Source organism: Hypanus sabinus, chromosome 7, assembly GCF_030144855.1.
Source record: "Hypanus sabinus isolate sHypSab1 chromosome 7, sHypSab1.hap1, whole genome shotgun sequence".
NCBI lineage: Eukaryota > Metazoa > Chordata > Chondrichthyes > Myliobatiformes > Dasyatidae > Hypanus > Hypanus sabinus.
This window is the reverse complement of record NC_082712.1, coordinates 15,409,373-15,481,461: the sequence shown is the minus strand read 5'-3', so window position 1 is coordinate 15,481,461 and position 72,089 is coordinate 15,409,373. Positions and strand designations below refer to the sequence as shown.

General features: G+C 46.9%; 1 long non-coding RNA gene across 1 annotated transcript; it reads right to left on the bottom strand.

The window, feature by feature from the left end:
- Nucleotides 1-57,060: 57,060 nt before the first annotated feature.
- On the bottom strand, nucleotides 57,061-70,593 carry LOC132396578 (uncharacterized). The gene is made up of 3 exons (XR_009513027.1): nucleotides 70,415-70,593; nucleotides 64,181-65,296; nucleotides 57,061-57,522 (listed from the first exon to the last, which is right to left on the bottom strand). It is a non-coding gene; the product is annotated as an uncharacterized LOC132396578 (long non-coding RNA).
- Between the last annotated feature and the right edge of the window lie 1,496 nt (nucleotides 70,594-72,089).

The following is a 72,089-nucleotide window of genomic DNA, read 5'->3' as shown; positions in this document are numbered from 1 at the left end:
AGCAGTACAGTGTAATATATAATAAAAACTATAAACTATAAGCAGTAGATATAAAAAACAAATTAAATAAATAGTGCATCAAGAGGAAAAATTAGTGAGGTGGTGTTCGTGGGTTCACTGCCCATTCAGAAATCTGATGGTGGAGGGGCAGAAGCTGATCCTGAAGCACTGAGTGTGCCCCTTCAGGCTCCTGTACCACCTCCCTGGTGGTAACAATGAGAAGAGGGCATGTCCTGGGTGACGGGGGTCTTTAGTGATGGATGCAACTTTTCTGAGTCATCACCTTCTGAAAGTGTCCTTGATGCTGGGAGGCCGGTGCCAATGACTGAGTTTACAACCTCCTGCAGCTTTTTCCGACCCTGTGCAGTGGCCCCTCCGTACGAGGACGGTGACGCATTCAATTAGAATGCCCTCCGGTCAGCGAAAGATGCAGAATCCCAGGGAGGAGTGGAGGATGTAGAGAGGATGTACCCTCTTGTGGGAGACTCTCAAGCAAAGGGATCACTGTTTAAAAAGCAAAGACGTCCAATGAAATGGAGAAGAGGTGAAATGTTTCTTCTCTAAGGGTCACAGACTGACCCTTATGTAATAAACTGAATGAGGTTAATCGTGCAAACAAAACAAACGAGACAAAGGCAAGTATTTACATCTGCATATCTGAATCTTAGCACGATCAGTAAACTCTGCAGAGACACACCCGCGTGATTTCAGGGTGCTGAAGGGCGAAGGGATTTTGGGGAGCTGGAGAGGCGAGCAGTGGTGTTGTGAATTATTGAGACTCAGCACAACAGAGGGGGAGGATGATCCAAGAGTCAGCAATCTGGGAAGATTTTGGCTGTGGTTGAGAAATAAAGGCCAGATGACCTGCGGAATAGGACCTGTGATACATAGAAACACAGATAAAGGACGATAGCTGATCAGAAAACTAGAGTGTGATCTGTTCGAGTACAAATGTATCAATGACCACAGTGGCTATACACCGTCAGCGATGACTAATCGGGGTTCAATCAATGGAAGAAGTTTGTATGTGCTTCCTGTGATCGTGTCGATTTCCTCCGGGTCTTTCTGTTTCCGTCCACATTCCAAAGACGGACAGTTAGGGTGAGAACAAGAGACTCCACAGCTCCTGGCAAAGTGATGGAGCAACTCAGCAGGTCAGGTGAGGGGAAAGCATTCTCACAGGTGATGGATCAGTGAAGGGTGTTGTGGCAGGGCTTGAATACTCCCACCTCAGGCTCTGCTTCCAAACGAGCCCAAAGCCTTCCAGGCTGGCATTGAGTGCGAAAACATGGAGGAATGATCATGAGCTCCCACATCCCCCGATGATCCTATGACCTCAGAAGCCAAGGTACAAGCAGCCTTTAGGAGAGTGAACATTTGGCCCCGATGGGTTAGCCTGATCAACTGGCTGGGGTGTTCACTGAGATCTTTAACCTCTTGCTTTGGCAGTGTGTGATACCCACCCGCTTCCAGTCATACCAGAGCTCAGGACCAGTGTGGTGACCTGCCTCAGTGTCAGGACGCTGGAGCAGGGATCCAGTCGCAGACCCAGTGCTGTGCATGCAGTGATATTAATTAACAAACCCCAAAGTGCAAACAAAGTCGGTGTCAAAGTTCAGGCAGAGATCAAAACATCCAGAGAAATCCAGTGACCAGAATCGGGAAACAGGCAGAGTCAATAATCAGACGGACAGGGTGCAGATATGAAGGCTGGAAAGGCTCGGGAAAATTCACCGGCACAATCTGGCAACAAACAGGTGAAAACACAGGACTGAAATACACTGAGCAATAAACAGAGAGGCAGATGATAGGTGGAGCACAATGAGACACGGGGGGCAGCAACACAGGTGATAATGAGAGACAGACAAGAGACGGAGTACTCAGTGATACACGGGCCGGAGTAGCGCTGGAGTGGGGTCAGGAACACAGGGGACATGAAAACAAACAAGAGCACATGGCAATACAAAACCACAGAATGATAGCTAGCAGATGATGAGTGGAGCACAATGAGACACAGGGGGGCAGCAACACAGGTAATAATGAGAGACAGACGAGAGACGGAGTAGAGCAGGAACGGGGACAGGAGCACATGGTAATACAAACACAGACTGACAGCGAGGGGGAAACACATAGAGTTCACCGGAGGTACTGACACTCAGTGACTACCTCCCAGTGGCACTTACACCCACAGTGATGAAGTGTTTTATTATTACTTCACTTCCCCATCATTAAAATGTTCCTACAACCTATGGACTCACTTTCAAGGACCTTTCATCTCATGTTCTTGATATTTATTGTGTGCTTATTATCGTTATTATTATTGTTTCTTTTTGAATTTGCACAGTCTGTTGTCTTCTGCACTCTGAACACCCTAGTTGTGCGGTCTCTCATTGATTCTATTAAGGTTATTATTCTATAGATTTATTGAGTATGTCTACAAAACAATGAATGCAGGGTTGTGGTGACACATACGTACTTTGATAAGAAATTGACTCTGACAGTTAAATAGTCGATCAGTTCGGGTACACTATGTGGTGAGTTGTGGGCACACTGTGCTGGTGCCAGAAGCATGGTGATCCTTGCTGATATGATTGACATTAACAATGTGATTCACTGTGCTCATGTCTCGATGTACATGTCAGAAAAAAAGCTAATGTTTATCATCTAGCTGAGCAAAGGTGACCCAGATAATGAGATCATAAAGTTTCCTGGCTAGTTTCTTGGAACAGGACATTCTGCAATCTGTGCAAAGCTAGCTCTGATATAAAGAGGCTCGTTAATTAGTAACTTCAGCAATAAAGGTACCCACAGATAGCAGCAGTCACTATGCAACACACTCTCACTAATTCAGTTGGACTTCAGCTTTAAAAGATCAGAACATTCCTTCCTTGTGCACGCTCCCCCTTATTATCCGGTAAATCCTGACACATGCTCCCCCTCATTGTCCGGTAATTCCTGACACACGCTCTCCTTCATTGTCCGGTAAATCCTGACACACGCTCCCCCTCATTGTCCGGTAAATCCTGACACACGCTCTCCTTCATTGTCCGGTAAATCCTGACACACGCTCTCCCTCATTGTCCGGTAAATCCTGACACACGCTCTCCCTCATTGTCCGGTAAATCCTGACACACGCTGCCCCTCATTGTCCGGTAATTCCTGACACACGCTCCCCCTCATTGTCCGGTAAATCCTGACACACGCTCTCCCTCATTGTCCGGTAAATCCTGACACACGCTGCCCCTCATTGTCCGGTAAATCCTGACACACGCTCTCCCTCATTGTCCGGTAAATCCTGACCTGCGCTCTCCCTCATTGTCCGGTAAATCCTGACACACGCTCTCCCTCATTGTCCGGTAAATCCTGACACACGCTGCCCCTCATTGTCCGGTAAATCCTGACACACGCTCCCCCTCATTGTCCGGTAAATCCTGACACACGCTCCCCCTCATTGTCCGGTAAATCCTGACACACGCTCTCCTTCATTGTCCGGTAAATCCTGACACACGCTCTCCTTCATTGTCCGGTAAATCCTGACACATGCTCTCCCTCATTGTCCGGTAAATCCTGACACACGCTCTCCTTCATTGTCCGGTAAATCCTGACACACGCTCCCCCTCATTGTCCGGTAATTCCTGACACACGCTCTCCTTCATTGTCCGGTAAATCCTGACACACGCTCTCCTTCATTGTCCGGTAAATCCTGACACATGCTCTCCCTCATTGTCCGGTAAATCCTGACACACGCTCTCCTTCATTGTCCGGTAAATCCTGACACACGCTCCCCCTCATTGTCCGGTAAATCCTGACACACGCTGCCCCTCATTGTCCGGTAAATCCTGACACACGCTGGCCCTCATTGTCCGGTAAATCCTGACACACGCTCTCCTTCATTGTCCGGTAAATCCTGACACACGCTGCCCCTCATTGTCCGGTAAATCCTGACACACGCTCTCCTTCATTGTCCGGTAAATCCTGACACACGCTCTCCTTCATTGTCCGGTAAATCCTGACACACGCTGCCCCTCATTGTCCGGTAATTCCTGACACACGCTGGCCCTCATTGTCCGGTAAATCCTGACACACGCTCTCCTTCATTGTCCGGTAAATCCTGACACACGCTGCCCCTCATTGTCCGGTAAATCCTGACACACGCTCTCCTTCATTGTCCGGTAAATCCTGACACACGCTCTCCTTCATTGTCCGGTAAATCCTGACACACGCTCTCCTTCATTGTCCGGTAAATCCTGACACACGCTCCCCCTCATTGTCCGGTAAATCCTGACACACGCTGCCCCTCATTGTCCGGTAAATCCTGACACACGCTGGCCCTCATTGTCCGGTAAATCCTGACACACGCTCTCCTTCATTGTCCGGTAAATCCTGACACACGCTGCCCCTCATTGTCCGGTAAATCCTGACACACGCTCTCCTTCATTGTCCGGTAAATCCTGACACACGCTGCCCCTCATTGTCCGGTAAATCCTGACACACGCTGCCCCTCATTGTCCGGTAAATCCTGACACACGCTCTCCTTCATTGTCCGGTAAATCCTGACACACGCTCTCCTTCATTGTCCGGTAAATCCTGACCTGCGCTCTCCCTCATTGTCCGGTAAATCCTGACCTGCGCTCTCCCTCATTGTCCGGTAAATCCTGACTCATGCTCTCCTTCATTGTCCGATAAATCCTGACACACGCTCTCCTTCATTGTCCGGTAAATCCTGACACACGCTCTCCTTCATTGTCCGGTAAATCCTGACACACGCTGCCCCTCATTGTCCGGTAAATCCTGACACACGCTCTCCTTCATTGTCCGGTAAATCCTGACACACGCTCTCCTTCATTGTCCGGTAAATCCTGACACATGCTCCCCCTCATTGTCCGGTAAATCCTGACCTGCGCTCTCCTTCATTGTCCGGTAAATCCTGACACACGTTCTCCCTCATTGTCTGGTAAATCCTGACACACGTTCTCCCTCATTGTCCGGTAATTCCTGACACACGCTCTCCCTCATTGTCCGGTAATTCCTGACACACGCTCTCCCTCATTGTCCGGTAATTCCTGACACACGCTCTCCCTCATTGTCCGGTAAATCCTGACACATGCTCTCCTTCATTGTCCGGTAAATCCTGACACACGCTCTCCCTCATTGTCCGGTAATTCCTGACACACGCTGCCCCTCATTGTCCGGTAAATCCTGACACACGCTCTCCTTCATTGTCCGGTAAATCCTGACACACGCTCTCCTTCATTGTCCGGTAAATCCTGACACACGCTCTCCTTCATTGTCCGGTAAATCCTGTCACACGCTCTCCCTCATTGTCCGGTAAATCCTGACACACGCTCTCCCTCATTGTCCGGTAAATCCTGACACACGCTGCCCCTCATTGTCCGGTAATTCCTGACACACGCTCTCCTTCATTGTCCGGTAAATCCTGACACACGCTCTCCCTCATTGTCCGGTAATTCCTGACACACGCTGCCCCTCATTGTCCGGTAAATCCTGACACACGCTCTCCTTCATTGTCCGGTAAATCCTGACACACGCTCTCCCTCATTGTCCGGTAAATCCTGACACACGCTGCCCCTCATTGTCCGGTAAATCCTGACACACGCTCTCCTTCATTGTCCGGTAAATCCTGACACACGCTCTCCTTCATTGTCCGGTAAATCCTGACACACGCTGCCCCTCATTGTCCGGTAAATCCTGACACACGCTCTCCTTCATTGTCCGGTAAATCCTGACACACGCTCTCCCTCATTGTCCGGTAAATCCTGACACACGCTCTCCTTCATTGTCCGGTAAATCCTGACCTGCGCTCTCCCTCATTGTCCGGTAAATCCTGACACACGCTCTCCCTCATTGTCCGGTAAATCCTGACACACGCTGCCCCTCATTGTCCGGTAAATCCTGACACACGCTCTCCTTCATTGTCCGGTAAATCCTGACACACGCTCTCCTTCATTGTCCGGTAAATCCTGACACACGCTCTCCTTCATTGTCCGGTAAATCCTGACACACGCTGCCCCTCATTGTCCGGTAAATCCTGACACACGCTCTCCCTCATTGTCCGGTAAATCCTGACACACGCTCTCCTTCATTGTCCGGTAAATCCTGACACACGCTCTCCCTCATTGTCCGGTAAATCCTGACACATGCTCCCCCTCATTGTCCGGTAAATCCTGACACACGCTCTCCTTCATTGTCCGGTAAATCCTGACACACGCTCTCCTTCATTGTCCGGTAAATCCTGACACACGCTGGCCCTCATTATCCGGTAAATCCTGACACACACACACACACACACACACACACACACACACACACTCCCTCTCATCTTGACTAATCAAGAACCTATCAACCTCTGCTTTAACTATACCCAATAGCTTGGCTTCTACAGCCTTTTCTAGCAATGAAGTCCACAGATTCACCACCCTCTGGCTGAAGAAATTCCTCCTCATCTCTGTTCTAAATGGATGCCCCTCTATTCCAAGGCTGTTCCCTCTTTTCTTAGACTCCCCCAATATAGGAAACATCCTCTTCACCCGATCCTCCCGCTACCCTACCAGGGATAGGGATCCTCTTGTCCTCACCTACCACCCACCAACCTCCTCCCCCAGCACATAATTCTCCAAAACCTCCACCATCTCCAACAGGATCGCACCACCAAGCAATTCTTGCCCTCACCCCCACTTTCTGCTTTCTGGAGGGATTGCTCCTAACGTGACTCCTTAGTCCATTTGTCCCTCCCTACTGATCTCCCTCCTGGCATTTATCCTTGCAAGCAGAACAAGTGTTACACCTGCCTCTACACTATCATTCAGGGCCCTAAACAGTCCTTACTGTGTTCGATGCCCCTGTTGTTGCCTCCTGTCTATCGGTGAGACCCGATGTAGATTGAGAGACCACTTTGCTGAGCATTTACAGTCCATCTGCCAGAACAGGCGCGATCTCCCATTGGCCACCCAATTTTATTCCACTTTCCATTCCCTTTCCGATATGTCCATCCTACCGTTGGGATAAGGCCACACTCAGATTGGAGGAACAACACCTTAATTTCTGTTTGGGCAGCCTCTAACCTGATGGCATGAACATCCATTTCTCAAACTTATGCTAATGCCCCCACTCCCCCCCTCACCATTTCCCATCCCCTTTTCCCCCTCTCCCCTCATTTCCTCGCCCATCATCTCCCTCTGGTGCTCCTCCCCCTTTTCTTTCTTCCATGGCCTCCTGTCTATTCCAACAACTTCCCAGCTCTTTACTTCACCACGCCCCGTCCACCACTCCAGGTTTCACCTGGCGTTTCTCTCTCCCCTCCCTCCACCTTTTAAATCTACTCCTCAGCTTTTTCCCTCCAGTCCTGCCGAAGGGTCTCAGCCCGAAATGTCAACTGGATTCAACTGGATGCTGCCTGGCCTGCTGAGCTCCTCCAGCATTGTGTGTGTGTGGGTTGCTCAGATTTCCAGCATCTGCAGATTTTCTCTTGTTTGAGATCCTCTTCACTCAATTCAATATTCAATGAGATTTCCCCCCCCCCACCACATTCTCCAGTAAATTCAGACCCAGGGCCACCAAACGGTCTCATACATTAACCCTTTCATTCCTGGGCTCATTCTTGTGAATCTCCTCTGGATCCTCTCCAATGCCAGCACACCTTGTCTGAGATGAGTGGCTCAGAACATTTTGTGAGTGTCTAGTATAATTTGTTAACAATTTATGGGTAATTGTTGTGATACTGCAGTAGACAGTGGACCAGTACTTCACTGCATTTGAGCACATGATAATGAACTTGACTCAAATTGGCTTTTAAATCTCAGAGCAATGTAACTGGGTTATATCGGATTAGTGGACTAGAATTTTTAACATACGTCAGGGCATGAAGAAAACCAGCTCCAGTTTAGTTTGGGGGATCTGTCAGAGAGTCATAGAACATGACAGCATGGAAACAGGCCCTTCAGCCCATCTAATCTGTGTTGAACCATTATTCTGCCTAGTCCCATCAACCTGCACCTGGACCATAACCCTCCACAACCCTCCATCCATGTACCCATCCAACCTTCTCCTGAATGTTCAAATCGAGCCTGCATCCACCTTTGGCCATTGAGTCAGTGTAAGATCAGTATAGACTGGTAACGCCATTTGGGTTGTTTGTTTGATAGCTTTGGTTTCACGTGCCATCTGAACAGATCAGATCATTACACAGTGCACTGAGGTAGTACAAGGGGAAGCAATGACAGAATGAAGTGTTACAGCTTCTAAGAAAGTGCAGTGCAAGGTTTAAAAGGCTCTGGTCAGACCGCACTTGTTTCGGGTCCTGTTTCTAAGGAAGGATATGCAGGTTTTGGACAGGGTCCAGAGGAGGTTCACGAGAATGATCCTGCGAATGAAAGGGTTGACTTCTGAGAAGTACTTGATGGCGCAGGGCACATACTCACTGGGATTTACAAGAATGAATCAGAATCAGAATCAGGTTTATTATCACTGGCATGTAACGAGAAATTTGTTAACTTAGCAACAGCAGTTCAATGCAATACATAATCTAGCAGGGAGTAAAAAAATAATAAATAAAATAAAAATAATAATAGTAATAAATAAACAAGTAAATCAATTACAGTGTATGTATATTGAATAAATTAAAAAAGTGCAATAACAGAAATACTGTAAATTAAAAAAGTGATGTAGTGTCCAAAGCTTCAATGTCTATTTAGGAATCTGGTGGTAAAGGGGAAGAAGCTGTTCCTGAATCGCTGCGTGTGTGCCTTCAGGCTTCTGTACCTCCTACCTGATGGTAACAGTGAGAAAAGGGCATGCCCTGGGTGCTGGAGTTCCTTAATGATGGACTCTGCCTTTCTGAGACACCGCTCCCTAAAGATGTCCTGGGTACTTTGCAGGCTAGTGCCCAAGATGGAGCTGACTAGATTTACAACCTTCTGCAGCTTCTTTCAGTCCTGTGCAGTAGCCCCTCCATGTCAGACAGTGATACAGTCTGTCAGAATGCTCTCCACGGTACAACTATAGAAGTTTTTGAGTGTATTTGTTGACATGCCAAATCTCTTCAAACTCCTAATGATGTATAGCTGCTGTCTTGCTTTCTTTATAACTGCAGCGATATGTTGGGACCAGGTTAGGTCATCAGAGATCTTGACACACAGGAACTTGAAACTGCTCACTCTCTCCACTTCTGATCCCCCTGTGAGGATTGGTATGTGTTCCTTCATCTTACCCTTCCTGAAGTCCACAATCAGCTCTTTTGTCTTACAGACGTTGAGTGCCAGGTTGTTGCTGTGGAACCACTCCACTAGTTGGCATATCTCACTCCTGTATGCCCTCTCGTCATCACCTGAGAGTCTACCAACAATGGTTGTATCATCAGCAAATTAATTGACGGTATTTGAGCTGTGCCTGGCCACACGGTCATGGGTATAGAGAGAGTAGAGCAGTGGGCTAAGAACACACCCCTGAGGTGCACCCGTGTTGATGGTCAGCGAGGACGAGATGTTATCACCAATTCACACAGATTGTGGTCTTCCAGTTAGGAAGCAGAGGATCATAAATGATACAAAGACAGCAGAATTTCACATCTCTGCCCATCCCTGGCCACCACCTGTCCTGCCGAAGGGTTGTGATCATGCTCTGCCTTCCCTGATACATCACCCCATGATATAATTTCAGTAGTATCTGCCTAATACATGGTGGGGCCATCACAACTCTTTCCTCCCCGTGTGTCCAGCACCCATCTGGTCCCTCCTTTGCCCCTTTTCTCCTCCATTTTTCCTTCTCTTCTGCCTCCACCTTTTCATATAAACTGGCTTCTGTCGTTGCTTCCTTTACACTTGCAATTTCAACAGTCTTCTTCACAGAATGGTGGCAGGATCTCACTGAAACCTATCAAATATTGAAAGGCCTGGTCAAAGTTGATGTGGAGAGGATGACTCCTATAGTGGGAGGGTCTGGGACCAGAGAGCACAGCCTCAGAATAAAGGGACACCCATTTAGAACAGAAACTAGGAGGAATTTCTTTAACCAAAGGGTGGTGAATCTGTGGAATTCACCACCACAGATGGCTTTTGAGGCCAAGTCATTGGGTATATTTAAATCAGCGTTTGATAGAGTCTTGATTAGTCAGGGGATCAAAGGCTATGGGGAGGAAGGAGAATGGGGTTGAGAGAGATAATAAATCAGCCATGATGGAATGCTGGAAAAGACTCAATGGGCTGAATGGCCTAATTCTGCTTCTATGTCTTATTCAGAACTCTGATGGCAGTGGGGAAGAAGCTGCCCCAAAATTGTTGAGTGTGTGTTTTCAGGCTCCTGTACCTCCTGCACACATCTCCTGGGAGAGGGGGTCCTTAATGATGGATGATGCCTTGTGGAGGTCACCGTCCTTCGAAGATGTCCTGGATGGTGGGAAGACTGCTGTAGTCCAAGGAATAGGCTCACCCCCACCTTCTCAGGGGCAATAAATGCTGAACTTGTGAGCGATTCCCAGCTTCTAGGACTGAATAAAAATATTCACAGGCCAATTTAGTTTTATTCTAAAGTACACTGACCTCTGCAACATTTTTCTCATTGTGACTGCTAACACTTGAAAAATAATGTGCCTCTCTGCTGTGGCCTCAAATAGCAGCAGCAGTGCTGGAAATAGCCAGTGGGTCAGCCATGCCTGAACTTGCCGATTTTCTGCTCTACTGGTGTCAGACAGGCTGAAGCAGACACCCCTACCCAGGGGGTTAACTTTCATTAGCCGAGACTGGCTTATTGTACTGGGCTTATTGCATCGGCCCGCTCTCCTTGGGGATCTAACCCAATATATTGGCACTGGGTTAATCGCTGTCACTCGTACAGTGAAAAGCAATGATCAGCAATGAAAAGCAGTGACAAGCACTGCCATGGAGTCAGAGTGGGGCTGCGGGAGGGAAGGGAGTGGGGTCTGTGCATGCAGGCACGTTAGTCTGAGTGTACAGATGTGCATCTGCACACACACACACACACACACACAAACAAACATCTGAGTGCACTTCAACCTGAGTTTAGAGTTGACCAACACACCTTCACTCACAGACAGACAGACACACCCCCTGTCTCTCACACACACTCATTGTGAAAGCTGGTGAGCTGTGTGTCAGATTCGGGAGCTAACAGTGCACTCCCTCAATAGTAAGAATGTCCTTCCTCAAATTTGGAGACCAAAACTGAACACAATACTCCAGGTGGGGTCTCACCAGGGCCCTGTACAACTGCAGAAGGACCTCTTTACTCCTATACTCAATTCCCCTTGTTATGAAGGCCAACATGTCATTAGCTTTCTTCACTGCCTGCTGTACCTGCATGCTTACTTTCAGTGACTGATGAACAAGAACACCTAGATCTCGTTGTAAGGACACCTAGATCTCGTTGTATGCAGCGGAAGAACACATCTGAGGAAAAATTTTCCAAGAGCGATCGTGGCCAACAGATGGAAAAGCATCACTGCCCATTTCATATGACCTGGAACGTAACAAATGATGCGGTTTATATTGTACTGTTGCTCTGAAGGTGAAAAAGCAAGGTACTGGAGAAACTCAACAGATCAAGGAGGATCTGTGGAGTGAAATAGACAGATGACTTTATTTTGCATTCTGTTATTGTTTTACCTTGTTCTACCTCAATACGTCAATGTACTGATTTGTTCTGTGTGAGACACTACCTGGGTACATGTGACAATAATAAACCAATTTACTAATTCAATTCAATTCAATTCCCAGGGTAGAAATGTCTAATACTGGAGGGGACACGTTGAAGGTGAGTGAGGGGGAGGGTAGGTTCAAGGGGCATGTGAGAGGTCAGTTTGTTACTCAGAGAGTGGTGGGTGCCTGGATTGCTCTGCCTGGGGTGGTGGTGAAGGCAGGTACAGCAGAGGCTTCTAAGAGATATTTACATGAGGAAGATGGAGAAATATGGACATTGTGAGGGTAGGAGGGATTAGTGTTTGGGGTTTTTGATTTACTTTTTAGCTGGTTTAGCACAACACTGTGGGCCAAAGGGCTGTTCCTGTGCTGTACTGTTCTATGTTCCAAGTGTAAACACCCCATCCATACCCACTCTGCAGTCGCTATATTCAATGCGGTTTTTCTGATAAACCAGGGCCAACCTTTCCCCGTGAGAGAACCCGCCCAGTCTGATCAACTGTTTTCCAATGTGTTAGCTTCACGCCTGAGATAAGGATACCAATTATGTACACATTGTTGCAAGTATGATCTCATCCACGTCCTGTGTAAAGTGAAGCATGATACTCCCAACTTGCTTATTGGACGTCCGTCACAAAAACAAACGCATTCTGTTACCCTCCCGGCCATGAATCATCCACTGGAACAACTGGATCACCTGGATGTTTACGATATTTACATTTAAAACAAGATTAGTGTATTATTTTTGTTTTGTACGATTTCAGAGTGAAAAAAAGGAAAGTAGCACCATGGGCACCCCAAGAGATTTGAGCTCTCAGATAACATTTACCAAGATCTCAGATCTTAACTAGCTTGTTAGGGCTATGGCTTGTTCACAGTCATTGTTAGGAAAGGCCAGGTGATGCAAATTTCAAAGCTTTATAAATACCCTGACTCCTCAAACCTTGTCCCAACAATCAGCAGCCATGGGCTCCTCTAAGCAGCTGCCTAGCACTATGAAAATTAAAATAAATGATGCCCACAAAGCAGGAGAAGGCTATAAGAAGATAGCAAAGCGTTTTCAGGTAGCCATTTTCTCAGTTCGTAATGTAATTAAGAAATGTCAGTTAACAGGAACGGTGGAGGTCAAGTTGAGGTCTGGAAGACCAAGAAAACTTTCTGAGAGAACTGCTCGTAGGATTGCTAGAAAGGCAAATCAAAACCCCCGTTTGACTGCAAAAGACCTTCAGGAAGATTTAGCAGACTCTGGAGTGGTGGTGCACTGTTCTACTGTGCAGCGACACCTGCACAAATATGACCTTCGTGGAAGAGTCATCAGAAGAAAACCTTTCCTGCGTCCTCACCACAAAATTCAGTATCAGAAGTTTGCAAAGGAACATCTAAACATGCCTGATGCATTTTGGAAATAAGTCCTGTGGACTGATGAAATTAAAATAGAACTTTTTGGCCGCAATGAGCAAAGGTATATTTGGAGAAAAAAGGTGCAGAATTTCATGAAAAGAACACCTCTCCAACTGTTAAGCACGGGGGTGGATCGATCATGCTTTGGGCTTGTGTTGCAGCCAGTGGCACGGGGAACATTTCACTGGTAGAGGAAAGAATGAATTCAATTAAATACCAACAAATTCTAAAAGCAAACAGCAGCCAATCTGTAAAAAAGCTGAAGATGAAAAGAGGATGGCTTCTACAACAGGATAATGATCCTAAACACACCTCAAAATCCACAATGGTGCCTCAAGAGACGCAAGCTGAAGGTTTTGCCACGGCCCTCACAGTCCCCTGACAATCATTGAAAATCTGTGGATAGACCTCAAAAGAGCAGTGCATGCAAGACAGCCCAAGAAACTCACAGAACTAGAAGCCTTTTGCAAGGAGGAATGGGCGAAAATCTCCCAAACAAGAATTGAAAGACTCTTAGCTGGCTACAGAAAGCATTTACAAGCTGCGATACTTGCCAAAGGGGGTGTTACTAAGTACTGAACATGTAGGGTGCCCAAACTTTTGCTTTGGGCCCTTTTCCTTTTTTTTGAAACTGTAAAAGATGGAAATAAAAAAGTAATCTTACTTAAAATATTAAAGAAATGTGTCATCTTTAACCTTAAATAAAAAACACAAAATGCTGGCAGAACTCAGCAGGCCAGACAGCATCTATGGGAGGAGGTAGTGACGACGTTTCAGGCCGAAACCCTTCATCAGGCGTCATCAGGAAACACTCCTGATAAAGGGTTTCGGCCCAAAACATCGTTATTACCTCCTCCCATAGATGCTGTCTGGCCTGCTGAGTTCTGCCAGCATTTTGTGTTTTTTATTTATTTCCAGCATCTGCAGATTCACTCGTGTCATCTTTAACTTTATGCCATTTGGAAATCAGGTCATCTTTTACTCACTTAGCTATTCACAGTAACAGAAATTTTGACCAGGGGTGCCCAAACTTTTGCATGCCACTGTATAACATTACTCCATGATGATGTTCCAACCTATTCTAAGATCAGTCTAACCCTTCCCTCCCATGTAACCCTCCATTTTTCTATCATCCATGTAATGTCTCCAATGCATCTGCCTGCTGGCATCACGTTGCACACACTCACCACTCTCTGTGCATAAAGCCGACCTCTGACATCCCCCTGTATTTTCCTCCAATTACCTTAAAGTTATGCCCTCAGGGATCAGCCAATTCCATCCTGCGAGAAGGTCTCTAACTGCCCACTCTATCCCTGCCTGTTATTACCCTGTACAACTTTATCAAGTCGCCTCTCATCCTCCTTTGCTCCAAAGAGGAAAACCCTAGCTCGCTCAAGCTCTCCTCATACAACATGTTCCTGGAGTTTCATTCTCAGTCTCTATCCCAAGCCACCTCGGAGTCACCTGAAAATTTAGCAAATGTGCCGATTGTGCTTTCATCTTAGTTATAATGTATAATCTGTAAAAGACTTGAGACCTCAATAACAGGTGGACCACATCTGGAGACTCAAAGCAAGGTCCTTGGCTTTATATTCTCCCCCAACCCCAGTAACCATGTGGTTTTTCGCTCTACCTTAAAATATTCAATAACTCTCATTCACCACCCTTTGAGGCAGAGAGACCCAAAGCCCTGAGGCAACATCGACAGACTGCTGGAGGAGCTGAGCAAGCCAGGCAGCACGTATGGAGGGCAATAAACAGCTCACTTTTTGGGCCAAGACGCTCCACCAGGACTGGAAAGGGCGGGGGAACAAGCTAGAGTAAGAAGGTGGGGAATGGGAAGGGGTACAAGCTGGGAGGTGATAGACCATGAGCTATAGACCATTTGGCCCATCGAGTCTGCCCCGCATGGTGAGACTAGGAATACTGAGGTGGCACATCATAATCTTCAAGACATCTTCAAGGAGCAGTGCCTCAGAAAGGAGACCTCCAGCACCCAGGGCATGCCCTCTTCTCACTGTCACCGTCAGGTAAGAGGTACAGGAGCCTGAAGGCACACACTCAGCGATTCAGGAACAGCTTCTTCACCTCTGCCATCTGATTCCTAAATGGATGTTGAAGCTTTGGACATTGCCTCATTAAAAAAAAATATTAATTCTATTTTTGCCCTCTTTTTAATTTAACTATTTAATATACATATAATTGCTTACTGTAATTGACTATAAACATATTTTTTAAAAATGTTATCAAACATTGCAATGCACTGCTGCCACAAAGTTAACAAATCTCACAACATATACTGGTGATATTAAACCTGATTCTGATCTGATAATCAGGAGGTTCTGCAAGTGACAGTGCTGCAAGATGCTGGAGAAGCTCAGCAGATCTACGGAGGGGAATAAACATTCAATGTTTGGGGCCAAGGCCCTCCAACAGGACTGGAAAAGAAGGGGGCAGAGGTTAGGGTAAGAGGTGTGTGACAGTGAGGGGAAGGAGGACAAGCTGGGAGGTGACAGGTGAAGCCAGGTGGGGGAGATGCTGTCTGACCTGCTGAATTCCTCCAGGTGTGTGTGTGTGTGTGTGTGTGTGTGTGTGTGTGTGTGTGTGTGTGTGTGTGTGTGTGTGTGTGTGTGTATGTGTGTGTGTCTGTGTGTTGTTCAAGATTTCAAGCATTTTGCAAAACCTTTTGTGTTTTTGAGATCCAGGAGCTCATCGGCCTCAGAGAGGAAAATGTTTCTTTCTCAGTGCAATCAGTTCACACCTGAAATAGACAACTGCAGATGACCGAACAGTGACACTTATTTTCAGATTCTGCACAAGAACTATCTACCCTTGGATCTTAATTCATAACTATTGATAAATAGTAACATCCTGAAGGTCTGAAAACTTGATGCTAAATGGCCTGACTGTGAGTAATGTCATGTGAAAGGTAGTGCTGTGTTAAAGGAAGTGGTTTTGAATGAATGCTAAAGATAGCCAAAGAATTGGGTGAGGTTTATTGGGAGAAATTAGCACAGGCAAAGTAATATAGAGAGCAGAAGTATGTGACACAACTGAAGTAAATATTGCCATGTTCCAGAAACAAACCAATGAACTTGTCACGGAGAGACAGCTTACGTAAACACATACAGCCATAAAAGTCACACATCCGGTAACAAAATTACGCACCCACAACTTGCTAACCATAATCTATATGTCCTTAGAATGTGTTAGGAAACTGGAGCACCTGGAGGAACCCTCTTGGTCACAGGATTAACAAACTCCTAACAGACTTTCTCCAGCATCTTGCAGCACTGTCATTTGCAGAACCTCCTGATTATCAAATCAGGATCAGGTTTAATATCACCAGCATATGTTGTGCAACTTGTTAACTTTGTGGCAGCAGTACATTGCGGTCAATGGAGACTACGGTGAAGAATTAACGAATTGGAAGTTACTGTACCAACAGCTGACAATTTCCTGGATGATGGCCAGTACCTGGCACTCTCCGAAGAGTGTCTACATCAAAGGCAAAGTCGATCATTGTCACCTGCACAAATCCGTGTATGCACAGGTGCAATGAAAAGCTTCCTTGTAGCAGCATCACAGGCTCAGAGCATCAGGTAAATAGCATTCACAGGGAAACCTCAGTTAACATAAATCACACACAATTTTGACCAGAAAGAGCACAATGAGAACCAACGGTAGGGCAAGGTGGAGCACCACAGCAGCGTAGGGGTTAGCACGACACTACCACAGCTCGGGGCGTCAGGGTTCGGAGTGCAGTTCCGGTACCCTAAGGAGTTTGTATTCTTGCCGTGAATGCACAGGTTGCCTCTGGGCGCTCTGGTTCCCTCCCACAGTCTGGAGATGTACAGGTTAGCAGGTTAGCTGGTCATTGTAAATTGTGCTGTGATTAGGCTGGGGTTGCTGGCCCTGTGCAGCTCGTTAGGCCAGAAGGGCCTGTCCTGCACTGTATCTCCAAATAAAGTGGCATAGTATTGCAGCACCAAGGTAGTGATGAGGGTTGTGCTGGTGGGTTCAAGAACTGATTGGCTGAAGGGCAGTCGCTGTTCCTGAACATGGTGGTGTGTGACTTCAGGCTTCAGGCACCGAATCTGACCTGGATTGTTGAACTATCATTGGCAGGTTGAAATCTGGAGGGCGTCGTCAAAGATGATAATAATAATATTCGGTATAAAAGGATTATCCCTCGACACACTTCCTATACATGGAGAATCTGAAATTAAAAGCTCAGTAAATTCAAATAGTAGAACTGCTTTCTAAAGATATAAACACAAACTTTGGACTGGATAAGTGCAGAGCATTAAACATAAAGAAAGGTGCAATGGAGCCAGTAGGATACAAAACAGGGCAGCCGGGTACAATCCAACTGAAAGATGAAATGAAACATATCAAGGATATCAACAAGAAAATAAATCACAGTGTAATAAAGAGAAAACTTTGACAGAATTTACTTCAAGGCTTAAGAAAATCTGCCAAACAGAACTCAGTAGTAAAAATACACCAAAGGTAATAAACACTTCCATTATACCAGTATTAAAGTATGCTTTTAACATCATATCTTAGTTCAAAACCGATCTGGAAATTTTACAAAGAAAATAAGAGCTGAAATGACCCATTTCAGAAACACCATGTGCACTCAAACTCATTTAGATTAACACTACCTAGGACAGGAGGAGGAAGAGGAATAACAAACATTAAGAATTTGCAGGTAACGCTTCTGAGGATATATTTTCACCAATGAAAACAGGACTCAGCACTCCACGTGAGTATATGTAATTCTGATAAGAAGTACACATCGATAAACTTAAATGAAAGCACAACCCAGAAAAATGAATTCTCGCTATTGAAGAAAAAGTTAACGGGTGGAAGAGCATGACCCTCCATGGAAGACATCCCCGTGATCTGAGCTGACCAGATATTGACAAGGTAGTGTTGAACACCTGGCTCAGATTTGGAGACCTCCTCCCAGAAACAGAAGGGTTCCTTGTGGCAAAAATACATAATAAAAGACCAACAAACTCAAGATGATAAATGCAGAAAATGCCAAGAAAAGCCAGGAACAATCCAACACATTACAGGATCCTGTAGCAGTTTAACTCAATCTGATTACTTACACAGGCACAATCAACTGGTAAACATCTTTCACCAAAATCTTGTTTTAAAATACAAACTCATAAAAGAAATCACACTTTACCATAAATACAAGCCTGATCCAGTTTTAGAGTCGGAGTCCCACAAATTCTATTATGACCAAACTATTATTATAGATAGGACAAGCCATAATAACTGTTCAGATATAATATTAAGGATAAACTAGCAAGAACAACTTACGTAATAGATATCGCCATTCCAAACATACACAACATACCGAGACCAATAAGCAAAAAACACCAGAAATATGCTGAACTAAAAGAGGAAATTGAAAGACTATGGAACATGAACAGGGTATACATTATTCCAGCAGTAATATCTACAACTGGTATCGTCCCAAGTCACTACACAATAGCATTAAACAATTAAACCTACTCAGCATTATCTATGTAAATCTCCAGAAAGCCACAATACCAAACACCACTAGAATAGTCCGAAAGTTACCAGCAATTGTGAAATGAATGAGCTTGGCTACACCCATATCTCGGGTTTTACCAGCTTGAGCTGAGAAATAATAAAATTAATAATGCAATAACTTATGTTCAGAGCATTTTTCAAACAGATGATGTAGTTCAAAGTGTTTTACAATGAGATAAAGTGCAAACATGAAGGTTCAAAAAACTAGGTAATGATAGAGACCTGGAGGATTATAAGGCTAGCAGGAAGGAGCTTTGTAATAAAATTAGGAGAGCCAGAAGGGGTCATGAGAAGGCCTTGGTGAGCAGGATTAAGAAAAACCCCAAGGCATTCTAAAAGTATGTGAAAAGCAAGAGGATAAGACGTGAAAGAATAGAACCAATCAAGAATGACAGTGTATTTGGAACCAAAGGAGATGGCAGAGGTACTTAATGAATACTTTGCTTCAGTATTCACTACAGAAAAGGACCTTGCGGATTGTAGTGATGACTTGCAGCGGACTGAAAAGCTTGAGCATGTAGATATTAAGAAAGAGGATGTGCTGGAGCTTTTGGAAAGCATCAAGTTGGATAAGTCATCAGGACTGGATGAGATGTAGCCCAGGCTACTGTGGGAGGTGCGGGGGGAGATTGTTGAGCTTCTGTCTATGATCTTTGCATCATCATTGGGGATGGGAGAGGTTTCCAAGAACTGGAAGGTTCCAGATGTTGTTCCCTTATTCAAGAAAGGGAGTAGAGATAGCCCAGGAAATTACAGACCAGTGAGTCTTACTTCAGTGGTTGGTAAGCTGATGGAAGAGATCATGACAGGCAGGATTTATGAACATTTGGAGAGGCATAATATGATTAGGAATACTCAGCATAGCTTTGTCAAAGGGAGGTTGTGCCTTACGAGCCTGATTGAATTTTTTGAGGATGTGACTAAACACATTGATGAAGGAAGAGCAGCAGATGTAGTGTATATGGATTTCAGCAAGGCATTTGATAAGGTACCCCATGCAAGGCTTATTGAGAAAGTAAGGAGACATGTGATCCAATGGGACATTGCTTTGTGGATCCAGAACTGGCTTGCCCACAGAAGGCAAGGTGTGGTTGTAGACGGGTCATAATCTGTATGGAGGTCGGTCACCAGTGGAGTGCCTCAGGGATCTGTTCTGCAACCCTTACTCTTCGTGATTTTTATAAATGACCTGGATGAGGAAGTGGAGGGATGGGTTAGTAAATCTGCTGATGACACAAAGGTTGGAGATGTTGTGGATAGTGTGGAGGGCTGTCAGAGGCTACAGCAGGACATCGATAGGATGCAAAACTGGGCTGAGAAGTGGCAGATGGAGTTCAACCCAGATAAGTGTGAGGTGGTTCATTTTGGTAGGTCAAATATAATGGCAGAATATAGAAACATAGAAAACCTACAGCACAATTCAGGCCCTTCAGCCCAAAAAGTTGTGCCGAACATGTCCCTACCTTAGAAATTACTAGGCATACCTATAGCCCTCTATTTTTCTAAGTTCCATGTACCTATCCAAAAGACCCTATCGTAACTGTCACCACCACTATTGCTGACAGCCCATTCCACGCACACACTACTCTCTGCGTAAAAAACTTACCCCCTGTCATCTCCTCTGTACCTACTCCCCAGCACCTTAAACCTGTGACCTCTTGTGGCAACCATTTCAGCCCTGGGAAAAAGCCTCTGACTATCCACACAATCAATGCCTCTCATCATCTTATACACCTCTATCAGGTCACCTCCCATCCTCCCATCCTCCGTCACTCCAAGGAGAAAAGGCCAAGTTCACTCAACCTATTCTCATAAGGCATGCTCCCCAATCCAGGCAACATCCTTGTAAATATCCTCTGCACCCTTTCTATGGCTTCCACATCCTTCCTGAATGAGTTGAAGTTTGTCAATAGATTCCTTTGGTAGATATGGCTACAGGACCAGTTATTAACTGAAAATGTGATTAGGATGGGTCAACGTGTGATTCTAAAATAGAGTTTATGATGTTTAACCAGTGGGGTGGAACATGGAATCTATTGGTCTGTTTACATTTCAAAGGAAAAATTAATTCCTAGGATTGGATCTTATCACCAAAGACTCTTACAAATTTTCAAATGTTGCAGATGTACTGTATGGTAGGGACCATTCTGCCCAGTTACATTGCCATCTGATATGGGGATACAAGAGTTTGCAGAGATGTAGTCTTGACCAGCTCCATCACATCTCAACTCTCCTCACCATTAAGGATATCCTCAGTGGGGGGCCGTGATAGCGTAGAGGTGAGGCAACATTATTACAACTCAAGGCATTGGAGTTTGGAGTTCAATTCCGACATCCTCTGTAATGAGTCTGAATGTCCTCTCCATAAAATGCATGGGTTTTCTCCAGGTGCTCCAGTTTCCTCCCATAGTTCAAAAACATACCAGTTAGTAGGTTCACAAACACAAAAAAAAATCTGCAGATGCCAGAAATCCAAAGCAACACACACAAAATGCTGGAGGAACTCAACAGATCAAGCAGCACCTATGGAAGAGAGTAAGCAGTCGATGTTTTGGGTTCTTCTTCAGGACTGGAAAAGAAGGGGGGAGGTCAGTGTAGGAAGGTGGGGGGAAGGGAGGAAGAAGTACAAGATGGCAGGTGATAGGTGAAATCAGGAGTTGGGAAGGGGTGAAGTAAAGAGCTGGGAAGTTGATTGGTGAACAAGATACAGGGCTGGAGAAGGGGGAATCTGATAGGAGTGGATAGAAAACCCTGGAAGAAAGTGAAGGAGGAGAGAGAAACACCGGAGGGAGGTGATGGGCTGTTAAGGAGATGAGTTGAGAGAGGGAAACAGGAATAGGGAATGGTGAATTGGGTGTGGGGGGCAATTACTGGAAGTTCTGCCAATCTACATCAGGTCTCATTGACATACAGGAGACCACACTGGGAGAACAGGAGGCAGTAGATAACCCCAACAGGTTTGCAGGTGAAGTATTGCCTTATCTGGAAAGACTGAGGCCCCAAATGTTAGTAAGGGGTTAGGTGTAGGGGCAGGTGTGACACTTGTTCTGCTTGCAAGGACAAGTACCAGGAGGAAAATGCTTATTATTTCTTCAAAAAATTCCAACAGATTTGTCAGGCAAGATTTTCTCTTGAGGAAGCCATGCTGACTACTGCCTATTTTATCATGTGGTACTGAAACCACATCCTTAACAATGGACTCCAGCTCTAAGGTTGGATGAGATTAGAATTAGAGGTCATGGGTTAAGGGTAAAGGGTGAAATGTTTAAAGGGAGTATGAGGGGAATTTCTTCACTCAGAGGGGGGTGCAAGTGTGGAACAGGCTGTCAGCAGAAGTGATGGATGTGGGCTTGATCTCAACATTTAAGAGAAATCTGGATAGGTACATGGATGGGAGGTGTATGGAGGGCTATGGTCCTGGTATAGGCTAATGGGACAGGGCAGATTAATAGCTTGGCATGGACTAGATGGGCTGAAGGTCTGTTTATGTGCTGTAGGGTTCTGTGGCTCTGACTTCAGGAATGGCACAGATTCAGTGGGTGGACAGGGTAGAGACCAAAGATGGAGAGAAGAGGCTTAAGGTGAGAGGGGAAAGAACTAAAGGTGACCTGGGGGTCAAATTTTTCACCCAGTATATCAAACGAGCTGCCAGAGAAGGTGGTTGAGGCAGGTACATTGATAACATCTACAGTGGAATTAGACAGGATCATAGATAGGAAAGGTTTAGAGCGGGGGTTCCTTACCTTAATTATGCAATGGACCCTACTGAAGGGGTCTGTGGACCCCAGGTTGAGAACCACTGGTTTAGAGAGATGTGAACAAAATACAGGCAAATGCAACTAACAAATGGGACATCATCATCTACATGGATCAGTTGGTCTGAATGGCCTGTTTCCATGCTGTATTATTCAATGTCTCCTTCAACTCAGAGCTCAAACTCTCCACCCTAGGCAACATCCTGGAGAATCTCCACTGCTCCATGATGTGGCGGGGCTGCAGGCACAGACTGTATAAATCCCGGAAAGAGAACGACTTCCACAGGTGGAACCAATAGAAACGTTCACTCCACCATTGAAAATCTCCTCTGCCCTCCTTCCAGCTTCATGGCAACATTTCTTAGGCAATGAACACAAAACACTGGAGGAACTCTGCAGGTCAATGGAGAGGAAAAGCCAGTCACCATTTTCCCAGGCACCTGGACAAATACTGAATGAACCCAAATTAGAATCAGGTTCATTACCACTGCCATGGGCTGTGAAATGTGTTGTTTAGCAGCAGTACATAAAAATCACAAGAAGTCATGATATATTTACAAAAATAAAAGTATGAAAGAGAGAAAAAATAGTGAGGTGATGTTCATGGTTTCATGGACCGTTCAGAAATCTGATGATGGAGGGGAAGAAGCTGTTCCTAAAATGTTGAGTGTGTGTCTTCAGGCTCCTGTACCTCTTAGCCTTGGTCAGTGCATTATGCTAACCACTATGCTATTATGGCCTTTGCACCTTATTGTCCACTTTCTCTGTCACTGTAAAACTTTATTTCAGATTCTGTTATTGTTTTATCTTGCTGGGAGAGCAGCATCTCATCTTCCACCTGGACATACTGTAGCATCCTGACCTCAAGTCTGAATTCTAAGGCCATTCTCTCTTCTCACTGCTGCCATCAGGAAGAAGGTACAAGAGCTTCAGGGCTCACATCACCAAGTTCAGGAGTAGTTATTATCCCTATCTGGCTCTTGAACCAAAGGGGATAACTTCACTTGTCCCATGGCTGACCTCTTCCCACAACCCATGGACTCATTTCAAGCACTCTTCATCTCATGTTCTCAATATTTATTGCCTATTTATTTATTATTTCCTTTTTTCTCTTTCGTTTTGTATTTGCACAATTTATTGGATTTCTTGCACATTGGTTATTGTCTGTCTTGTGTGCAGTCTTAAATTGGCTGTATTGAGTTTCTTTGCCTTTACTGTGAATGCCCACAAAAAATGAATGTCATGGGTGTATATGTAATTGATCATAAAATTACTTTGAATTTTGAAGTTCAGATGCAGTTCTCCACAACTGTAACAGTTAACTGTGCATATTGTTTCTTTATACTATCTCAATTTGGTATGTCCCAGTTGACAATTGCCAGTATTTATCGATGTATCGTATCCGAATGCATAAATACAAGGGATTCTTCAGATGCTAGAAATCAAGACCAAAACACACACAATGCTGGAGGAGCTCAGCAGATCAGGCAGCACCCACAGAGGGGAATAAACAGTCCCCTTTCCTTTCCATTCCCTTTTCTCAGTTCCTTTCTTTCAATTCCAGGGATGAGATTTCCCTTCCCAGGACTGAAAATATCCTCCTTCTTCAAAGAACGCAGTTTGCATTGATGCTGCCCTCACCCGCATTGTCTCCATTTCCCAGACATCCGAGCCCACCCCATCTTCCCACTGCCTTCTATATAGTTCCTATCACCTTTACCTACCATTGTCTGAGCCTCCACATCCAACACATCATTCTGTGCAGTTTCGGCTATATTCAATGCGACACTACCACCAAACATGCCTTTACCTCCACCCTACCCAGTCTCAGCTTTCTGCAGGGATCACTCCCTTCACGACTCCCTTGTCCATTCATCCCTCCCCACTAATCTCTCTCCTGCCGTGGCCCAAGTACTATACCAGCCCATTCACCTCCCCCCTTATCTGCATTCAGGGCCCCATTCCCATTCTCACATGTCAGTCCATGGCGTCCGCTTCTGCCATGACATGGCCACTTGTAGGTTGAAGGAGCAACACCTCATATTCCATCTGGCTAGCCTCCAACCTGATGGCAGGAACTCTGGTTTCTTCAAATTCTGTTATTTTTCCCCTCTTCTTTCTCTCTTCTTCAATTTCCAACTCTGGTCTCTTATCTCTTCTCTCACCTACTTATCACCTCATCCTCTTCCTTCCCTTTCTCCCATGATCCACTCTCCTCTCCTATCAGATTCCTTCTCTCTAGCTCCTAACCTTTTCCACTGTCACCTCCCAGCTTCTTACTTCATTCCCCACCCAACTGTCTTCGCCTGTCACCTTCTAGCTCATACTCTTCACTCTCTCTACCCCTTGCCTTCTTATTCTGGCATCTCTCCCCTTCTTTTCCAGCCCTGCTGAAGGGTCTCAGCCCAAAATGTAGACTTTATTCTTCTCCATAGTTGCTACCTGACCTGCTGAGTTCCTCCAGCTTTCCGTGTGTGTCTGTTTGGATGTGTTATGGTTGACAGGGCATCTGCTTTGTCAGAGACCATAAGAACCCACAGGGAGTTGTGGACACAGCCCAGTGCTTCATGGAAGCAGCCTCCCCCTCTGTGGACTCTGTCTCCACTTCTCCTTGACTCAGTAAAGCAGCCAGCATTATCAATGACCCCACTCACCTAGACATTCTCTCTTCTTCCCACCCCCCCATCAGCAGAAGATACAAAAGCCTGAAAGCACATACCACTAGTCCTGAGGACACTGTTATCAGACTCTTGAATGGACGCATCGTATATTAAAACATCCCACAAAAGATAAATTTTACATCACAAAGTTCTGATTCTGAACTCCTGATCTCCCGGTCTACATCATCATGACAATTGCACTGCCCTTTCTCTGTAACTGTAACACATTATTCTGCAATCTGATTTCCCTTCTACAACCTCAGTGTACTTATGATCCGTCCGGATGGCAGATTTTTCACGGTGATGATAATGTAACCGGGTGACTATTGAATGCTATCCAGTATCGTTAAAAGCGTACTTAGGCATTCATCCGGGTAATGCTAGAGTAGTTGTCTGTGCCTTTAAGTGGAGATGGTGATGTCATTACGCACACGTGGGATAGTGGGGAGACCATTTTGTTTTCTGCTGCTGAAGCTGTTGGGGCGTTGGAATCAAGTTCCCCCAGAGGTGCTAGGCATGGTGATGAAAGATTTTCACGAGTAAAGGTCTTGACGCTGGATAGTGTGGCTTGCAAAGTTCCTCACCAGCCAAGTAGAATTGCCTACTACCATATTAGTACCTTATTAGTACTGTATTAGTTTTGTGCGACGTTCTTTGTATATTTTATACTGCATACGCAACTGGCCGAAACACCAGTGTGTGGGTCGAAGGTTAAGCAGAGATTGTAATGGCGGAACCTGATTATAAAGTCATGTGTTTTGTTTTAAGACCCTCTTCTGGCACTTAAGCATCTAAAACAGATAAAGGAATTAAAACCCGAAAAAGTGGTTGTTGTCCTGAGTGTGTACTTTTCCCTGGGCTACAACAATAATAAACCAATACCAATATCTTATGGGTTTTGGGGTGGAAATACGTCTCTACCAAAGGAGGTATATGGTGCTCCTTCCCTCCGTGAGCCTGCAGGTCACCCTTGGGCAGGGTGTAGTATCTGCTTAGCCCCCGATCAGGGTCACGTGAAGCCATGGGATCAGGCAGTGGATGGTCGTACGAGCAGCTGGTGCACATCACAAGCCCTGGTTATGCAACCACTGACGCCAGGCAGACAATCTCCGAAGAGTATTGATAATGGCTGGGGTGACCCCTCTTGTAAAGACACTGCTCAGAAATGCAGTGGAAAACCACTTCTGTGGAAAAACTGGCCAAGAGCAATCATGGTCACGAAGACCAAGATCACCCACGTCATACGACCTGGCACAGAATGATGATGACCAGCATCTAATGGAGTCCGTTCAGCTTCCCCTGTACACAGTACCCTGCCAGAACCCAGCCGTTTCCTCTCCAAACTCCACTGCCCAAGCACATGAGACTGGTGAGGAATTGAAGTAAACAGATTCCACAGAATTCTCCCAGGAGAATGGCAGTGAGATGGAGCTTCTCTCAGGGGAACAGACAGTCTGGCCAAAGCCACTTGGACACTGAACTTCCAATCTATCACAGACTGAAATATGTCTGCAATTTCTCCTGGTTGCCTGGCAGTGTCCTGGGAGACAAGGAGCTGCCAACTATAACCCTGAGACAAACAACAAAGGGGCCTATCAGGGACCATTGCCAAGGCCATTCAGTCTGTTGAACCTGGCTACTCCTCAGCAAGACCAAGGTTGATCCCACCGTACCCAGCGGACACAGCTCAGCACATCACAGGAAACAGCCAAGAGTTACTTTCAGGCAATGAATGGAATAAAATTTTTCATCTGGTAAATACTTCATCTATTTGTGCCCGACATTCCTTGATACAGTTCAGGGTAGTGCACCAGGCACATATGTCAAAGGATAAACTAGCCCGTATTTTTCCCAGTATTAATCCTATTTGTGATAGGTGTAATACTCATGTGGCCACTTTAACTCACATGTTTTGTTCTTGCATAAAGTTGGAGAATTTCTGGAAAGATGTTTTTAAAACCTTATCTAAAGTGCTGGATCTGGATTTACAAACAAACGTATTTACAGCTATTTTTGGAATATATTCCTGCTTCCACTCAACGGATGTTAGCCTTTTCAACCTTATTGGCTAGGAAAACCAATTTACTTAAAATGGAAGGACCCTAACCCTCCTACCGCCTTTTATTGGTATTTCCTCTATCACGTCCTGTTTAAGTCTAGAGAAAATAGGATGTTGGACATTGGATATATCCTTTAAATTTGAAGAAATCTGGCGACCGTATATTCAATATTTTCATATTGTTACGTACCCGCGGGTATCTTGTACTTGTCACGTGACAGTGGTGTTGAAGCTATACTGGACTTGAGGTAATGGTCTTGTGATGGTGGAGTGACATCATTTTCCTGCCAGTAGAGGTCATGTGACAGGTTTTTTTTACAGGGTATAAAAGGAGGACCCCTCCCTGTGAGGAGGGGCAGTACATGGCTGGATTTGCCATTTTGTCTCCATGCCTCTGCGTGGTCCAATATTATGATGCAGTTTGGTTGAAAGGTGGAGTTTTATTTAATGCCTAAAGTTTAAAAGGTCATTGCCGGCAATTTCTTTATAATACTGCCAGTTAGAAATCAGTGGAGAGTGAAGATCGGAGTTCGGGAGCTAAAAGATCGAGGAAAGTCGATTTTGACGGTGAAACAGGTTCGACCTTGTTTGATCCTCATTCGGAAGGAATTCGTTGGCTGTCCCTGTGGTAACCCCTGCAAATAATAGCAGAAAGGGTTGGGTACAGTTTTGTAAAGGAAAGGTCAGTGCCTTTAAGTCATTTCATTTTCATCTTCATAAATTCTCCGGGAAAAGTATTGTTCGACTGGGAACCGCAGCAACACGACGTGAAAGAGAATTTAAATCTTCAAAAAGTCTCTCCTTTAATGGACTGTAAGCATTTTGAACTTTTGCAGTACTACTTTGAAGAACTGTTTTTGCAACATCGCTTTAAGAACTGTTTAAGCTTTATTCCTTTAAGAACTGTTTAAGCTGCCGCACAGCAGCTGATTTCCAGTTACGTCAGTGGTTTGTTTACTTTTGGGGGTTTGTTTTTCAGAGTTTAATAAATGTTCTATTTGTTATAAAAAACCCTGCCTCACTTATATATTTATTGTTGCCAAATCCGTAACAATATGATCTGATTTTTGTACTGATTCTCTTCCAGATATTTTTTCAGATATTTTTTCAGAACCTTGGATTTGATCAGAGAGTCTCTTCTCTTGGCTTGCCTCTCAGAATGGACTGCCCAGACCTTTTTTTTCTGTTCAGAATAGTGGTATTTTTTTCTCTTTTCTTTTATATAAAAATTTCTAATAGTCCTTCCTTTCTTCATAAATTGATAAGAAGAGAATTATACATTCTGTATCAAACTTATACTCTGTAGATCAACACTATGTGTGTTTCTGATATTATTTTACCTTCTGTATGTACTGCTACTGACATCTATACCAGGGATATTCTCTTTCTGTTTGTATACACTTTTGTATACACTTTTTTAAAAAAAATCAATTAAAAGATTGAAAAAAGAAAAGAAAGCAAGGAAGCAGCCTCTGTCTACACTTCTCGCTGCCTCAGCAAAGCTGCCACCATAATCAAAGACCCCGCTCACCGCTGGCATTCTCGCTTCTCCCTCTCCCAGAAGCCCGAAGTCATGTACCACCAGGCTTCTATCCCGCTCTTATCAGACAAGAATCATAGAGACAGAGAACACTACAGCACAGAAACACGCCCTTCAGCCCATCTAAACTGTGGCAAACTATCATTCTGCCTGTATCATAGCCCTCCACATTCCTCCCATCCACTTACTGACCCAAATTTCACTTAAATGTTGAAATCGAACCTGCATCCAACAGGTTCCAGTGCAGGTGAGGGTGTGGAACCTGCACTGGCAGCTCATTCCACACCCTCACCCTCTGAGTGAAGAAGTTTCCCTTCATGTTCCCCTTAAAGGTTTCACCTTTCACACTTAACCCATGCCCTCGAGTTTTAGTCTCACCTAACCTCATATGGAAAAAGCCTGCTGCATTAACTTATCTATTCCCCTCATAACTGTGTATACATCTAACAAATCTCCCCTCATTCTCCTACACTCCAGGGAATAAAGTCCGAACCTATTCAACCTTTCCCTGTAACTCAGGTCTTCAAATCCTGGCAACATCTTTAAATTTTCTCTGCACTCTTTCAATCTTATTGATATCACACCTGTAGGTGGGTGACCAGAACTGCACACAATACTCCAAATTAGGCCTCACCAACATCTGAGACAACTCCCCGCCTCCTGTACCCAATGCTTTGATTTATGGCCAATCTACCAAAGCTCTCTTTCCACAACGTCACCAACCTTTGTGTCATCTGAAAATCTTTGTCTGTGCTGAGTTGGCGGACAGCCAGAATAGGGAATAGAAAATGGGAGAAGGGGAGGGAGAGCTGATTAACTTGTTAAAAGCTGGGAAGTGATCAGTAGAAGAGGGTAAGAGATGAAGGAATCTGGAAGGAGATGAGAGTGGAGCATGGGAGAAAGGGAAGGAGGAGAGCCCGAGGGAGGTGAGAAGGGGTGAAAGGGGAATGAGAAATGGAAAAGGAGAGGAGGAGGGGATGGAAACGAGCAGAAGTTAGCGATGTTCATGCCGTCAGATTGGAGGGTACCCAGGCCGAATATGAGGTGTTGCTCCTCCTGTAGTTACAGATTGACATCTGAACTGCTCAAGGCCCCTGTCTGGGAATCTGGCAAAGAAGATGCCCAGAAACACAGCCAATAGAAACAGAATCCCAGCCTGGGAGATTTCTCCGGCTCATTACGCTCTATTATGAATTGGAATCCAAAGCAGGAGAGGATCAAAAAACATGCTTGTTTAACATGGATGAAAGACAAGTGAAGGCTACGCGGGAGGGAAGCTTCAGATTGATCTTGGCAGACAAGCGCACAGTGTGGGTCAAAGGGTCTGTACTGTTCTATGTTCTCAAACATGCTACAGAGATGCTTTACAGCTTCAGAAGGAAACGGCTGTGTCAAAACGACAAGCAAGTGCAGAGAGTTATCAACACAGTTCAGTCCTTCACAACAAACAGCCCTCCCCTCCACCAACCACAAGTCCCACTGTCTCAGGGAAACAGCCAACATAGGGGGCCCCTTGGATTGTGGAAGGAGCTTCACTGTGTCTGACCCCGGGAGTGTGTGATGGGACAGTGTAGAGGGAGCTTCACTCTGTGTCTGACCCTGGGGGTGTGTAGTGGGACAGTATAGAGGGAGCTTCACTCTGTGTCTGACCCTGGGAGTGTATGATGGGACAGTGTAGAGGGAGCTTCACTCTGTGTCTGACCCCGAGAGTGTGTGATGGGACAGTGTAGAGGGAGTTTCACTCTGTGTCTGACCCTGGGGGTGTGTAGTGGGACAGTATAGAGGGAGCTTCACTCCGTGTCTGACCCCAGGAGTGTGTGGTGAGACAGCGTAAAGGAAGGAGAATAATGTGGGCTGCCTTAATGACTATCGTCTGGTAGCACTCACATCGACAGTGATGACAAGCTTTGAGAGATTGGTCATGACTACACTGTACTCCTGCCTCAGCATGGACCTGGACCCATTGTAATTTGCCTATCGCCACAACAGGTCAACGGCAGATGGCTCTCCACACAGCTTTGGATCAGCTGGACAACACGAACACCGATGTCAGGATGCTGTTCATCGACTACAGCTCAGCTTTAACACCATCATTCCACAATACTGATTGAGGAGTTGTAGAACCTGGGCCTCTGTACCTGCCTCTGTAATTGGATCCTCGACTTCCTAACTGAAAGACCACAATCGCAAATACCAGCTATAAATTTGTTGATGATACAACTATTACTGGTAGAATCTCAGATAGAGACGAGAGGGCGTACAGGAGTGAGATATGCTGATTAGTGGAGTGGTGTCGCAGCAACAACCTTGCACTCAACGTCAGTAAGACCAAAGAGCTGACCGTGGACTTCAGGAAGGTTAAGTTGAAGGAACACACACCAATCCTCATAGAGGGATCAGAAGTGGAGAGAGTGAGTAGTTTCAAGTTCCTGGGTGTCAAGATCTCTGAGGATCTAACCAGGTCCCACCATATTGATGTAATCACAAAGAAGGCAAGACAGAGGCTATACTTCATTAGGAGTTTGAAGCGATTTGGCATGTCAACAAATACACTCAAAAACTTCTATATTTGTACTGTGGAGAACATTCTGACAGGCTGTGTCACTGTCTGGTATGGAGGGGCTACTACACAGGACCGACAGAAGCTGAAGAGGGTTGTAAATCTAGTCAGCTCCATCTTGGGTACTAGCCTACAAAGCACCCAGGACATCTTTAGGAAGTGGTGTCTCAGAAAGGCAATGTCCATTATTAAGGACCTCCAGCACCCAGGGCATGTTCTTTTCTCACTGTTACCGTCAGGTAGGAGGTACAGAAGCCTGAAGGCACACACTCAGCGATTCAGGAACAGCTTCATCCTCTCTGCCTTACAATTCCTAAATGGACATTGAACCCATGAACACTTCCTCACTTTTATTTCTGTTTTCTGCACAATTTTTAATCTATTCAATATATGTATACTGTAATTGATGTACTTACTTATTAATTTTTTCTCTATATTATGTACATTGTGTATTGCTTTGTACTGCTGCTGCTAAGTTAAAAAATATCAGGACACATGCTGATTCTGATTTGATTCTGTGTCTGACCCCTTTCTTTAAACAAAATTCCTTTATTACAAATATCGGTGCTATACAGTATATATAAAACAGTGACTAACACAATTACTTCACTACATATAGACAATACACATTAAACCAAAATGCTCCCATCTCTATCAATGATGGCATTTACACCCTGTGGAGCCCAATGGTCCCAGAACGCCTCCAGCCGAGATCCCCCAGGTGCATGGGAAGAACCCCCTCGTAAAGGGACTTCCAGTGGGGACCCTCCTCACCTCCGGGTGGAAAGATCGACTGTCATGGTGTGTCGGGACGGTGGACAAGGGCAAGGAAGTGGAGGGTGTGGAGCAGCAGCCCATACAAATACCTCCTACTTGCATCCCTGAATGGGACGGTGGGTGTTGAGGAGAGACAGCTCAAGTTGTGTGGACTCGGCTCCTGGGGAAGATTGCGGGGCCTGGGCCCGACAAGCAGCTCGGCCTGAGTCGGTCCACACACCTGAGCCGCACCAACATCCACTGAGGTAGGGCAAGGGTCGGCCACGACCCCACCCCCTGCCTGAGGAGGGGATTCCCGGCCTGAGGCGACCACGTTCCAGACTCTCAGTAGGTCCTGATAGAAGCCGGGCAGACTCCACAAAGCAGCATGGCTGACGCCCACCAATGGTAGCCGCATGTCTTCGTGAAGGCAGCAGCCCCTCCGGAGGAAGAATGTCACCAACATGTGCCACCTGGGAGGGGGCTTGGAGTACAGGAATCTCTGCAGAGTCCTGAGACAGAGAGCCGCCAGTTGCGTTCGAACGCACACCAGCGACTGTCCACCCTCTCCCACTGGGAGACTCAAGACCGCTGCAGAGACCCAGTGTTTCCTGTTGCCCCAGAAGAGGTCCACTAACTTCCTCTGCATTCTTGCAACAAACGGGGCAGGAGGGGTCAGGGTGACTATCCGATACCACAACATGGAGGCCACCAGCTGGTTTATGACCACAACCCTGCCTCGATAGGAAAGCACCCTGAGAAGGCCTGACCAGCACCCCAGCCGGGCCATGACTTTCATCTCCAGGTCCTGCCAGTTCGCCAGCCAGGTCTCCCCAGAAGGACTCAGGTAGACTCCCAGGTAGAGAAAACAGACAATAGACAGTAGGTGCATTCGGCCCTTCTAGCCAGCACCTCCATTCACTGTGATCATGGCTGATCATACACAATCAGTACCCCGTTCCTGCCCTCTCCCCATATTCCTTGACCCCGCTATCTATAAGAGCTCTATCTAACTCTTTCTTGAATTCATCCAGAGACTTGGCCTCCACTGCCTTCTGGGGCAGAGCATTCCACATATCCACCACTCTCTGGGTGAAAAAGTTTTTCCGCATCTCTGTTCTAAATGGCCTACCCCTTATTCTTAAACTGTGGCCTTTAGTTCTGGACTCACCCATCAGCGGGAACATGCTTCCTGCCTCCAGCGTGTCCAATCCCTTAATAATCTTATATGTTTCAATCAGATCCCCTCTTATTCTTCTAAATTCCAGTGTATACAAGCCCAGTCACTCCAATCTTTCAACATTTGACAGTCCCGCCATTCCGGGAATTAACCTTGTGAACCTACGCTGCACTCCCTCAATAGCAAGAATGTCCTTCCTCAAATTTGGAGACCAAAACTGCACACAATACTCCAGGTGGGTCTCACCAGGGCCCTGTACAGCTGCAGAAGGACCTCTTTACTCCTATACTCAATTCCTCTTGTTATAAAGGCCAGCACGCCATTAGACATCTGGTGCTCCACTCAAAAGCTCTCATCTCCTCTGGGAGGGAGTCCACCTGCCACTGACCCACTAAGAGTCCGGAACATTTCGCCCAGTTGATCCTAGTGGAGGATGCCGCCGAGAAAACTTCTTGGCACTCGCGCATCCTCCGCAGGTCACTGGGATCTGTCAGCATGAGGAGTACATCATTGGCGTAGGCCGAGAGGACGACCTCCATGTCCGGTTCACGCAGAACCAGACCTGTCAGCCTTCGCCGTAGGAGGCTCAGGAATGGCTCGACACAGATCGCGTATAATTGACCGGACATGGGGCACCCCTGACGTACTCCTCTCCTGAAGGGAATGGGCACTGCCAGTGAGCCATTGACCTTAACAAGGCACTCTGCGGCAGAGTAGAGGAGCCGAACTTGGGCCACAAAGTGTGGTCAAAGCCCAAAGGCCTGCAGAGTGCCCACCAGGAAACTGTGGTCTACCCAGTCAAATGCCTTCTCCTGGTCAAGAGAAAGAAACGCTGCCCGGGACCCAGTCTCCTGCTGCAGGTGGATCAGGTCCCGTACTAGGTGGAGATTGTCCTGGATGGAGCGGCCCGGGACCGTGTAAGATTGGTCAGAATGGATCACCTGTCTCAGTACTGAACCAAGATGGTTGGCCATTGCCCGGGCGAAGATCTTGTAGTCCGCGCACAAGAGGGAGACCGGGCGCCAGTTCTTTAGCAGGCGGAGGTCCCCCTTCTTGGGCAGTAGGACCACAACAGCTCTCCGCCATGAGAGGGGCATTTCCCCGGTGGCTAGGCTCTCCCCTAGAACAAGGCTGTAATCGACCCCCAGGACATCCCAAGAAGCCTGATAAAACTCCACACTCAGACCATCTGAAGATCCATCAATAACTCTCTGAGACATGAGGTCAGATATAGGCTTTTATTGACTGGAAGAAAGAACAAGCAGCAATTGACCACCATACTACATCCTGGAGACTGAGGGCAGGGCTCAGGCCTCAATCACCTTAATACCGGGGTCTGTGGGAGGGGCCTCTGCATTTGACGGATCTGGTGAGAATAAGGACTGATAGAATGAGCGGACTTCTTTGATAATTTCGTCGGGGTCCGTGATGGAGGAGCCATCAGCAGCCAGTAGCTCCACCAGCTGCTTTTGAACTCCCCGCCACTTCTCCAACGAGTAGAAGAAGGGTGAGCCGCGGTCCAAATCTTGCAGCATTTGGATCCGCGACCTCACATATGCACCTCGGGACTGCTGGAGCTGCAGATTCCTTAGTGCGTCTTTCTTCTCCTGGTATTCCTGTCACAGCTGTGGGTCTCCTGCGGTCGGACCACAACGGGACTCCAGGTCAAGCAACGCTCTCTCAAGCCGCTCAATCTCACAGCCCCGCCTCTTTGACAACCCCCTAGTGTACTCCCGACATAAAAACCGGATGTGGGCAGCCGTAGGGAGCAGAACTCTCTCCGTCTCTCTCTCCAGGCGGCCCAGAACGCTCGGAATGAATCATGGAATCGGCTGTCCTCCAGCAGCCGGTTGTTAAAGTGCCAATACCCGGATCCCACCCGAGGGTGCAGAGGAGTAAATTCCATCCACACAAGGTGATGATCCGAGCACGACACCGGCTGCATGGAGGAAGCCGACACGCGGGAGACATAAGCCCGAGAGATGTACAGGCGGTCTATCCGGGAACCCCCCTCTCTCGATCTTCTGGAGAAGGCGCTAGAGTCAGGGTGAAGATTCCGCCAGCTGTCCACCAAGTCAAAGGAGCCGACTAGCTCCTTTAACTTTTTCGCCGATGCTGGGTCGCGTTGGAGGCCCGAGCGGTCCTCCACCTCGAGGGTACAGTTGAAGTCTCCCCCGAGGACGACGCAGTCCCCCGGATCGATGGAACTCAACAAGGTGGACAGCGGACAGAAAAGGCGCGTCTGCTTCACCCCGCGCCTCGGGGCGTACACATTGATAAAATGCAACGGTACTCCATCCAGGCGCACAGCCAGGTGGAGCAGACGGCCGGGCACAACATCTTGGACTCCTACGATTTCTGGCCGAAAGGTTGGGGCCAACAGGATCGCCACCCCACTAGAGTTGGAGCTAAGGTGACTCATGTAGACCCCGCCCTGCCACTCCAGGAGCCAAGCGGACTCGTCCCCGGGGTGGTATGGGTTTCCTGTAGGAAATCCACCGCGGATCTCCCATCCCTGAGGACTGATAGATTGTTATATCTGCGGAGAGAGCCCCTGCTACCGTTTACATTGAGACTAGCTACGGTAAGTTTCATTTCGGAAGCACACTAGGCCTCAGCGCCAGTACTCTTCCCACTGAGAGCGATGGCGCCCTCAGCCGCACTCTCCCGAAGAAAACCAAGAATATTCTTCGCTTTCTGGGCCCAAGTGCTACCATCGCTACCCTGTGACCCACCATCTCCCGAAGGAGCGAGGCTGCTTTCCACCCTGATGTCCCTCACCAGGTCATCCAGGAGGGATTTCAGCTGCGTCTGTCATTCCCTGACACAACATTCCTATTCCTATTCCTCTTCCCCTTCCCCTTCCCCTTCCCCTTCCGTCTGAGGATGACCCTCAGGGACTTCACCAGCCTCGGCATGCTGGGCCAGCGAAGCCAGGCTAGTTTAGGCCGATGCTTTGCACCCACAGAGGAGTGAATAAACTCTCTGATCTCCTCCACTGGTGTCAATGGGGATTTCTCAGGAGGGGCGAGGATGTCCATTGTCTCACTGTCAAAGGAGTCTCCCTCCAACCCCTCACTGCAGGGAGATTCCCCATCTTCCTCCTCATGCGGTGTATAAAGTGGCTGCACTTGTAACCCACACTGTGCAGTGGGTACCTCCCTCATACCTTACCGCTCCACCGTCGCATTAGTCTTATCCACAGTTGCGATGATGGAGGGAAAATCCCCAGGGACTCCCTGAAAGCTGTTATTTGATGGGGTCGGCATGCGGGGTATATCACCCTCCCCAGGAGATAGGTATGAGGGGGACCCCAGCACCTCTGGTCCAATGGATTCACCGGCAGCCTGATGCTGACAGTGAGAGAGCTTGGTCTCCTCTCCGCTCATATTACCACTTGCCTCCAGGGAGGTGCTTACTACTGAGTCCTGGGTGGAGGGCTCCAGGTCTGCCTTAGTTGTGCAGACAAGGCTGGCGCTAGCTTTCTGCACAACCACACCAGCTACCACAGGACTGGTGGCTAGCTCTGGGGATTCAGGGTTAGACGCAACCTCCACCCGGATTCCCACCCCTTTCTGGGACTCCCCCGCATCCACATTCCCTGCCCTCTTGGGAACACATTCCCTTCTCCCCTTCAAGCTGGAGGAGAACACAGGTGCGGGATTCACCGATGGAGCGTTACTCTCCGCTTCCATCACCCCGTCCGACTGTGCACTTCCCCGAGCCTCCCGCTCCACTTCAGGGCAAATGGGTGTGAGCTCTGCGGTCTCGGGGACTGACTTCTTAGTGTGTTTGGACTTCTTCACTTTCTTGCCCCACACAGGCTCCACCCCATCCCTCGCCTGGGTCTCCCTGCACGTAGCCTCAAGATCTCCCACCTGAACCACAAGGGTAGGAGCAGAGAATGGAACAGATGAAGGAATAGGGGCAGGGGCAGGAGCAGGGGCAGGCGCAGGGATAGGATCGGGGCAGAGGTAGCTGGGGCACTAGTTCCCGAAGTGGACTCCCTGGGTTTTTGGGTGTTTGGACAGTCCCTCCGAAAGTGCCCCACCTCCCCGCACGCATGGCACCGTGGGCGCTCAGAGCTCCAATACACCTGATAGTCTACCCCCTCGTGCCGGACAGTAAACCGGCCCTCAACTTCATCCTCCCCTTCCAGCTGCATGAACACCTGTCGCCGGAAAGAGATTACAGTACGGAAGGTGCGTCTCTTAAACTTGTACCTGATGGCATTTATCTCTGACCTTACTTGCCCCACAGCAGCACAGGAGCGCCGCAGGGGACCGTGCTCTTTCTGGTCCTGTTCACCCTGTACACATCAGACTTCCAATATAACTCGGAGTCCTGCCATGTGCAGGAGTTCGCTGATGACACGGCCATAGTGGGGTGTGTCAGGAATGGTCAAGAGGAAGAGTATAGGAAACTGATACAGGACTTTGTGATATGGTGCAACTCAAACTACCTGCGTCTCAATATCACCAAGACCAAGGAGATGGTGGTGGACTTTAGGAGACATAGGCCTCATATGGAGCCAGTGATCATTAATGGAGAATGTGTGGAGCAGGTTAAGACCTACAAGTATCTGGGAGTGCAGTTAGACGAGAAGCTAGACTGGACTGCCACCACAGATGCCCTGTGCAGGAAAGCACAGAGTCGACTGTACTTCCTCAGAAGGCTGGCGTCATTCAATGTTTGTAGTGAGATGCTGAAGATGTTCTATTGGTCAGTTGTGGAGAGCGCCCTCTTCTTTGTGGTGGCGTGCTGGGGAGGCAGCATTAACAAGAGGGACGCCTCACGTCTTAATAAGCTGGTAAGGAAGGCGGGCTCTGTCGTGGGCACAGAACTGGAGAGTATGACATCGGTGGCAGAGCGGAGGGCGCTGAGTAGGCTACGGTCAATCATGGAAAACCCTGAACATCCTCTGCACAGCACCATCCAGAGACAGAGAAGCAGCTTCAGCGGCAGGTTGCTGTCAATGCAATGCTCCTCAAACAGGATGAAGAGATCATTACTCCCCAACGCCATTCGGCTCTACAATTCAACCACCAGGGGCAAGACATGTTAAAATGCCGGGGTTAGGACTGAGCTTAAGTTACCACTCAATGCACTTTAGTAAACTATTTAAGAATTTTTTTAAAAGCTATTTATTAATGCTTTTTGGGAGGGTGATTTTAGATGCATATCATATTTATACTGAGTTAAATACTGTATGTAATTAGTTTTGCTACAATAAGTGTATGGGACACTGGAAAAATGTTGAATTTCCCCTTGGGGATGAATAAAGTATCTATCTATCTATCTATCCAAGCGGATAAAGGGGGAAGCAGGTCCTCGTTGGGGATGAAAGGCTTTACGTGACCGAGGACGATGCGTTGTGTGGGAGCTGTCACCAGCTCCATCTGTAAAAAGATGTTCTCCACCGTGATCCCTCTACTGAGGGCCCGGTGCACCAACTCATCATTCCTCAGATAAAACCCTGCCTTCCTGAACTCTTTCCCAGTGGCCAAAATACCATCCTTCCCCACCAGGTCCTCTATGGCCTCCGCACACTTTTTCAGAGTAGTTCTAGGACACAAAATACATCGCACCCCGCATTTTACTCTCACCGACCGATACAGGGCATTGTCCGAGGGGGGAGAGGCAGCCGTCTTTGCATAACTCCCCGAAGGCCTGCGACTCCTTGGAGACCGGTCCGGCATGCTAGCACTATGTCCAAATCGAGAATTATATGCTGGTTATAATATCCTGGAGCGAGTTGAGTAACTGGCCGGAAAGTTTGTACTCGACAGTACTTTTCTGACCTGGTACCAGAAATTCCAACGCCAGGAAAGGCTCCGTTAGTCCTGCAGAACTTCCAGGCCGTGAGAGGTCAAGACGTCTCAAACGATGTTCCAGCTCCTACACCAAATGAGAATCACAATGATAAAGATGGAAGGACATTGTCCCGATGTTAGTGGGGGAACAACGGCGTTTGTCTCCGATTTTTGGAGCGACCCAGCTTCCTGGCGAGTTGCCAGCAGCCACAACTGGGAACTACGCAGTTTGCAGCCGTCAACGAACCCCGTCCAAACTGGCAGAAAAACTCCAAACAAAGCTTCCATACTAAACCAGCTGCTCACTTAGATGTCCATGAGACGTTTCAAACCAATTCCAAGTAACTCACGAACCTTATGCAGCAGTTTTCCTCGATTTCTCCCAGCTCAATCAGAACAGCTTCACTCTGTGTCTGACCCCGGGAGTGTGTGTTGGGACAGTGTAAAAGGAGCTTCACTCTGTGTCTGACCCCGGGAGTGTGTGATGGGATGGTGTAGAGGGAGATTCACTCTGTGTCTGACCCCTGGAGAGTGTGATGGAACAGTGTGGAGGGAGAATCACTCTGTGTCTGACCCCGGGACTGTGTGATGGGACAGTGTAGAGGGAGTTTCACTCTGTGTCTGACCCCGGGAGTGTGTGATGGGACAGTGTAGAGGGAGATTCACTCTGTGTCTGACCCCAGGAGTGTGTGATGGGATGGTGTGGAGGGAGCTTCTCTCTGTGACTGACCCTGGGAGTGAGTGATGGGACAGTGTAGAGGGAGCTTCACTCTGTGTCTGACCCCAGGAGTGTGTGATGGGACAGTGTAGAGGGAGTTTCACTCTGTGTCTGACCCTGGGAGTGTGTGATGGGACAGTGTAGAGGGAGTTTCACTGTGTGTCTGACTCCAGGAGTGTGTGATGGGACAGTGTAGAGGGAGCTTCACTCTGTGTCTGACCCTGGGAGTGTGTGATGGGACAGTGTAGAGGGAGCTTCACTCTGTGTCTGACCCCAGGAGTGTGTGATGGGACAGTGTAGAAGGAGCTTCACTCTGTATCGCATGAATTCTAGGAATATTGTTTATTCCATTTTAGAGATTTAGTGTTTGGTGTTTGAACTGCTATTGAACTGGCCTCTTGAGAAGTTGATGGTGATCTGCCTTCCTGAAGTGCTGCAGGCCCATCTGGTCTGCGTCAAACTTTTCTGCCTAGATCCTTCAACCTGCACTCAGACCATAGCCATTGCCACCCCTCTCATCCATGTATTAACCCAAAATTCCCTTAAGTGTCGAAATCAAACCCATATCCAGCATCTCGCCTTGATGCTCATTCCCACCTTCACCACTACCTGACCGAAGAAGGTCCCCCTCAGGTTTCCCTTAAATGTTTCACCTTTCACCCTTAACCTATGACCTCTAGTTCTAGTCTCACTGAACCCCAGTGGAAAATGTCTGTTTGTATTTAGCCTATTTATATCCCTCACAATTTTGTATACCTCTGTCAAATGTCTCCTCATTCTCTTATGCTCTGGGTGAGAAAGTCCTAACCTATTCAATCTTTGCCTTTAACTCAGATTCTCCACTCTCGGCAACAGCTTTGTAAGTTTCTCCTGTACTCGTTCGATCTTATTTACATCTTTCCTGTAGCTTGGTGACCAAAACTGCACACAGTGTTCCAAATCAGGCCTCACCAACGTCTTATACAACTTCAACGTAACATCCCATCTCCTCTATTCCATACTTAGTTTTATGAAGGCCAATGTGGCAAAAGCTTTCAAGGACATACAATGCCCCTTATTCTCCTATGCATTCTGTCTACAGAAATCTATTTTGAGTTAGATAGATAGATAGATACTTTATTCATCCCCAAGGGGAAATTCAACATTTTTCCAGTGTCCCATACACTTATTGTAGCAAAACTAATTACATACAGTATTTAACTCAGCATAAATATGATGTGCATCTAAAATCACCCTCCCAAAAAGCATTAATAAATAGCTTTTAAAAAGTTCTTAAATAGTTTACTAAAGTGCATTGAGTGGTAACTTAAGCTCAGTCCTAACCCCGGCACTTTAACATGTCTTGCCCCTGGTGGTTGAATTGTAGAGACGAATGGCGTTGGTTGTACATTTTACCATATAGGAGGAAAGTCTAATCTAACTCTTTCCTTACATTCACCCACTGTATGGCAGATGAGATGCCACTCTCCCTGAATCCTTGCAGTCCCATATGATCTTAATGAGTTATATCCCACGTCATTCCCCACCACCCTGGTCCACACTGGAGCTGTCAGAAGCTTGGCTCCCTGCCCAGGCACACTCTGGCATAGTGGCCAATTATTCCCTAGTTCCTCTTGGCTGACTGCAGAGACTCTATATCTTATCAGCCTAATGCTGAAACTTGCATTACAGCATGGTGTGTAATCGATCAGACAGTCCCAGGGGGAGTCACAGGGGAAATCAGCACTTCATCTCTGTCCTGTTTCCAGTCAGGACCCATTCCCTCTGCATCATCTGAGCATCTTAATTGCCTCTGTCAGACTCTCAATCACACATTAGTTCAACAGATGAGCACTTTTCACTAAAAGCTGCAGCAGAGAGTGGCAAAGAATGCTAACTCAGCAAAAAAACACAACCCACGCTCTCTTCTTGCTGCTGCCATCAGGAAAGAGGTACAGGAGCCTCAGGACCCACACCACCAAGTTCAGGAATAGTTATTAACCCTTAAACATCAGGCTCCTGAACCAAAGGGAGTAACATCACTCACCCCAACAATGAACTATTCCAACAACCTATGGACTCACTTTCAAGGTCTCTTATGTTACCTCAAACACAAGGAAATTTGCAGATGCTGGGAATCCAAATCAATCCACACAAAATGCTGGAGGAGCTCAGCAGGACAGGCTACGTCTATGGAAATTAACAGATCGACCATGTTTCAGGCTGAGACATTTCATCTGGACTGAGAAGGAAGGGGGGAGGTGCGAGAATTAAAAGGTAGGGGAGGGGAAGGAGGTGACAGGAGAAGCCAAGTAGGTGGGAAAGGTCATGGGTTGGAGCAACACCTTACATTCCGTCTGATGGCATGAACATCAGTTTCCTCATACTCCACTCTGACCTTTTACCTCTTCTTACCTCGTACTCCCCTTCCCTTTCTCCCATGGTCCACTCTTCCCTCCTCTCAGATTCCTTCTTCTCCAGCCCTTTACCTGACGCTGCCTTGCGGGCTGAGTTCCTCCAGCATTTTGTGTGTGAAATTGCATGTTCTTGATACTTATTGCTTAATTTATTTATTATTATTATTTTTTTTTTGTATTTGCTGAGTTTGTTGTCTTTTACACACTGGTTGTTTGTCCGTCCTGTTAGGTGCGGTCTTTCATTGATGCTATTTTGATTCTTTGTATTTACTGTGAATGCCCCTGAGAAAATGAATCTTCGGGCTGTATATGGTGACATGTATGTACTTTCATAATAAACTTACTTCCAACTTAGTTAATGTTCAAATCTTTAATTGTAATGGTTATTAGATCCTCGAAGTCTAAAGTTCAAAGTAAATTTATACAAAAAATGTCACTTTACTGGATCTTGGTACATGTGGCAATAATAAATTCTCTCAGCATAATTGGGGCTTATCAGCTATGGTTGGAAGCCTATCTAGGAGAACTCTGATCTCAAATCTCCACTGCCTCGTGGTCACACTCACTCACTGGGAGGGCTTCAGGAATAAACCCCGAGGAAAAAGCAGAGCTAGAGTCTCTAGCGCAGCCCTACATTGAGTTCAACTCCTGCTGGTGCCAAACTGTACCGGTCTCTCTGTTCCTATGGTTTCATCAGCTGCGTGGAGGAGGGAGCCTGCTACACGGGCAACAGCTCACTCTCCATATCGAACTGCCCTGGCTTGTGTATCATGTAGACAGCTAGGACACAACATCCACGATGGACCCCGACCTCAATAAAATGATACCAACGCTAATGGCAACCTCAATGCACTGCCATAATGAATTAATCTGTATGGATGATAATAAGTAATTAGTAAACCAATACCAATCAGAATCAGAAACGGGTTTAATATCACCAAACTATTGTGCGAAATTTGTTGTTTTGCAATCTATAATAATAAATACTATAAATTACAATTAGTATATAAAACCTGAATTAAATAACTAATGTAAAAAGAGAGGTAAAATACTGAGGAAGTGTTCATGGATTCATTGACAATTCAGAAATCTGATGGCACAGGTGAAGGAGCTGTTCCTGAAACACTTAAGTGTGTGCCTTCAGGCTCCTGTACCTCCTCCCTGATGAGGGCAATGAGAAGAGGGCAAGTTCTGGGTGATGGGGGCACTGAATGATGGATGCCGTGTGTTTTTGAGGCTTTGTCTTTTAAACGTGTCCTGGATGCTGGGGAGGCGAGTGCCCATGGTGGAGCTGGCTGAGTTGACAACTTTCTGCGGCGTTTTCGGATCCTGTGCAGTGGCCCCTCCATATCAGGCGGTGATGTGACCATTCTTAAGGGGTGTCCACACTGGTGTGCCTTGAGTCACATGCATCACCACATGTGAATGACAGGTATCTTACATCACTTTTTGTGGTACAGGATCTCAGAAATAGCTGAACGTGTAAATTGGAAGGAAGGGGGTGTAGAGCGTATAGAACAGTACAGGCCCTACGGCCCATGATGTTATGCTGACCTTTTAACCTATGCTAAATTCAGTCTAACTTCCCCTCACACTCAGCCCTCTGTCTATGTGCCTATCGAAGAGTTTCCTTAATATATCTGCCACTACCACCACCCCTGGCAGAAAGTTCCCTGGCAATGTGCTCCGTGGCAGGAAGATTACGAACTCTGGGGAAGAGACAGCGAGGAAACCCCTTCGTCCGAGGGCCAGGAAGCAGCTGGCTGCTGAGCTTGCTGGTGTGTTGGTTTTACCTCACCAAAAGTCCCTAGATTTAGGTTAAATTCTTCTACAGTAAAAATTAAAAGAGAGGGAGGGGGAAAAAGTATAGAGTTTAAAGTAAATTTATTATCAGAGTATATACGTGTCACCATATACAACCCTGAGATTTATTTTCTTGTGGGCATTCACAGTAAACACAATAGAATCAAAGGCGTCCTTCAATGTTTGTAGTGAGATGCTGAAGATGTTCTATCGGTCAGTTGTGGAGAGCGCCCTCTTCTTTGTGGTGGCGTGCTGGGGAGGCAGCATTAAGAAGAGGGACGCCTCACGTCTTAATAAGCTGGTAAGGAAGGCGGGCTCTGTCATGGGCACAGAACTGGAGAGTATGACATCGGTGGCAGAGCGGAGGGCGCTGAGTAGGCTACGGTCAATCATGGAAAACCCTGAACATCCTCTGCACAGCACCATCCAGAGACAGAGAAGCAGCTTCAGCGGCAGGTTGCTGTCAATGCAATGCTCCTCAGACAGGATGAAGAGATCATTACTCCCCAACGCCATTCGGCTCTGCAATTCAACCACCAGGGGCAAGACATGTTAAAGTGCCAGGGTTAGGACTGAGCTTAAGTTACCACTCAATGCACTTTAGTAAACTATTTAAGAACTTTTTAAAAGTTATTTATTAATGCTTTTTGGGAGGGTGATTTTAGATGCATATCATATTTATACTGAGTTAAATACAGTATGTAATTAGTTTTGCTACAATAAGTGTATGGGACACTGGAAAAATGTTGAATTTCCCCTTGGGGATGAATAAAGTATCTATCTATCTAAAAATACTTCACACAACAAAGGCAGACAAAGAACCATTATGGAAAAGACAACAAGCTGTGCAAATACTGAAAATACTAATAATAAATAAATAAGCAATAAATATCGAGAAGATGAGATGAGAAGTCCTTGAAAGTGAATCAGTAGGTTGTGGAAACAGTGATGGGTGAGTGAAATTATCACCTCTGGTTCAAGAGGCTGATGGTTGAGGGGTAATAACTGTTCCTGAACCTGCTGGCGTGGGTCCTGAGGCTCCTGTACCTCCTTCCTGATGGTTGAGGGGTAGTAACTGTTTCTGAACCTGCTGCTGTGGGTCCTGAGGCTCCTGTATCTACTTCCTGATAGTTGAGGGGTGATAACTGCTCCTGAACCTGATGGTGTGGGTCCTGAGGCTCCTGTACCTCCTTCCTGATAGTTGAGGGGTGATAACTGCTCCTGAACCTGATGGTGTGGGTCCTGAGGCTCCTGTACCTCCTTCCTGATAGTTGAGGGGTAATAACTGTTTCTGAACTTGCTGCTGTGGGTCCTGAGGCTCCTGTACCTCCTTCCTGATGGTTGAGGGGTAATAACTGTTCCTGAACCTGCTGGCATGTGTCCTGAGGCTCCTGTACCTCCTTCCTGATGGTTATGGGGTAATAACTGTTCCTGAACCTGCTGGCGTGTGTCCTGAAGCTCCTGTACCTCCTTCCTGATGGTTATGGGGTAATAACTGTTCCCTAACCTGGTGGCATGTGTCCTGAGGCTCCTGTACCTCCTTCCTGATGGTTATGGGGTAATAACTGTTCCTGAACCTGCTGGCATGGGTCCTGAGGCTCCTGTACCTCCTTCCTGATGGTTATGGGGTAATAACTGTTCCTGAACCTGGTGGCATGTGTCCTGAGGCTCCTGTACCTCCTTCCTGATGGTTATGGGGTAATAACTGTTCCTGAACCTGGTGGCATGGGTCCTGAGGCTCCTGTACCTCCTTCCTGATGGCAGCAGCGAGACGGAAGCATGGCCTGGTTGGTGGTGAGAAAGTGGGAAACTGCAGACTTAATAGTTAGCATCTGGCACAGCAGAATGTTTGAAGCTATTATTAAAGATATCACAGCTGCAGGTTTAGAAAATCTACCATGTAATCAACAAAGGTTAGTGAAAAGGAAATTAACATTCACTCATTTGATGGAGTTCTTTGAAGAGATGACGTGGTTTCGCTCAAGGGGAACTGGTGGATGAGCTATACTTTTCAAAAGCATTCAAGAAGGTGACGCATCAGAAGGAAATAGAAGTTTCAGGTGTAGGCAGTAACGCACTGGTGCAAAGAGAAGGAAACCAAGGGGGAATCAATGGGTCTTTTTCTGGTGTATCACACCTCAACCCGAGAGAGTTATAAATATGTGCAAGTTGTTTATGGTCGTTTCAATTGTATACATGTGTACTGCCAACCAAAACAACGGCCCTCCACAGCAGGGTGCATAGAACTCACACACACAACACATAAAGTAATATTACCACAAATAAATTAACAAATAATGCAATGTATGTATGATTCAAGCTATAAATAAACAGCGTACCACAACAACAAAGATGAGAGGATCTGCTGTTGCTGGTTAGCTTGGAATGTCGACTGTACTCTTTTCCGTAGATGCTGCCTGGCCTGCTGAGTTCCTCCAGCATTTTGTGAGTGCTGCTAGTAAACCGTTACTGGTGCTTCTTTCATGATAAGGCTCGGGTGGTGTCAGGGCGTTTAGTAGTCTCACGGCCTGCGGGGGGATGAAGCTGTTTCCCATCCTAACAGTTCTTGTCCTAATGCTGTGGAGCCTCCTACCAGATGGTGGGGGGGGGGTCAAAGAGATTGTGGTTGGATGGGAGCGATCACTGATGATGCTGGGGGCCTTGCGTACACGCGATTACCAGGAAGAAGGCACAGTAGATTTTGCCAAACCTGCTGATGACACAAGACAGACCATGTACAGTCAAAGTGTGCTAGGAGGAGGAAGCAAGTGTGATAGGGACAGGTTCAGTGATGGGGGCAAAGATCTGTAAAAAATGGAAAATAAGAAATTGTCTATATTGGCAAAAAAAATTCTAGAGATATTGAATTAAATTTTATTCATCATCATTATTATTTTTCTTTTATATTTGCACTGTTTGTTGTCTTTTGCACACGGGATGCTTGTCCGCCCTGTTGGGTGTGATCTATTGTGCTTCTCGGATTTACTGTATATGCCCACAAGAAAACAAATCTCAGGGTTGTAGATGGTGACATACAGACTCTTTGATAATAAATTTACTTTGAATTATAGAAACAGGTGTTTCTCTAAGCCACCCATCTGAGCTAGTGTCGTGCTTCTGTCTGATCACCAGGGGGTGTCAAGCTTTAGAATGGGTCTGCTCCCCGACCATCCCTCGATCATTAGTTGGTTATTGTCGCCTGTGTCTCACTTTAGTTATCAGTGTACCTGCGACTCGCTTTGTATCTCTATGTACAGCAAGTTCAGTTCATCTTTGCTCAGTCTTGAGTTTATCCACACTGTGTGTAGTGATTCCCTACCAACCAATCCTCAAGCAAAGATTCCTCGTTCAACTCCGTCATCATCTCTGATCTCCTCTGCCCCTGTGTCCACTTGGTCGTCGTCTTACCTCATAGTTCACAGGTTCAAGATATGAAAATTCACTGGTTCAAACCCAGCCGGACAACCACCTTCATTATAGCGAGTCCCATTTTGACCATATCCCTCTAAACCAGGGTTCCCAACCTTTTTTATGCCAAGGATCCCTAGCATTAACCGAGAGCTTGGTGATCCCAGGTCAGGAACCCCCCCCCCCCCCACTCTAAACCTATCCGTATACTGTATCTGCAGATGTTGCTATTGTATCTCCTCTGCCACTCATTCTATATGTATCCACCTCTCTGTCCTTCTGGTCCTTTTAAATCTTCCCTCTCTTGAAGATTTGGCATGTCACCAAAGGACAATTCTACAGATATACCATGGAGAACTTTCTGAGGGGTCATTGCACAGGACCTGGAAAAGCTGCAGAGGGCTGTAAACTCAGCAAGCTCCATCATGGGCACTAACCACTGAGGACCTCTTCCGAAGGTGACTCCTCAGAAAGGCCATGTCTATCATTAAGGACCCCCATCATTGCTACCATCAGGGAGGAGGTACAGTAACCTGAAGACACACACTCAAGGTTATAGAAACAGCTTCTTCCCCTCCACCATCAGATTTCTGAATGGACAGTGCACCAATCTCACAATTTGCTCTTTTTTTGCATTACTTATTCTTTTGATTTTATATTTTGTGTTGGAATCTATTGCTGCCACAAGATTACAAATATCATGACATACACCATAGCACTGGAGAGGGATAGAAGCAGACAATTTGGGAAAACATTTAATTGGTGTAGGGAGAAATATGATGCTATTAGGCAGGAATTTGGGAACATAAAGTGGGAGCAGATGTTCTCAGAGAATTGCATGTCAGAAATGTGGCAAATGTTCAGGGAACATTTGCATGGAATTCTGCTTAGGTATGTTCCATTGATTCAGGGAAAGGATGGTAGGGTTAAAGAACCACAGTGTACAGAGAATATAGAAAATCTAGTTAAGAAGAAAAGAAAAGCACATGAAAGATTCAAGAAACTGGGTACTGTTAGAGCTGTAGAAAATTACAAGGTTGCTAGGAAGGAGCTTTAGAATGGAATTAGGAGAGCCAGAAGGGGCTGTGAGAAGGCCTTGGTGAGCAGGATTAAGGAAAATCCCAAGGCATTCTACAAGTATATGAAGAGCAAGATGATGAGCGGTGTGAGAATAGGACCAATCAAGTGGCTATTGGAATCGTGTGCATGGAGTTGGAGGAGGTTGCGGAAGTACTTAATGAATACTTTGCTTCAGTATTCACTGGAAAAGGACCTTGGCAATTGTGGGGATAACTTTCAGTGGACTGAAACACTTGGGCATATAGATATTAAGAAAGAGGATGTGCTGGAGCTTTTGAAAAGCATAAGTCACCGAGACCGGAAGTGATATACCCCAGGATACTGGGGGATGCAATGGAGGAGATTAATGAGTCTCTTGCAATGATCTTTGCATCATCAATAGGGACAGAAGTACCAGAGGACTGGAAGGTTGCAAATGTTGTTCCCTTGTTCAAGAAAGGGAGTAGAGATAACCCAGGGAATTATAGACCAGTGAGTCTGACTTCATTGGTGGGCAAGTATTTGGAGAAGATCCTGAGAAGCAGGATTTATGAGCATTTGGTGAGACATAATCTGATTAGAGATAGTCAGCGTAGCTTTGTCAAGGACAGGTCATGCCTTATGAGTCTGATTGAATTCTTTGAGGATGCAACAAAGCACACTGATGAAGGTAGAGCAGTGGATATGGTGTATTGAGATTTCAGTAAGGCATTTGATATGGTTCCCCATGCAAGGCTCCTTCGGAAAGTAAGGAGGCATGGTATCCAAGGAGACCTTGATTTGTGGATCCAGAATTGGCTTGCCCACGGAAGGCAAAGACTGTTGTAGACAGGTCATATTCTGCATTGAGGTCAGTGGTGTTCCACAGGGATCTGTTCTGGGACCCTTACTCTTTGTGATTTTTATAAATGACCTGGATGAGGAAGTAGAAGGGTAGGTTAGTAAGTTTGCTGATGACACAGAGGTTGGGAGTGTTGTGGATAGTCTGGAGGGCTGTCAGAGTTTACAGTGGGACATCGATAGGATGCAGGACCGGGCTGAGAAGTGACAGATGGACTCCAACCCAGATAAGTGTGAAGTGGTTCATTTTGGTAGGTCCAATATGAAGACAGAATATAATATAAATGGTAAGACTCTTGGCAGTGTGGAGGATCTGAGAGACCTTGGGTTCTATATCGACTGGACACTCAAAGCACAGGTCGACAGTTTTGTTAAGAAGGTGTATAGTGTGTTGGCATTCATCAGCCGTGGGATTGATTTCAAGAGCTGTGAGGTAATGTTACAGCTATATGAGGCTTGGTCAGACCCCAGAGGGAGTACTGGATTCAGCTCTGGTCACCTCACTACAGGATGGATGTGGATACTATAGAAAGGGTGCAGAGGAGACTTACAAGGATGTTGCCTGGATTGGGGAGCATGCCTTACGAGAACAGGTTGAGTGAACTTGGCCTTTTCTCCTTGGAGCGACGGAGGATGAGAGGTGACCTGATAGAGGTGTATAAGATGATGAGGGGCATTGATCGTGTGGATAGTCAGAGGTTTTTTCCCAGGGCTGGAATGCCTAACACAACAGGGCATTGTTTTAAGGTACTTGGAAATAGGTACCCAGGGGATGTCAGGGGTAAGTTTTCCAGTGGAATGCACTGCCAGTGAAGGTGGTAGAGGCGGATACAATAGGGTCTTTTAAGAGACTCTTAGATAGGTACATGGAGCTTAGAAAAATAGAGGGCTATGTGGTAGGGAAATTCTAGGCAGCTTCTAGAGTAGGTTACATGGTCGGCACAACATTGTGGGCTGAAGGGCCTGTAATGTGCTGTAGATTTCTATGTTCTGTACTGTATGTCAGTGATAATAAACCTGATTCACTTTCAACCTGTGCCCCTAGATTTTGATTTCTCAACACTGGGAACAAGAGTGATTTTATACATCTCCCTCAGTACCCTGAGCTCTGAGGTTTAAAGCCTGCCGAACCTCCCCCTGTAACTTGAGCTCTCGAGTCTCAGCAACATTGCCGAAATGGTGCGACATTGCAGAAGTTTGGGATGCCGGGAGATTTTGGTGTTGCAGTGCGCGGTAAACAGTAATTACACTCACCCAGTGGCCACGCTACCTCCTGTAGCTAATAAAGTGGCCACTGAGTGTATGTTCGTGGCCTTCTGCTACTGGAGCCCATCCACTTCAAGGTTTGACACGTGTGTTCAGAGATGTTCTTCTGCTCTCTTCTTCTGTCGGAATCCGATGACGACATCCACTCCTTTAACGGTGAGATCTTTGATGACTATACAGTCCTATCCTGGACCCACAAGCTCTACTCCAGGTGGGACATGTCTATGTGGTAGTGATGGCAACCATGGCTGCATTTCTCCTGGCTCGCTCCTGCTGTCTTCTGGTTGTTCTTTCCATCTCCAGAATATGAACCCGGTCCCTACACACAGCTGTCGCCAAGTGTTATGGTCGGCAGCAACATCATCCAGGTCCTCAGGTCTGATCTTGCACTTCCTTAAAGCATTTTTCATCTGATCCTTGTCGCGCTTCATCGGCCCTCCAGCTAAGCGTCGACCATGATGTAGCTGGCCATATAACACTCTGCGGGGTAGCCGACATGGGGGCATCCTTATCACGTGCCCCAGCCACTGCAGCTGACGCTGGGTGATCATGGCCTCAATACTTCTGCAGTTGGTCTTTAAAAATATTTCAGTGTGAGGCACCCGCTCATGCCATGTAATTCCCAGGATGCACTGGAGGCAGTTTATGTGGAGGTGCTCCAAGGACTTGATGTGACGGCTGTAGGTTACCCAAGCTTCACAGCTATAAAGGAGGGTGGTGACACAGACCGCTTGGTATACAGCGACCTTTGTGGAGGGACGAAGGCTCCTGTTCTGAAAGACTCTATGCCAGAGTCTCCCAAAGGTGGCTGATGCCTGTTTAATGCAGCTCTGGATGTCGTTGTCAATGCCGCTATCCTCAGAGAGAATGCTCCCTAGATATTTGAAAGATGGCACTTCTGACAGCTTTTCATCACCAACAGTGACGGCAGGTAAGGTGGGTGGGACACTGGCACTCCATTGGCAAACCACTTCTGTCTTGGTGGTATTGACGGTCAGCCCCATCCTGCTGTATGCTCTCACCACCACAGTAAGGACAGTCTGAAGATCCTCCGGAGTGTGGGCCACAAGAGCACAGTCATCTGCATACTGCAGCCCCAGGACCTGCTCTCTATGGAGTTTGGTGGCTGCGTGGAGCCTCCTGATGTCAAAGAGGTTGCCGTCTAATCTGACATCCACCGCCACACCACTGCTGTCTTCAATCTCGTGGTGAAGAAGCTTGGTAACACATGAGGAAGATATTAAAGAACTAGCTCTAGCACGCACCCCTGCCTCACCCCTGTGCGTACAAGGAAGGGCTTGGACTCTTGTCCTCCTATGGTCACCTGGGCAGTCATCCCATCGTGGAACTGGAAGAAGGATGTTAATAAATTTATTGGGACAGCCAAACCTGAGGAGAACATCCCATAGGAGCTCTCTTTGCACAGTGTCGAATGCTTTGGACAAGACCATAAACAGGTCCTGATGTTGCTCCCGGCACTTTTCCTGAAGCTGCCGGGCTGTGAAAATCATGTCGATCTTGCTCCTGTTCTTCCTAAATGCACACTGCGATTCAGGCAGCATTGACTCGGTGATGTTGCTGATGAGTCTCTGAAGAATCACCTTAGCCAAGACCTTTCCAGCAACAGAAAGGAGTGATACACCCCTACTATTACCGCAGATGGCCTTGTCACCCTTGTTCTTATAAATTGCATTTCTCCATTGCTGTGGGATGTTCTCATCAGTCCAGGCCTTGGTGATGTACCGGTAGAGGGTGCGCATACACATGTATCCTCCGTTCTTCAGTAACTCAGCATGGACATTGACAGTACCAGGGGACTTGTTGTTCTTAAGAGAATGGACAGCTGATAGAACCTCCTGGAAGGTTGGTGGTAGACTGAGGTCGTGGATAGGAGGAAGTTCAGGCAGTTCGTCCAGGACAGTGGGGTCTGCGTCAGAATCCTGATTAAGCAGGGTGTTAAAATGCTCAGCCCACCTCAGCAGAATGGTATTCTGATTCTTCAGAAGTGTTAGACCACCTGCTGTTTTCAGGGGAGTAACGCATCGTTTTATTGGGCCGCAGATGGTTTTGACAGCATTGTAAAAATTATGCACATCATTATTATTGGCAAAGGACTGGATTTCTTGTGCCTTCTCAGTCCACCACTCATTTTGCTTGGCCCGTATTGCCTTTTGCACTTTCCTCCGAGCTGCCTGCCAATGTTGTCTGATGGTGACGGATGAAGGGTTGTCTAAAGTTGCCCGGTGTGCTTTGTGCATGTCCTTAAGCAAGCTGTGGATGGTATCTGAGTTATCGTCAAACCAGTCTTGGTGGTTTCTGCTCTTTTGGCCGACAGATTGGGCTGCTGCCTCAGAGAGTGCAGAGCTGATATAGGTCCACTGTTGTTCCATGGTATTTTCTGAACTCAGACAAGGTTCCAGCTCCCTTAGTTTCTCAGCTAGGATGCGTCGAAGCTCAATTCTTGCTTCTGTGTTTCTCAGGCGGTTGCAATTTAGCTGCTTTTTATTGGGTTTTTGCAGCTGCAAGGGGGGGGGGGGGGGTTGCACTTTCATATGGAGCTTGGCCACAATCATACGATGGTCAGTCCAGCACTCTGCACCTCTCACGGCACGGGTGATGAGAACATTCTTGATGTCACTACGTCTCATAATGATGAAGTCAGTCATGTGCCGAAGTTTAGAGTGAGGGTGCATCCACGAGGTCTTATATTTTGGCTTCTGCTGGAGATGGTGTTGGTTATGGTGAGGTTATGCTCAGAGCAAAGAGTAAGTCGCCTCATGCCATTTGCATTGACCTTGCCAATACTATGCCTACCTAGCACTCCACTCCATATCCTGTTGTTCTGTCCCACACTAGCGTTGAAGTCCCCAAGCGGCAGGATCTTATCATTCTTCGGGATCCGGAAAAGAGCTTCATCTAATGTCTGATAAAAGCATTCCTTGGCCTCATTCTCAGGTGGCAAAGTTGGTGTGTAGGCACTGAGAAGTGTGGCATAACGTTTCTTTGCTGGGGGAGGGTCATTAGTCTTTCACTAATGCCAACAGGTGTTTCTGAGACTTGGTAGGAAGGTGTTCTTGATGGCCAATCCTCCTCCGTGGAGATGTTGTCCACCTGGGGGGGGGGGCAAACCCTTTCCAGAAGGTGGTGTAACCCATGCCCTCCTCTGTCAGGTCTCACTCCGCTCGGCAGCCATCAAGGCTGTTCTCCGGTGAGGTCTGTCAGAGATGCCATGCGAGTCCAGGAGAGTCCTTACATTCCTTGTTGCCAGTTTGAGGTTGTACTGTTTCTTATTTTGACCGCAGTGGTGGAATAGCCCGATAGGCTCGGTAACCTATCCAAGTGAGTGACTGAATGGGCAATTTTTAAGCCTTCTTTTCTAGGCCCTCCCCCAATTGGGGTGAGCAGCGCGGTCCCTAAGTAGGGCTGCTCAGTTGCACGGGGGTCTGCAGAAAACATCTGCCACTCAGTCCCAGCTGCCAGTGACCAGATACCCTGTGCCGTGTTCTGACCAGAAGTTCCCAGTCCATTCATACCTGCTCCCATTGCCAGACACCCCATCACCGTCAGACTTCAACCATAGGTAAGGTCCAGGTATTGTTCACCATGGTCAGAGGTGGAGACCTGCGCAAGGAAGGTATTAAAGTGCCACAGGGGGTAGCATTATCTTCACCATGATGAGGTACATCCCGGTGGCAAGGGTGAACCCAGGACAACTGATCCCACATCCTGGCTGCAGGAGGCTGCCGGGTCCTTGGTCTGTTAAGGCCCGCCTATTGCGCGCCACCAGCACATTGCTTTTCTGTCAGGGTGTGCTCCCTTAGCCTTGTCTCAACAGACTTCCCACAAGGCAGTGGGGCTATTTACCCATAGCTGGGACAGCTATGTTCTTCTGCACATCACTGTTGTAACATGGGGTCATTTGAGTTACTGTCTCCTTCCTGTCAGCTTGAACCAGCCCGGCCATTCTCCACTCATCTCTGTCATTAACAAGGTGCTTTCGCCTGCAGAACTGCCAGTCACTGTTTTATTTTTCACATCATTCTCTGTCAACATGGAGACTGATATCTGTATAAGTCCCAGGAGATCAGCAGTTTCTGAGATACTCAAACCACCCCGTCTGGCACCAACAATCATTCCACAGCCAAAGTCACTTAGATCACATTTCCTCCCCATTCTGATGTTTGGTCTGAAGAACTGAACCTCTTGACCTCGTCTGAATGCTTTAATGCATTGAGTTGCTGCCACATGATTGGCAGATGAGATATCAAACATGTGGACAGGTGTACCCAATAAAGTGGCCACTAGAATTAGGAATATTAATAGAGATTGATGGTGCTGGAATTTGGAGCAACAAAGAATCTGAGGATTGAGCAGCATCTGTGGAAACCACGCCGTGGTATATTTAAAGCAGAGGTTGGTAGGTTCTTAATTAGTCAGGGTGTCAAAGGTTACGGGGAGAAGGTGGAAGTATAGGTTGAGGGGGATAATAAATCAGCCATGACTGAATAACAGAGCAGAGTCAATGGGCTGAAGGGCCTAATTCTGATCTATGTCTGTTGCAGTGGGGTCTCACTGTGTGCTGGCGTGGGCCACTTCATGAGTTGTGGATGGCTCTGGTGTTTGGACCAGCAGCTCCCGGGCAAGTTTTGGCAGAGGGGTGTGCCAGCTGAAGTGGAATCTCTTCTTTTCCGTCGGCACTCCTGCAGGCATCAGATCAACAGCAGGCCAGTGCGGTGATCTCATCTCCTCGCTGCGGTTTCGGAGAGTTAGTGTTGCAGAATGCTGGGGCAAGTCACTACAGGCTGTTAGACTCAGAACTTAGATATTCAGAATGAGATAATAATCGTGGGCTTCTCTCTCTGCCCTGACTGACAAGAACGACTGTATGTGCTCCTTACAGACCGCGGTGGGAACTGATTCTGAGTCACAGCCATGGTAACAGTATTACACTGGCGGCTGCACTACACCACCTCCACAACTCATTTCCAGCAACAGACACACAAGAGATTCTGCAGATGCTGGAAACCTTGAAAACCACTCCACCCCTCAAACCTCTGTGGTCAGCACAACATTCTCCGTAACATCTGCTATCTCAAATGGAATCCCACCAACAAGCACATCTGTCCCCCCCTCCCCCAGTGTTTGCTTTCTATGAGGCTCCCTCATCCCTCATCCATCCATCCCTCCCTCCTGACACTTAGCCCTGCAAGTGGGGCGAGTGCTCTTTCACCTCCTCCCTCACTACCATTCAGTCCTCCCAGATGAGGCAGTCAGACGTGTCTGGTGCTCCCAGTAAAGCAGGATGCTTTCTCAGGGGGGGGGGGGATGCTGCTTCGTCAAGCACCGCAGAAGCCAGGATTTCCTGCTGCTCACCCATTCCTGTCCCCATTCTGACACACCAGTCCATGCCCTCCTCTCCTGCCACGATGAGGCCACATTCAGGTTGGAGGAGCAACTCCTCGTAGCCTCCAACCTGATGGCGTGAACATCGATTTTACTACCTTACAGTACTTTCTCCTCTCCCCCTTCTCTCTTTTTCTATTCCCCATTCTGGCTCTCTTCCCATCCCTTCTGTTTTCCTTACCGCCCCCCCCCCCCCCGGTTCCCCTCCTCCATCCCTTTCTCCCTGAAGGTCCACCCTTATCTCTTACCAGACTTCTTGGTAGAGATATATACATGAGGGATATTTAAGATTGGGACATGGATGATAGGAAAATGGAAGGCTATATGAGAGGAAAGGGTTAAACTGATCTTAGAGTAAGTTAACAGCAGGCACAGCTTTGTGGGTTGAAGGGTCTCACTGTGCTGTAATGTTCAATGTTCTATGGTTCCATTTAATATCGGAGTATAAGTTGAATCTGTATACTGAATGTATACTGTGTAAGTTCCTGAAGACTGTTACAGATGAGGGTGGAAATAGGGTCAAGCTCCCACTAACTATCAAATGCTTCCAATGGTGCACACCTCCAGTTGTTTCTGATAACCAAGTCCAACTCCTGGTCTTCTCGTGCAGCTTAGCTACTAAACCCAGCGGAACTGTTTCTACTGACAGGAGAGGAGTGGGTTATTTAAAACCAGTCGCTTCGGGTGTATGGGGCTCATCGGCAGCTTACTCAGGAGAAGGAAATCCCCGGTCTCAAGCCTCCACCACTTTGTGGCTATACCCACTCATGGGGAAGGCTATGGGAGTGAACCCCGAGGGAAAAATCTGGAGCGGGAATCTCTAAGGCAGTCCTACATTGAGTTCGACACTGACCGGCAATTCTGTAGTGCTGCTGGTACCAAACTGTACCGGTCTCTGCTGTTTCTTTGGGAGAGGGGGAGCTTGCTACATGGGCAAAGCCTTCTCTCCGTATCGTACTGCGCTGGCGTGCGTATCTAGACAACCAGGGCACAACACCCATGGCTGACCCTGACTGACAAAGGCCTCACATACAGTGTACAACCTGAAATTCTTACTCTTCACAGACATCTATGCAACAGAATACCTGAAAAAATGAATAACAGAAAATCATTAGAACCCCGACGTCCCCCCCTCCCACACACAAGCAGCAGCAAGTCATCAGCCCTCCTCTTCCCCCCCGCCCCCCACCGTCCCAGCTATAGCAGAGACTACGGTCTGGAGTTCATCAAAACCCAGCAGCTCGACACCCACAGGCTCTCTCGCACCGACATTCCTGCCACAGCGAGAGCGAGACCAAAAGCTCGCTGTTTCCAAGTTACGGTCTTCAGCACTGCTTTATTTCAAGCTTCACTGACTCGATAATCGACAGCAAACTGTATCTCAGCATCGAGACAGAGATCTCCCACGTGCTAGGGCCTCTGACAGCTGCACACGCTGTGTCGATGTTCCGAACTCCCGTAAAGCTTCAGTCAGTGACACCAGCAAGGAATCGGGTTGTCTACAGAGCTGCACAAGGCCACACCCCGAAGGCGGATGTCTTCCAACTTGCTCCTGGAAACACCAAAAACAAGAGTGTACTTGGTGAGCTCTGAGAGAGGACCCCGCTGCCACGGAGAACAACAGTTTGTGTACAGTTGTAGATCACGGACTCCGACAGGACCCTAGACACATTGAAAAGGAAAGAAGAGACATCAGAGGGAAGAATTTAATCCACGTTCAATGTTCTAACTTTTATCTTCTGTGCTTTACACTCAGTGCCTCCTTTTTAGACCATAAGACATAGGAGCAGAATTAGGCCATTTGGCTGATTCTTTCTTTCCCCTCCTTGGCCCCACTCTTAACATAAGAAATAGGAGCAGGAGTCGGCCATCTGCCCTGTGGAGCCTGCCCCGCCATTCAATAAGATCATGGCTGATCTGACCATGGACTCATCTCCACCTACCTGCCTTTTCCTCATAACCCTTAATTCCCTACTATGCAAAAATCTACCCAACCTTGTCTTAAATATATATACTAAGGTAGCCTCCACTGCTTCATTGGGCAGAGAATTCCACAGATTCACCGCTCTCTGGGAAAAGCAGTTGCTCCTCATCTCTGTCCTAAATCTTCTCCCCTGAATCTTGAGGCTACGTCTATGTTCTAGTCTCACCTACCAATAGACACAACTTTCTTGCCTCTATCTTATCTATCCCTTTATATGTTTCTATAAGATCTCCTCTCATTCTTCTGAATCCCAGTGAGTACAGTCCCAAGTGATTCAACCTTCCCTCACAGTCTAACCCCCTCATCTCTGGAATCAACCGGGTGAACTTCCTCTGCACCACCTCCAAAGCCAGTATATCCTTCCTCAAACAAAGACACCAGAACTGCACACAGTACTCCAGGTGCGGCCTCACCAGTACCCTGTATAGTTGCAGCATGACCTCCCTGCTCTTAAATTCAATTCCTCTAGCAACAGGGGCCAACATTCCATTTGCCTGCTTGACAGCCTGCTGCTCGTGCAAACCAACCTTTTGCGATTCATTCACAAGCACTCCCAAGTCCCTCTGCACAGCAGCATGCTGCAATTTTTTACCACTTAAATGTAACGTGCTGTAAGGTTTCACTGCTAATGTAATGGCCTCTCTGTAATGTCTCACTGTTAAGGTAATGGTTTCTCTGTAGCAGTAATGACTAGAGATAACGGGGCATGTTAGCCAATGAGTGAGATGTTGTTCTTTCTTGTGTGTCTGGGAGTCGGGAATTCACGGACTTTTGCCAGGCAAGAGAATGGTCTGTTTCTTTACTAACCACAAAGTCAAATTAAGAATTATAAAGCTCAAACGTTTAATCGCACATTGTGTACTGTTTGTTATTTCACTACTAATTTGTAATAGGGGACACTTCGTGCAGCATCCACCCAAACGAGATTTCTTAAGTTTGGTTATTACGCCCTATATTAAGCCACTAACCGAACTGAGAGTTCCATAAATAATGATCTGCTCTTTTATTATTCCTTCCAAAGTGGATGATCTCGCATTTACCAACATTGTATTCCATCTGCCAGACCCTTAACCTCTCACTTAACCTATCTATATCTCTCTGAAGAGTCTCTGTATTTTCTGTAGAATTTGCTTTTCCATTAGTAATACCCCCTACTATTTAGTTTAAGGCCCTTTCCACAGCCCTAGTTCTGCGATTTGCTAGGATCCAGGTCCTGTCACAGTTCAGATGAAGCCCGTCCCAATGGTACAATTCCCTCTTCCCCAATCCTGGTGCCAATTTCCCATGAATTCAAACCTACTTCTCCCACACCAATCCTTGAGCCACGCACTTAACTCTCTAGTCTACTTGACCCTGTTCCAGTTTGCATGTGGCTCAGGCATTAATTCACAGATTACTGCCTTTCTGGTTCTGCTTTTTAATTTAGTCCCTAGTTCCTCAAATTCACTCAGCAAAACCTCTTTCCTCATTCTGCCTATGTTGGTACCCTCATGGACCACGACAACTGGATCTTTCCCTTCCCACTGCAAATTCCTCTGCAGGTCAGATAAGATGTCCCAAACCTGGCCAGCAGGCACACAACACAGCCTTCGGGATGCTCTATCCTCACGACAGAGAACTCTGTCTTTTCCCCTGACCATACTATCCCCAATTGCCACTACATTTCTCTTCTCTCCCCCTCTTGAATGGCTCCCTGAACCACGGTGCCACAGTTAGGGTGCTCATCCCCCACTCTCATCCACACAGGGAGCAAGAATCTCAGCCCTGCTGGACTAGCTCAAGGGCTGAGGCTTCTCCAGCACCGTCTCTTGGATCCCACTTCCCACCTCACTCAATCACACCCACTTGTCCCTGACCACAGACCGAATCTGAGGCAGCTGATCTAATGGGGTGACTATCTCCTGAAACAGAGAATCCCGGTAACTCCCCCCCCTCCCTGATGAGCCGCAGTGTTTGAAGCTCAGATTCCAGGTCATCAGCTTTGAGCCTGAGTTCCTCGAGCAGCCGAAACTCGCAGCAGATGTGGTCACCAGGAACCACGATGGAGTCCACCAGCTCCCACATCATGCTATACAACACATCACCTGATCCTGCGTCATCCCTACTTTATTTCATTAGCTGTAATTTAGTGACTGTTTATTCAACCACTACAAAAGCCTTACATGTGTCTCCCCACCGAAGCCCTTGAGACAAAGCCTCAAATTCCCGCTCCTACATTGGTCCACTCACACAATGGCCACTCTGCTAATGATTCGCAAATCAACCGGTCCACCGTCAATGCGCTGAGCCCCGCGAAACGCTCCTTTCTTAAACTCTTCTCCCCAACCTGCACGAAGCTCTCTGTGAATCAATTGGTGCGCCGCTAATACAGACTGCTGTCCGTAACTTTGATGCCGTGTCCAATTGAGAACCTATCAAGATCTGCCTTAAATACACCCAAAGACCTGGCTGCCACAGCCGCCTGTGGTAACAGATTCCACAAGTATACCTTCTGTGCCTATGCTCTAAACCCTCGACAGCATATGAAAACACCTTATCCACTTGTTCTTGGTAGACTGCGTGGGATTGTCCGCACATTTTTTAAATGGCAGATGTGGACCCTGCTGACCTTTACCACATTGGGCTTTCTTGGCAAGAGGAAGTTGTGGTGACTGCATCACCCGTTCATGGATGCTGACAGTTGTAATGAGGAACTGTGTCTGGTGGCAGGTTCTTCCTCCCAGTCTCCTACAACAGCATGCCCCAGGCCACAGCCTCTCGTGTCAAGGACAAGGGAAGTGGGTGCAGGAGGACAGCTCTGCTGCAGCTCCCCTTCCACACTTACATTCAGGCTTATTTATCACGTTTACAGTGAAATGTGTCATTTGCATCAACAATCAACACAACATGAGGATGTGCCGGGGGGGGGGGGGGGGCAGCCCGCAAGTGTCACCAGTCTCTCGGTCTCACCGAGATCGAGCCTCCAACCCCCAGACCCGCAGACTCTCTGACTTCGGGCCTCGGCCTCTGTGCTTGCCACCCTTTAGTTTCACCCTCCAGATCTTACTGACCTCTGAGTGTCAGCTCATCGATGACATCGAGCCTTAATCCTGGTATCTGGCCGGTCACACATCAGCCTATCCCCATTCCTCACCGTCACTGGGTCTGGACCTAGGAGCCCCCTCCCCAACAACACTGGGGTGGAGGGAAGGCACTGACACCAGAAGGACTGCAGGGGTTCTCCCCCGCCTTCTCAAGGCCATTTAGGATAGGCTATAAATTCTGTGGAGAACCCTTGATATAAAAACAAGCAGAGGTTCAGTAACCAGAGAACACTGACGTGGTTTGCTTTGAAAAAATAAAGCATTGTAGACACAGCAGGCGCTATGATTCAGAACATCTTGCTTGCAAGGGTGAACAGCAACCACCGAAAGCAGAAGTGGAAGAGAGTGACAAGGGTGAGAACTTATGAGGCAGCAGCAGCAAGCAGAACCCAAATCTGACTCAGAATCAGATTTATGATCACTGACACGTGTCCCAGGACATTGCAATACATAAAAATAGCTATGAATTACAATAACAATACGTAAACAATAAATAGTGCACAAAGAGAGCAAAATGGTGAGGTCGTGTTCATGCGTTCACGGACTGTTCATAAATCTGATGGCGGAGGGGAAGTAGCAGTTCCTAAAGCATTGAGTGTGTGTCTTCAGGCTCCTGAACCCCCTCCCTGATGGTAGCAATGAGAAGAGGGCATGTCCTGGGTGAGGGGGCCCTCAGTGATGGATGCCGCCTTCGTAAGGCATCACTTTTCGAAGATGACCTTGGTCAGAAGGCCCACAATGGAGATGGCTGAGTCTGCAACCTTCTGCAGCTTCTTCTGACCCTGGGCAGTGGCCCCTCCACTCCAGATGCCCCAGAGCAACCAGTTAGAATGCTCTCCATGGTACGTCTTTGGTGATGTACCAAATCTTGCTGATTAGTACTCTTGTGCTGATAATGTTAAACACTTGGCTGTAATCGATTCTACACCCTACTCTCAGCCCATGTGTTAGCTTTGTAAAAGTGTGAGCATTTAGTTCTGGACAATCCGTTGCAGAAGTGGAGCTTTTGACGAGGGAGAGGGAGCAGAAGAGATTCACCAGGACGCTGCCTGGTTTAGAGGGCATGTGCAAGAGGTTGAACAAACGTGCGTTGTTTTCCCTGGAAAGGCAGAGGCCGAGGAGAGATCTGATAGAGCTTTTTCTCAGTGTTGAAATGGCTAATACCAGGGGGGCATTATTTAAGGTGGGAGAAGATACTTTCAAAGGAGATGCGGGGGTAAGTTTTTACAGACAGAGTGGTGGGTGCCTGGAATGTGCTGCCCGGGGTGGGGGTAGAGGCAGACATATTGGAGACTTTTAGGAGACATTTTGATAGACACATGGATGTGAGGAAAATGGAAGGATATGGACATTGTGTAGGCAAAGAGGAATAGTTCAGTTTGAAATTAATTGTTAGTTCAATTAGGCTAGCACAACACCTTGGGCTGAAGGGCCTGGGTTCTATTGCTGTCCTGTTGTGTGTCCTGTGTTGTAAAAGAACGTGAGAATTGTGAAATGCGGAGCCGAGAAAACCTGACTGGCAGGTCCGACAGGGCACCTCCTCTGCTCCCAAATAACAAAGAGAGGGAAAAACAAACGAGCTGAGCCAAAGGCAGACCCGTCATTCCTTGATGGGTAGAGCCCTTAGGAAAGCTTTTGGCACATTGTACTGAGCACAGGAGATGGGATGTTTTATTGATGGGGTGTAAAACAGTGGCGAGGCCTAATTTGGAGTATTGTGAACAAACACGAGGAAATCTGCAGATGCTGGAAATTCAAACAACAACACACACAAGATGCTGGTGGAACACAGCAGGCCAGGCAGCATCTATAGGGAGAAGCGCTGTCGACGTTTCGGGCCGAAACCCTTCGGCAGGTATTGTGTACAGATTTGGTTACCTACCTACAGGAAGATTGAAAGAATGCAGAGAAAATTTACAAGGATGTTGCCAGGACTTGAGTGACAGGGAAAGGTTGAATGGATTAGGACTTTATTCAGTGGAGCATGGGAGAATGAGGGGAGATCTGACAGAGGAATGCAGTATTATGAGGGGCATAGAGAGGGTAAATGCAAGCAGGCTTTTCCCACTGAGGGTGGGTGCAACTACAACTAGAGGTCATGGGTTAAGGGTGAAAGGTGAAATGTTTGTGGGGAACTTCCTCATCAGAGGGTGGTGAGAGTGTGGATCGAGCTGCTAGCAGAAATGATGGATGGGAGTTCAATTTCAATTCTTAAGAGAAATTTGGATAAATACAGGGGTGGGAGGGGTATGGAGGACTATGGTCCAGGTGTAGGGCCAATGTGACAAGGCAGATTAATATTTTGACACTGACTGGGCCTGTTTCTGTGCTGTAATGTTCTATGACTTGATACAGGCAGACATTCAGTTACCTGAGGCTTTGGAATCCAGTAATAACACCTGCTGGCTGCCACAGGCCCAAATGGAAACTGAGGTGTTGTACCTCAGGCATTTGTTGGGTCTTGCGGAAAGAGTACAGGAGCCTCCACACTGGGAATGGATTTCCTCTTCATGAACACGTGCATCCAGACCAGAGGGGGAGAGCCCCAAGTCTCCTGTTAATGCCCCATCACACTCCCACTTAGTATCCTCCTGTAAGGCAGACACAGGGAAAGGCACCTCAACTGCTGCCTGGGCATGTTGCAGCCTTCCTGATTGAATATGGAAGTCTCCAACCTCAGGATGAAATTCATTCGTTAATGACACGTAGATTGAAACACAGAACTATCAGCCAGTGACTGGTACAATAATATCTTCAAACAATATTGGGATGGCTATGGATTGGAAAGGATTAGAACAGTGTTTCCTAATCTTTTCAGCCTAACATCCCCTAAAGCACTTTCATACCTGTCAACACCCCTTTTAGGCACAATATTCTTTCTGGCATCCACATCATGTAAAAACATGTCTACTGTATGCTAAAGTGAGAAAAATGATACTGCATAATCAAATGTTTATTTGTATTTAAACTTAGTTTACACAGTATCTGTGAGCTGTATAGCAGCTTCGATATCATTGTGATCCTTGAGCTTGATGGTTTTTAGCAAGAGTTGAAATATCTGGTTCAAGTTGTGGCAGCAAAAGCTTTAAGTCCCCATGTGTAACGATGTCCAAGTGGTTTCTGTTTCTTGTGAGTATGTGGCTCACTGCACTGAAGCCTCTTTCAACAAGGTAGGAGGGTGGAAATGCAATTAAGAGCAGTTTGGCTCTTCTCCAAAGACCAGGAAACTTCATCTGACAGTGTAGCCACTTACCCCAAAAGCCGACATTTTTGAAAAACATTTTCGCTTCTTCATCTTTCTGAATTTTGATCATTTCTTCTTGCAAGCCCTCTTCCTGTTCTTCCACCTTGCAAAGAAATGGGTTAATTACCCAGTACAGAATTCCCAGATTGTTCAAATCCTTGAGTCGATTCTGAAAATCCTTCTTCAGTGACTGCAGGTGTAAGCAGTACTCTTGCAAATCACTGTCTGTGCATACTTTCTATGCAGGGAAACTGCGAGAACATTCTTCCAATGTTTTATATATTTTCAATCTTCCAATAAAAGTAGGCTTTTATGCATGGATTAAATTGAAATTCTCGCCCCGCAGTTTCATATTTACAATGTTCATTTTCCCATACAGATCGGCTAGGAATGCCACATCTCCATGTAGAATTTCAATCTTGTTCCCAAGCTCTTGTTGACTTTGAGCAAAAAAATCAACCACAGTGTCAAAAAGATCGAAGAAACGTTCTAAGCAGCAACCTTTTGACAGCCAACAGTTCGGTGTGAAGAAGCAAGCATCCAAACTCTTCATCATTATCTTGGCATCACTGGTGAAATATTCTGCTATTTACTGGTTGAGTGCAGATATTACAAGAGCCATGCTTGAACAAATTCACTGACTGAGGTTTTTAGCTGGGTGATGAATTACACAATGGATTGCAAACAGCCTTGGAATCTCTTTTTCATAGATGCCACTAAACCAGCATGGTGACCTGTCATACATGTTGCTTCATTGCACAAGAAATTGTGTTCCTAATTGGAATACTTTTAGCCTTAGTATACATTTTGAGTTTGTCATAGGTTGATTCTCTATTGAAATTTGTTAGTTACTTTGAAAATTACGCTGACAAGGATTCAGATTGGAAATCGAATGTTAATCACGATAGAGCTGGTGTTCTGCAAGTTACCTTTATACCATTTGAGTTAGCACAATTGTCCAATCACTTGAGGTCTCATAATCCCCAAAGATGGTTCTTGACTGCACATGTGAAGCCAAGGTCGCTTTGAACACGTCCTTGGGGTCGGCAGGGTCACTGATTGGCTCTGTTTCACCATCTGGTTCCGGCCCCCGCTGTATTGTTGTACAACCTGTTTTCCATATATCTGTGCAGAAAGATGAAAGCGTGAACTTTCTTACCAACTGTTGGATTGCATGATCTTGTTCTGTGCTGCAAGTGAAGGGGAACTGTTGGGCACCCAGGTTACTAATTTATGCATCTCCAATAATGTCTGTTTGGTTGGCAAGTTGGTGCTAGGGAAATTCTAGGCAGTAGGTTACACGGTCGGCACAACATTGTGGGCCGAAGGGGCTGTAATGTGCTGTAGATTTCTACTCTCTGCGTTGGGATGAGATTCCCGAGTTCAGACACATTGTGATGACGAGTGCTCACCGCCTGCAGAGCAACACTCACAACATGCTGGAGGAACTCAGCTGGCCAGGCAGCATCTATGGAGAAAAGTGCAGCTGATGTTTCGGGCCGAAACCCTTCGGCAGGACTGGAGAGAAAAAAAGCTGAGGAGTAGATTTGAAAGCTGGGGGGTAGGGGAGAGAGAAATGCCAGGCAATAGGTAAAATTTGGAGGGGGAGGGATTAAGCAAAGAGCTAGGAAATTGATTGATGAAAGAAACAGAAGGCCATAGAAGAAAGAAAAAAAGAGAGGGGAGGAGCACCAGAGGGAGGCAATGGGTGGGCAAGGAGATAAGGTGAGAGGAGGACAAGGGGGTGGGAAATGGTGAAAGGGGGAGAAGGCGTTACTGGAAGTTTGAGAAATCGATGTTCATGCCATCAGGTTGGAGGCTACCCAAACAAAATATAAGGTGTTGTTCCTCCAACCTAAGTGTGGCCTCATCACGACAGTGGAGAAGGCCATGGACGGATATATCGGAATGGGAATATAGATAAGCCTGCCGAGCTAAGGTTCTCCCTGTGTTCCAGTGCCTCATCCTTTTTCTTGGAAGTGCCTGCTCTACTAATGGTCAATCAGGTCTTGTGTCTCCTTAGGGTGCCGCTTACTGCTCCTCCACCACCCCCCCCAAGAATTTTGAATGTGTCCCAGTGACTTCTGTTTTTGCTAATGCCCCCTTAGCACATGTAACCAACCCTGGTGGGAATAACTGGATTAGAGGGATATGGGTGAATGGGACGAGCTTAGATAGACACTTGGGTTGGAATGGACCAGTTGGGCCGAATGGACTGTTCCCCTGTTGTATGACTTTATGACTCTATTTCTGTTGCTGTCATCTGTAAGATGAACAGTTTGTTTTTTACCCTGCTTTAAGTTCTGGGAATGAACCCGGTTCGATCTGCCCGGCTCCATTTCACAACCACAGTCTCGCTGTCTGACTGTTTCCATTCACTTACTGACCAGAGAACCCTCTTTATAATTTCACCCTGTCAGGGCCAACCTCCTCTCTTCTGCCCCCAAGCCCCAGCTTCTTCTCTCTCCTTCCCAGGTCAGGCCAGGGGGTCTTGGATCTGACTCTCTGACCTGCTGAGTATTTCCAGCTACTTCTGTCTGAGCAGGAATTCAGATGTCAGAAAGCTGAAACAAAAACCAGAAATTGGTTATTGCTTACTTGGCTTCACTCTCCACAGATGCTGCCTGACCTGCTGAGTATTTTATAACTCTTTCTGTTGGAGCTAGAATTAGTCATAGGTCAGAGGATACTACAGCACAGAAAAAGGCTCTTTGGTCCATCTAATCTGTGCTGAACCATTAATTTGCCTATTCTTATCGAGCTGTACCCAGTTCATACCCTCCCATCCATGTATCTATCCAAATTTCTCTTTTTAGCCCCAAGGTGATAAATCTGAGCAATTTGTTGCCACAGGTAGCCATGGAGGGCAAATCACTGGATCTACTTAAGGCAGAGGTTGACAGGTTCTTGATTAGTCAGGGCATCAAAGGATTTGGGGAGAAGGCAGGAGATTAGGGCTGGAAGGGAAAGTGGATCAGCCATGTTGAAATGGCACAGCAGGCTCAATGGGCCGAATGGCCTAATTCTGCTACAATATCTTATGCTCTTATGTTGAAATTTAACCGACATCCACCACTTTCACCGGCAGCTCATTTCACACTCACACCGGCCTCTGAGGGAAGAGGTTCCCCTTAAACAGTTAACTTTTTACCTTTAACCTCTGACCTCTAGCTCTAGTCTCACCCAACCTCAGTGGATAAAGCCTGGTTACATTTACCCTCTCTTAACCCTTTGGAATTTTGTATGCCTCTATGAAATCTCTCCTCAATCTACTACATTCTGGGAAAGAAGTCATAGCCTATTCAAGCTCTCCATATAACTCATGCCTCACAACAGCCTTGTAAGCTTTCTCTGCGATCCTTCAATCGTATTAATAGCATTCCTGTAGGTGACCAAAACTGGATGTTTACGAGGATTTTTCTGGGGCTTGAGGATCTGAGTATAGGGAAATTTTGAATCGGTTTTGACTTTTTTCCCTAAGAACGCAGAAAATTAAAGGGGGATTTGATAGAGGAATACAAAATGATGAGGGGTATAGATATGGCAAGGGTGACCAGGCATTTCCACAGAAGCTACAACTAAAGGTCATTGGTTAAGGGTAAAAGGTAAAATGTTTAAGGGGAACATAAGAGAAAGTTCAAAGTTCAAAGTAAAATTTATTATCAAAATACACACACGTCACCACATACGAGCCTGAGAAGTCTTCGCTCAGAAGGCGCTGAGAGTGTGGGATGAGTTGCGAGAGGAAGTGGTGGATGTGGGGTTGATTTCAATGCTAAAAATAAATTTGGATAGGTACATAGATGGGAGGGGTATGGAGGGCCATGGTCCAGTACATTTCAATGGGAGTAGGAAGGTTCATGGTTCAGGACAGACCAGAGGGGCTGAAGTACCTGTTTCTGTTCTGTGCTCAATGACTCGACGCCTCGATGACATTTAGAAGACTCTTAGATACAGGAGGCACATGGATGACAGAAAAATAGAGGGTTATGTACAAGGGAAGGGTTAGATTGATCTTGGAGTAGGTTAAAATGTTGTCCAAATTGTTGGGTGGAAGTGATTTTACTGTGGGCTGAAGGGCCAGTACAGTATTGTTTGTTCTGTGTTCTAAAACAGAAAGTGGTTAAGGTCAGGTTCAATTTTATTGTTATTCAATTGTACACATGTATACTGTGTACAAATGAAACAATGTTCCTCTGGACCAAGGTGCAAAATACAGTACACATAACTCACAGACCACACTGTACACATAACACAAACACAGCACAGTACACATAACTCACACACCACACAGTACACATAACACAAACACAGCACTGTACACATAACTCACACACCACACAGTACACATAACACAAACACAGCACAGTACACATAACTCACACACCACACAGTACACATAACCCTCACACAGCACAGTACACATAACTCACACACCACACAGTACACATAACCCTCACACAGCACAGTACACATAACTCACACACCACACAGTACACATAGCCCTCACGCAGCACAGTACACATAACTCACACACCACACAGTACACATAGCCCTCACGCAGCACAGTATACATAACTCACACACAGCACAGTACACATAACACAAACACAGCACAGTACACATAACTCACACACCACACAGTACACATAACCCTCACACAGCACAGTACACATAACTCACACACAGCACAGTACACATAACTCACACACTACACAGTACACATAGCCCTCACGCAGCACAGTACACATAACTCACACACAGCACAGTACACATAACTCACACACAGCACAGTACACATAACCCTCACACAGCACAGTATACATAACTCACACACCACACAGTACACATAACCCTCACACAGCACAGTATACATAACTCACACACCACACAGTACACATAGCCCTCACGCAGCACAGTATACATAACTCACACACAGCACAGTACACATAACTCACACACAGCACAGTACACATAACTCACACACCACACAGTACACATAACCCTCACACAGCACAGTACACATAACTCACACACAGCACAGTACACATAACTCACACACTACACAGTACACATAGCCCTCACGCAGCACAGTACACATAACTCACACACAGCACAGTACACATAACTCACACACAGCACAGTATACATAACTCACACACAGCACAGTACACATAACACAAACACAGCACAGTACACATAACTCACACACCACACAGTACACATAACCCTCACACAGCACAGTACACATAACTCACACACAGCACAGTACACATAACTCACACACTACACAGTACACATAGCCCTCACGCAGCACAGTACACATAACTCACACACAGCACAGTACACATAACTCACACACTACACAGTACACATAGCCCTCACGCAGCACAGTATACATAACTCACACACAGCACAGTACACATAACTCACACGCAGCACAGTACACATAACACACACCACACAGTACACATAGCCCTCACGCAGCACAGTACACATAACTCACACACAGCACAGTACACATAACTCACACACTACACAGTACACATAGCCCTCACGCAGCACAGTATACATAACTCACACACAGCACAGTACACATAACTCACACACTACACAGTACACATAGCCATCACGCAGCACAGTACACATAACTCACACACTACACAGTACACATAACACACACCACACAGTACACATGACTCACACACAGCACAGTACACATAACTCACACACAGGATAGTATACATAACACACACACAGCACAGTACACATAACTCACACACAGCATCGTATACATAACTCACACATCACACAGTACACATAGCACACACACTACACAGTACACATAACACACACCACACAGTACACATAGCCCTCACACAGCACAGTACACATTACTCACACACAGCACAGTACACATAACACACACACAGCACAGTACCCGTAACTCGGACAACTCACATTACACATAACTCACACCCAGCATAGTATACATAACCCTCACACCACACACAATAATATTGCCACAAATAAATTATCAAATTATAAAATATGTTCCAGAAGACTGACATTTAGTAGGAGGTGCATTTACAACACAAGTTAAAAAGAAAACCACATTCTGTAACGCTACTGCCGCTTCTGAAGTGATAGGACCAGAGTGTTGGTAGGGAATTCAGTAATGTTACAGCCTGGGGGAAGAAGCTGTTTCCCATACTAACAGTCCTGGTCCTAGTGCTACAGTACCTCCTGCCTGATGGTAGGGAGTCAAAGAGATTGCCGCACAGTTGACAATGCTGGGGTCCCTGTGTGCAGAGTGATGGATTGAAGAGAGACCGCAGTGACCTTGGGGTCATCTAAAGCTTTGCCTTCCCTCTCCATTGGTGCCAACTGAGCTGCTGAGTGTATCTAGCACTTTCTGGTATTCCCCCCTGGGAAGCAGCGCTGGGTCAGAAACACAGAGTAGAACTGTGACCCAAGGCTCTAATCATCTCTGTAAAACATTTGCAACAAAGGTTTCGTGCCAAAACAACGATAATGATGTAATTAAAACTCCAGTTTAGGGGCAAGGGTTGTTTCCCTGTTTGGTGGAAACAGCGTTGTGCAATGGAAGCTCAGGGTGACTGCTTCACAAGTGCGAGGTTTGTCCTGTGGTTGCCCCACGCGCAGCTTTGCCTCTCGCTGCTTTCCGGGATCCTGTGCACTGCTTTAGCACACACAGCACAGTGCAGGGTGGAGTCAGGGATTAGACACAGCCACATGTGCCTCCCACTGACATTGCAACAGCTCTAACAAAGAACACTGCAGTTCAATCCGCCCTCCGCCTGCTCTCCCACGGCTGTGTAGAGAATCCCTGTTGGATCAACCACCCACTCTCCTCCCTCCTTGTCCTGAATCCCATCACCACCCATACCCACTTCACACCCTATCCATTTCCCCTCCCCTCCTCTTCCATACCTCCACCTCCCCTCCTCCCGCAACTCCAAATCCACACCCTTCACATCCCCCAACTCCCCACCCCTCCCATCAGTCCAATTATCCTCCTCTCCAAATCCTCTCCCCTTCCCTTCCTCCCCTCACCACCTGTCCAACACCCCACCCCTCCAATTCACTCCCTTCCAACTGCCCTTTCCCACCCGTCCCACTCACTCCTCCCCTTTCCTCCCTTCCTACTCTCGCTTTCCCTCCCACTTGCTTCACTCTCCTCCTAACCCACCCCTCCACTTTTGCTTTCCTCCCACACCTCTCATCCCCCCGCCATCCATCTTCTCTCTCTTTCCTACTCGTAATCTTCTCCTTCCACTATTCTAAGGCTGTGCCCGCTGGTCCTAGACTCTCCCACTGTAAGGAAACACTCTCTCCACATGGTAACATATACTGTACTCTTTCAATCCTATTTACGTTGTTCCCATGCTCTGGCCAATACATCGCGGACTCCTCCTTCCCCCCACTGGTCATATCTACAAGAGACGTTGCAACGTCCATCATCAAAGGTCTGCACCACCCTGTCCAGGCCACCTTCTCAGAGCTCCCATGGGACGGGAGGTACAGAAGCCTGAAGTTCAGGAACAGCAGCTTTCCTTCAGCAAGTCTGTTCTTGAATGAACCCTAACCCTACCCCAATCACCCCCTCAGCACTGGAACCCTACAGACCACGGCACTACCCCAATCACCCCCTCAGCACTGGAACCCTACTCACCACGGCACTACCCCAATCACCCCCTCAGCACTGGAACCCGACTCACCACGGCACTACCCCAATCACCCCCTCAGCACTGGAACCCTACACACCACGGCACTACCCCAATCACCCCCTCAGCACTGGAACCCTACTGACGACCGGCATTACCCCAATCACCCCCTCAGCACTGGAACCCTACTGACGACCGGCACTACCCCAATCACCCCCTCAGCACTGGAA